Source organism: Nelumbo nucifera, chromosome 3 (genome assembly GCF_055504915.1).
Source record: "Nelumbo nucifera cultivar China Antique chromosome 3, China Antique-T2T, whole genome shotgun sequence".
NCBI classification, from domain to species: domain Eukaryota; kingdom Viridiplantae; phylum Streptophyta; class Magnoliopsida; order Proteales; family Nelumbonaceae; genus Nelumbo; species Nelumbo nucifera.
Window position 1 is genome coordinate 6618877 of NC_142651.1, and position 62962 is coordinate 6681838.

The window sequence follows — 62962 nt, forward strand, 5'->3', positions numbered from 1 at the left end:
TTGTTCTGTCTACATTGTATCTTATGATAATATTCCCTTTCCTGTGGCAATATTTTTGTCAAGATGGAATTGGTAAGACAACATATTCAATTCTGGTTATGCCCTTTTTGTTTGTTTTATGTTTTATAGGCTTAGTATGCTACCTATAAAATTAGAAAATCAATTCAGGTTTATATGTACCAATATGTATTCTGAAAAGTGATTACTTATTATTTTTTCTATTGTCTAGAGTAAAGAGGGAATAAAGAGGATGCCACCTCTTAAATTAGAGTTGGATGAATAAAGTGGAGTTATGTGCTCTAGGCAGATACTGTTGGTGATTATGATAAAACTAGTATGAATTGATCTGATATTATACAGATTAGAAGTTAGAACAGAGAAAAATGATTCATTCTGTTGAACCTAAATGGGACAAGGTAGATACTGTTGGTGATTATGGTAACCCAAAACCTTATGTGTTGCTTTTAAGTTCACTGTTTTTTGCTAGGGGTGTAAACGGATCGAATTCAAATAGGATCAGGCAATATCTGAATTCGAATTCGATTAGAAAATTCAATATCCGAATTCTATTCGATAACCGACGGATATTGAAAATTAATATCCGGATTCAAATCCATTTAAATATTCGAATATCCGATTTGACTCGAATTCGATTAATTAATTATTTCAGATAATTAATAAATATATAAAATAAATATTTTATTGATATAAAGTATATAAATATATAAATTATTTATATAACTTAATTATTATATATATATAAGAATTAAATAATCGATCGAATTCGGATATTTATCGAATTGAATTAGGTTATATCCGAATTCAAATCCGATTAACTATTCGGTATGAATAGGATATCTGAATTCGATCGATTAGATATTTGAACTATCTGAATTCGATTCGATTATGTCGAATATCGAATTCAAAATCGGATTTTCGAATACCATTTACACCCCTAGTTTTTGCTCAGCATGGAGTGAGAATATCCAGTGTACCCCTCCCAAGATCCTGGATACCTGGGACCGACATTGGGTAATGGCTTTATTGATAGTTGTATGCTCCTATGCCTGTTGGTTGAGGGTATATTTTGTGAATCATAACTGGCTGAAATGTAGATTTTATGATCAGAATTCGTGAATGCATGGTACCACATACGTATGCACTTTGCTGGTTGAAGAAGTTGTCCCTGCAATGCATTCATAACTGGCTGATAGTTGATCTAAATTATCTCTGGTCTAGGATGTGTTTTACTATTTTACTTTCATCAGGTCAAGGCATTCATTTAAATATTGATTGTTAGAGTTATGCATCAGTCAATTAAGTTCCTCATTTGTCCCCATTGATGCAGCTAATGCAAATGCCCTCAAACTGAGCTGCGAACTTGTTAGAGTCTTTATTACAGGTTTGCCTACTTGAATATATATATATATATATATATATATATATGTATATATATTTTAATAATTTTGCCTACTTGAATATTTTTACACCTTTCTGTAAATCTTTCAAGTTAAGAGGTAGTTATGTTTAAGCTTTCTGTTTCAATGTCCTTACAGAGGTCTCTTTCTGTTCATATAGAGGCTGTGCAGCGTGCTGCTACTATTGCTGAAGCAGAAGGCGTTAACAAAATAGAACCGACTCATTTAGAGAGGATACTTCCACAACTTCTTCTTGATTTTTAATGTACTCCCTGGTACCATTAATGAATTTTCTCCAGCATTGTCTAGATCAGTGCAAGTTAGATGGTTAGTTGACACTTAGGTTTTTGTCCTGGTAAGGTGAATCAATGTGACAAATATGGAATTTCATGTTAATCATAAACTATTAAACCACAAAACAATGACAAGATTTTTGAATAACATGCATTTGCAAACGCGAATTAGGAACCCTAATCCCCTAAATGGGCTTGGTTGGGCTTTCCTCAAGGGACCTTTCCTCTGGCTCTGGCTTCGTAAAGGCCCCGATCTACCTGGAATTAGGAATGCGAGACTTCTAGCATCACACCAGATGCTTGAAGTAATGCAACTAGGAGATAGACAAGCAAGTTGAGAGTTTTATAGGCTTGAATTGATGAGTGCTCAAAACACTTAGGTGCAATCTACATCTCTTTTTACTTTCACTTTGAATTTTTTATATATTAGCTTATGAATTTTAATTTGTACATATAATTTTTTAAAACACTTAATGCCTTTTAATATAAAGGTTTTCATATTTTTATGCATTAATGTTTTAATTTGACAAACATGTTTTATAGAACAAATTTAGAGTTGCAACTACTATGGCTATGTTTGGTGAATAAGTGGTTTGAGAAATAAGTAGTTATTTTAAGTACATATTAGTCTTTGGGAGGTCCTTTCCCAAACCATTTAAACTTATTTTAAGTACTTTTTTGGGTTACAGTGTTCGGTGAGCCTCTTAACCAGTACTTATATTTTCCAAAATGACACCTATAGCCATGAAGAGTTGCCCAAAACAGAGCAAAAAAATGGAGAAAATAGAGGAGATTCACGTACCTGGAATGATTTCTCATCCTGGAGTCGCTTGTCACCACCACTGGTTCATGTTGGAATGCTTAAAATAAGCAGCCCCTGGGTTGCTTATTTAAGTACTTATTTTGAAAATAAGTACTTATCCACTCCATTTTTTCCAAACGCAAATAAGTGCTTATTTGCCACTTATTGTGCGGTCCAACCAATAAGTACTTAAAATAAGTGATACTAAACAGGGGCTATGTTTGCTATTCTAGCATTTTCTGCATAACACTGTTGGGCCAATAAGTTACCAAGAACTGTTTATTTTAGCTATGCTTTGTCACTTGTATTTATCTCTATACACCAGCCAACTTACATGCCCGAATCTAAAAAATGAACTTAATTGAGTCTTTTGCTTCCTTCTTGAGTTTTTGCAGTTTGTTGCACTTGAAAAACTTCACTTTAGGAGGCTGTTTGGGTTATTGATATAACTGCTGAAGCAGAGCCTTTTGATGGAATAGATCTGACTCATTTGGAGATGATACTTCTGGACCTACTTCTGGATTTTGAAAGGTACTTTTTCTCACCATATGTAAAATTTCTCCAGCATGTGCCCTAGATATCAGATTTCTATTAAATATTGAAATTGCATTATGCTCCATCCTATCTATTTAACCAAAGTACATTAAAAAGTGCAATACATTGTCTTGGTGCCAAGGCTGTAACTTCTAATAAAAGTTACTTTACCTTTTCAAAAATAACAAAATAAAATAAACGGGTTATGATACATAATATTTTATGTCTTATCTATATGATGTCATGGATGACTGGATTGACCCAGCAGTCGGATGACCCATGACGTGGTATCCTTTCCAGTTCTGTGAACAGTCGGAGTCTTGCAACATTGGTTGGATCCTACTTGAACCTTATTGTGACAACCCATTTTTAGGGGAAGGGTGGATTGTGGTCTTAAGTAGTTACTGAGGAAAATTATATCATGGGTAAGAATGTGGTTGCTGTTAGGTTCCAGAGTATTCAAGGCTGCAGCCTAACACCCAAGTTAGCCTGATGGGCAGCTAAATAAGTCGCTTCCCTCTTCAAATGATGAATTTGAACTACCAAAATATTGAAAAATGTTTTATCCAGATCAGTGATGGTGAGATACCGCTCACCTCCGAAGCCCCTTCGAGGGTGGCTTAACCTCCTGAAACAGAAAGTGGAGAGGAAGAAGAGAGGGGAAGGTAGGAAAAGAGGGATTCAGTGAGAGAGAAACAGGGGATATTCATTCATGCCTTTCATTGTAAGAGTATGGCCTTATATAGCTGGCCTACAGGTGTAATCATAGAGGGAATATCCTCTGATTGGCAGGATAACTAACTCTGGGAAATATCATGGAGGGAATATCTTCTGTCGGCAGAATCACCCTCTCTGGTGTAACTAATTCTGAGGCTCAGTCGCCTGTCCCTGAGGCTCTGTCGCCTGTCCTTTCTGCCTCCTTGAGTACTGCTGATGGGTAGTGGCCTGCTCCATTTCCTTTGTTGGATTCGGGGAAGGTATTTGGGTCCCAACAATTCCTCCCTCCTTAGCATTGACCTTGCCCTCAAGGTCTAGGTTCGGGAACCTCTCATTCAGCCTTAGATAAGGTTCCCAGGTGGCATCTTCTGGGGGCAGCCCGGCCCATTCTACCTTGGCTTCTGGTACAACCTGCCCACCTCGTCAGACCCATCGGAAATCCACAATTTTGATGGGCTCTGTGTAAATGTGCCCTTCTTCAGTGAATTGGGGTAAGCTAGATGAGATAGGAGTATGATTTCCCACAGCCTTCTTGAGAAGAGAGATGTGAAACACCGGATGAAGCTTTAAGGTAGCAGGGAGGTCCAATCTGTAAGCAATAGGGCCCACTCTTTCCAGCACCTTGTAGGGCCCATAATACTTGGGAGCTAGCTTGTGCCAAGCCCGTCTTACCACTGAGACCTGACGGTAAGGTTGGAGCTTAAGGTAGACAAAATCACCCACCTGAAACTCTAATGGGCAGTGGTGAGAGTCATAGCTGATCTTCATTCGTTGCTGGGCCTTTGTCAAATTGGCCTTGAGCAGTCTAAGAATCTTGTCTCTTTCCAGTAGGCGAGTCTCTACTTTTGCCACCTTGGATGACCCATATTCATAGGGTAATATGGGAGGGGGTTCTCTGTCGTATAGGGCCTTGAAGGGTGTCATCCCTGCAGCTGACTGATAAGTTGAGTTGTACCAGTATTCTGCCCACGGAAGCCAGTGGGCCCATTGTCTAGGCTTCTCCCCTATGAAGCATCTAAGGTAGGCTTCTAAGCATCGATTAATGACTTCAGTCTGTCCATCAGTTTGCGGGTGATAGCTGGTGGATGGGTGCAGTCGGGTTCCTTGCAATCTGAAGTACTCCTTCCAAAATGAACTTAGGAAGGCAGGGTCACGGTCCGAGACAATGGATCTTGGTGTTCCATGCAGTTTTGCCACGTCCCGTATGAAAATGTCGGCCACCATTGCTGCAGTGTAAGGGTGAGGCAAAGCTGAGAAATGGTTATACTTGGTGAGGCGGTCAACCACTACCATGATGACCTCTTTTCCTATAGAACGAGGAAGTCCCGTGATGAAATCCATGGAGAGGTCTTCCCACACTTGCTCTGGAATCTTGAGGGGTTGTAGAAGGCTTGCGGGTGACTGTGAGGAGTATTTCTGCTATTGGCAAGTTGGGCATTCTGATATATAGTGCAACACATCCTTGCGCATTCCTACCCAATGGTAGTGGCTGCTGAGTCTTTTTAGGGTCCGTAGCACCCCTGAATGTCCTCCCAACGCGGAATCATGAAACAATCATAGCAGTTCAGTTTTGTGGGTGGAATTTGGAGCAACCACAAACCTACCCTTGAAGAAAAGATCAGGTCCCACAATTTGGTAACCTGGAACCTAAGAAGGGTCACGTTTCCACTTTTCCCTGATGTCTTGCAGCTGTGGATCAGATCTGGCTTCTTGCCGTATAGTTTCAAATAAGGGAAAACTGGGCTGAGAGCAGGTTAGTTGGGCCAGCTCTTCTACCCGTGATAAGGCATCAACTACTTTGTTGGCAGCCCCAGGTTTATACTCGATGTGGTAGTCGAATCCCATTAGTTTACTAAGCCATTTTTGCTGCTCCGGGGTGTGCACCCTTTGTTCTGTTATGTACTTCAAACTTCGTTGGTCTGTCCTTATGATAAATTGGCACCCCAATAGGTATGTACGCCATTTCTGTACTGCCATTACCACGGCCATCATTTTCTTGACATAGGTGGACTGATTGTGGTGAGCTGCTGAGAGAGCCTTTCTGAAATAAGCAATGGGTTGCCCCTTCTGCATCAGAACGGCCCCCACTCCAACACCCGATGCATCACACTCTATCTCAAAGGGCTGAGAGAAATCCAAAAGAGTGAGGACTGGAGGGCTAGAAACTGCTGTCTTCAAGTCTTCAAAGGCCCGTTGGGCATCATTAGCCCACCCAAAAGAATCTTTCTTTAACAGGCGTGTTAGAGGGGCGGCCATAAGCCCATACCCCTTAATGAAGCGCCTATAATAACCGGTAAGCCCAAGAAAACCCCTGAGAGCCTTTACAGTAGTGGGCTTGGGCCATTTTTGGATGGCATCTATTTTTTCTGGGTCTGCCATGACCCGCCCTGCAGCAACCACATGGCCTAAGTACCGAATTTGTCTTTGTCCAAAGGAGCACTTTGTCAATTTGGCATGCAACTGGTGCTCTCTCAGAATTGTGAGGGTAAGTTTCAGATGTTTCATATGGGTGCCCCAATCCTTGCTGTAAACCAAGATGTCATCGAAAAATACCAAAATAAATTGCCTTAGGAAAGGCTTGAAGATGTCATTCATGAGGGCCTGAAAGGTGGAGGGGGCATTGGTAAGACCAAACCGCATAACCAGAAACTCATAATGGCCATCGTGGGTCCTAAAGGCTGTCTTGTGGATATCAGCCTGGTGAACCCGGATCTGATGATACCCGGACCGCAGGTCCAGTTTGGAGAACACTTGTTCTTCCCCTAACTCGTCCAGCAGTTCATCAATGAGGGGTATTGGGAACTTGTCCTTCACTGTAATCTGATTCAGGGCCCGGTAATCTATGCAAAACCGCCAACTACCATCCTTCTTCTTCACTAGGAGTACGGGGGATGAAAACGGGTTGGTGCTGGTCTGTATATGCCCCTTGTCCATTAGCTCTTTTACTGCCTTCTCAATTTCCAGCTTTTGGAAATAAGGGTATCTATATGGCCTCACATTGGCTGGTTTGGAATCTGGTAAAAGGGGTATTTGATGGTCATGGGCCCGGGGTGGAGGTAACTGGTTCGGTTCCTTGAATATGTCACCAAACTGATCGAGGATCGATCTTAGGGTTTGGTGTTGGGCTTCAGTTGGTTGGTCACAGTCCTGATTGTTTAAAATTGGAACTATGGGCCGAATGCCTAAGTGCATAAACAAGGGCTGTCGAGTATCCTTGGAGGCCCCGTATTATAGAGGCTAAAGTATTACCTCGGGAACTAGGGGGCCGCACCCCTTGCAAATGGCAGGTCTGTCCATTTTGGCAAAAATCCATTGTCATTCTGGCCCAATCACACAGTGCAGGACCTAGGCCACGTAACCAATGGATTCCCAAAATAATATCAGCCCACGAGAATTCCAATGGGTGGAGATCTACCACGAAATTATGGCCCTGTACGAGGATCCTTTCCTTCTTACATACACCATCACATAACATCTGATTCCCATTAGCCACATGGATTGAAAAGAGAGGAGTGGGGTGTATAGTCATACCTAGTTGCTTTGCCAAACGGCAAGTGATGAAATTCAAAGTAGAGCCACTGTCAATCAAAACCATCACAGATCGGCCAACCAATCTTCCTTCTACTCGCATGGACTGAAGAGGGTTGAGGCCCATGAGAGCGTGTAGGGAGGTCTCGGCTCCAACAGGTTCTGATTCGCCTGATATCAGCTCACAGTCTTCGATGTGCTCTGGTTCTGTCCCCTCCGGTTCTCCCTCTATTTGAAGGAGAAATACTCGCTGGACTGAACAGTTGTAACAGAGGCCCTTCTCGCGTCGGGCCTGCATCTCAGCCCACGAGAGGCGCTTGAAAGGCACAGTGGGCCTGGGCAAGATGGGCTTCTGAGAATCCCCAACTTGTTTCTGGGGTTGCTGTTCGGCCCGCTGGAGAGCCCTCACATTCGGATAGGATGGCTTGCTGGTCCTACGCATGCTATCAATCTTCTCTTCTTGCAAGCGAGCCATACCCACCGCCGCCATGACTGTCGCTGGTCGAAGAGCTCTCACTTCCAGGCGGATGTCTTCTCTGAGACCTCCCACAAACACCCAACCAAGGCCTTCTCCGGCCATCCATGTTCGCCATTCTTTCAAACTCGAGCTGGTAGTTTGCTACTGTCCCAGTCTGTTTTAGTCGAGTGAGGAGTTCATCGTAATCCACGAACGCCATCGGCCCAAAACGGATGCACAGAGCTTCCGTGAACTCCGCCCAAGTTACCTGAGGATGGGTTTGTTGATACCACTGGAGCCAGAGAATAGCGTCTCCTTCTAGGTGAATGGAGGCGATGGCGACGCGCTGGTGTGCAGGGGTTTCATGATACTTGATGAATCTCTCTGCTTTGAAGATCCAAGGAATGGGATAACCACCGGAATAGTTTGGAAATTTGATTTTTGTAACCTTTTCGGCAGGGTAACCCCTAGTTCCCTGGCTACCGGAAACAGAGGCGTCGGCCCCTGTTGGTTGACTGGTCTTGCCGGACTGTTGTTGGGAGGAGAGGTTAGAGATGACCACCTTGAGATCCCTAAGTTCGTTCAGTACTTGGTGGAACCCAATCTCAAGTTGGTCGACTCTATCTTCCATGGTAGAGGATCTTGTCTACGGCATAGCTGGTCTGCAACCTTGCTCTGATACCAACTTGGTGAGATACCGCTCACCTCGGAAACCCCTTTGAGGGTGGCTTAACCTCCTGAAACAGAAAGTGGAGAGGAAGAAGAGAGGGGAAGGTAGGAAAAGAGGGATTCAGTGAGAGAGAAACAGGGGATATTCATTCATGCCTTTCATTGTAAGAGTATGGCCTTATATAGCTGGCCTACAGGTGTAATCATAGAGGGAATATCCTCTGATTGGCAGGATAACTAACTCTGGGAAATATCATGGAGGGAATATCTTCTGTCGGCAGAATCACCCTCTTTGTGTGTAACTTATTCTGAGGCTCTGTCGCCTGTCCTTTCTGCCTCCTTGAGTACTGCTGATGGGTAGTGGCCTGCTCCACTCCCTTTGTTGGATTCGTGGAAGGTATTTGGGTCCCAACAAGTGATTTAAAAGGTGTGCCTCCTAGGCGCACAGGCAAGGCGCATTTTAGGGTATGCGCCTCGCCCAAGTCCTAGGCTCACCCCTTTCAAAAGGCGCCACCTGGTGCACCTAGGCATGTGCCTGATGCGCCTTGTGCCTCAGCTCAGGCTTGCTTTTTAAAATTCTGCGTTTTTTTTTGCTTTTTTTTAGCCTAGCTGCTGAGGCTATTTGCTAATGTTGTTCATTCGTTCATTCATTCCGATAAAATATCTTCTTAAAAGGCAATTAAAGTTATAAAATCATTATTTTTTTATGAGAGAAATACGAATTTAAGACCCTAACATGGACTTGTTTGGGCTTGCCTTGAGGGGCGTGGTACAAAGGCGACTCATAGAATCAAGAATGCAATATGTTTTACATCACATTAGCTACTTGAAGTAATGCAATTGAGGAAAAATAGAGATTGTGGGTTTTATATGCTTGAAAATGCTTTATATGTTTGCTTTTTTTTTTTAAATTTTCATTTGAATATTTTTTACATGCTATTGTTTATGTATTTTAATTTTAGATAATAGGTTTTTTAAAACATTTATTTTAAAATTTAAGTTTATATTTTTTATTAACATTATGTTTAATATTTTTTTGACTTTTCTGACATTTTTTTAATTTTTTAGCATTTTTTTTTGAATTGTTGCGCCTTGCTTCAAAAAGGCGCATGTCTTGCCTTGCGCCTCAGGCGCAAATTGGCTCTTGTGCTTTTAACACCAATCCGGATAAAGCATAGGTGCCAAGGTTCTTGATCATTACCATTCGCCCATCTAATCATTGTTAAGAGAACCCTATTTTTTGTTTGATATGATGACTTGAAAAGAATCAAGAGTTTGGACAAAACTATGGCCATGCAGGAGAGTTTCTGCTTCTGCAAAGGTTGCATCTTTGATTCCTAGAGGAGACCAGTTCAATTCCACATGACAGCACCATTGCATCTCTTATGACCCCACCATAATCCGAATTCCCAGAGTTTGTCTTCCCTACTCCTTTAAAGTTAATTTGGATGTGCGTTGAAGAGGAAATAGCCACAAGATTGAGATAAATATGTCTGAATTTGAATTTTCATAAAAAACGGCAAGTCTTGCAATACCTCGTCATGTTCATCCTTACTAACATCCCATACAAAAAAGAAAATCTTTTTTTTATGGCTGGATTTTTTCAATCACCTTAATGAAGGAGGTGGACTTCAATCAAGCCAGTCCTTCCCTCTTGTAAATAATGAAAATTTCCCCCCTCCTTCCTCTGCTTGCAAAAATGATAAATAAATAGAGAAGTGATTTGTTGCAAGTTGAATTGCCTAGTAGAGCTAGAAGCAAGCCTAAAAGACATAGGTTGAAGTTGTGAGAAATGATTTGGGGATCCATGTACAGGATCGATGTAATTGACACTATGTTGAGATAAGGCTTTCCATAGCTTATAGAACAAGATTAAGATTTTTGAAGGGGGAGTGAACTTTTGGGCATTCCGCAATGGACAAAATCTAGTGAAGTCTATCAGATGCCTATGTCAACCCTAATTAGGCAGAGAACTTTACAAGAACAATTGCTGTAGTGATGATGGTGACATGTGATACAATGTTTCTTAGGGTTTAGATTTAAGAGATGCCAAGATCTCATTTTCTAGATACATAACTATATATATATATATATATATACTTGATCAGTACATACTATTTTGAATTTTTGATACCAAGATTTCACTGTTTGAAAGGCATTGCGTTCTTGAGGCCTTGTGCTGATGGATGTCTTCTATTTTAGTAATGACTATCAATGTAAATGTAAGTTGTTACATATGTGACACTGTCTACAACAAATCTACTTTGGTTATTGGTTTTGTCTGTTAATGCACATTTGGTTATCTTCCTTATTACTAGTTATGTCAATATTGTTCATGAATTGGTTTTTGGTTTGGGAAAGATTTTATTATATTCTTCTTTTCTTAATTTATTTTAGTTTAACTTTCCAAGGTGTTCTTTCTCTACTCCTTTTCTTTTTAACTTTAAAGTATCTTCTTCATTCTTTTCTCCTCACTGAAGACCTCCTTAAGCTTCCTAGTTTAATGCTTCATCAGTAATTAATGGATGATATATTCGTTGTTGTTGCACCTTGCTAATGCCAGTATGTTTAATGGATGATATATTCATTATCTAGAAGTCCCTAGCTTCCTACAAGTGTCATTTATTTATAAGTTTTATTACTCTAGGTAACTGTAAAATGTATGTATTTTTTCTATTAGAGCTACTTGAAGTAGTTATTGCCACTAGAGACAATCCTCATCGTAGTAGTCTGTCTGCAAAGGTGATGTTTAAGGAAGTGATAAAATCCTAATAAGTGGTCTGTCGTTTGCTGAAGCTTCTGCAGCTTTCCAAGATTAAATGGAAAAGAAGCTAAAGTTAGCTAGTGTATATCCAAAGTGATTGCAAGATTCTGATTGAGGCAGTTAAGTCAACCTCGGCAACTCTTCGCAGGTGAGCTGGGTTCGTATGATAGACGATGTAATGGTTAGAGAGAAAGGACTGAAGCTGGTGAATGGTCTCTCTAGAGGAGTTGAGGGCTGAATTATCAAAAGTTGCAAAGAGAGCGGATTGCTAGTATCAAAGGTTTTTGGTTGCTAATTGCTATGCTAACTCTTGACTTTACGATCTTTAATTCATGGTCGTTTTTAGTTTAATTTTTGGCTCTAATGACCATTGAATTTTGCGAAAAGGCCATTTTTGACCTTTAAGTTTTCGCTCTTGAACTATGGTGAAAAGGCTATTTTAAGGTATAAACAGACGACGTTAGACAAATAATAAAATAATGTCTGATGTGATACTGTTCAAGTTAAAAAAAAAATTATTTGGAAAATTACAAGTGGGTTCCACGTAAAATTTCCACCTATGCACAGATAATTAATAATGAACAAAAATAATTATTTTTTAATAATTAATTATTAATAATCATTAATAAAACAAATAAATAATTTTGCTCTTTTAATTTAAGTAATTTCATCATTTTTATAATAAATTATTAATAATACAAATATAAATACAATTTTATAACACATAAATATTTATTAGTAATAAAATATAAATAATAATATTGGTTTTTTGTTTTACTTATAATTCATTATTTCATTAATAATTAAATATTAATTAACAATATTTTATTGTTATTCTTAATCAAATGTCAATTAGTGGGATTTTTAGGTGGGACCCATTTGTTTTTTCCTTGTAATTACTTAACTTGAAAAAGCCAGATTATTTTTGTTTTATTAATAATTTATTAAAAAATTTATGTTTTTTTCTGCAATTTATGTTTTTTTGGCATGGATGTATATTTTCTGAAAATGTTTATCATTTTATGTAATTTTTGCAATTTCTGGTTTTTTAGCTTAAACATAGATTTTTTTTTTGAAATTTTTAGCATTTTCTGTATTTTTTTTCTACAATTAATTTTTTAATTGAATTTTATACTTTTTTTTATCATTTTCTGTATTTTTCTACAATTAATTTTTTTAATTTAATTTTATACTTTTTTTTATCATTTTCTTATTTTTTTCTGTAATTTCTGAAGTTTTACATGAAATATATATTTTTATCATTTTTTATGCATTTTTATTTTATTTGAACAATATTTTTTTGTACTTTTCAATTTTTTTTATGTTTTTAGTTGAAATATATATTTTGTATGTTTTTATGCCTTTGAAACAGAGAAGTAAAAAATCCATTTTGAGTTAGTGGGTCATATGGGAAGGAAAGGGTGGGTCAGTGGCAGGTGGGTTATGGCCCACAAACATCAATAAATATAGGTTACAAATGGATTAACGGTTCAGTGATTCAGTGATAATCCACACCCGACCCAATCCAACCACTTTGTCTTTTCTACTTCTTATCTGCATCTTTCCTAATATCTCTTGTTTCTGTCTCTCCATATTCTCCTGTACATCTAAAAACCTAGCTTTTATATTATATTATTTATGTATATTTTCAAATTAATCCAAGCATATTAAGATCAAGTCTAAGAATACCAAAAAAAAAAAAAAAGCTTCCGATACAAATAATGATTGCCTATGGAAAGGTACACAACGATAACCTTGTAAATTAGTTCTTACCAAAAAAGAAAAAAAAAAAAAATTCATGTAAACTACTTCTGGGGCTTCACTGCTTCAGTATTACTTTTTCCATGTCTACTCCGCTAATTTGGTGGTAAATGCTTGAATGAACATACAAGAAAACACAAATATAATGGTGTTTAGTGGGATTATTGAGAGGGCTGCGGATAACTCACTTCAGGATCCAAGCTTTCAAATGTACGTTCCTGTTCAGCATCTGAATTTCTAGAAAGATACATTTAAGTCCAACTGTGTTAAATTAACGTTAAGATCAGGGTAAAATCATGTAAGGCTCAGTTTGGAAGAATACAAAAGAAGAAAACTCTCTTTCTTTCCAATAATCGCCCAGCTGCACACATATATCTGGATCGTATTCCCATTTGTACTTGGTTGACGACTAGCTCCTTGACCCTTGCTCGTATTTCCACTAGTAATTACTCTGATCCGTGGCCGTCTCCCTCTGTCAATATGCGGCATCCTTTTTGGAGCTTGATTTCCCCTGTGCTATCCCAATTGTATTCTCCATTCATTGTTCAGTTGGAAACGGATCTACTGCACCCAACTTGAAGTTTTGAAAAGAGCAAGAGGGGAAATTCCCTCTGTTTTGTTACGGAGTCAGAGTATATAGCCTTCAAGTGGCTTCTCATATTATCCTCTTCTTCTCCATATGCTTTTCTATTTAACACTACGTGTAGATCTCTCTGTCTTGTTCCGTTTTCACTAACCTGGGCTGAGGTTCTTCCTTTTAGGCTACGAATGAAATGTTAAACAGTTTTCATTTGTTATTTCAAATTCACCAAGTTGCATTGTCCATTTCCACAAGGAAGCGGACTGAACCATTACTGTATTATGCAACTGATCATGGATGGTATCATTTTCAATCTAATCGCCGATTACAAGTAGACCTTGGTAAAACCTATCGTCGGCTCATGGTAATGGCGTCACTTATGCAGTGATTTGAGCAAATACGATGGAAACAATGAACAGCAAGGTTCAGTGAACAGTATCTTAAGGTATAAGACAGTGAACAATGTATTTTTTAAGAGTAATTTTGAAATTTTCAAAAATTTTAAGTTGTATATGTCATCATATCATATGATCAGTTAACTAATAAACAGCTAATAATAGGGACTAAATTGACGTTTTTTGAAAGTTTAGGTACTGTGTATTGACACAATTTGAAACTTGCATACTAACTTAACTTGACACAAGGTAGTAATCTGAAATTTTCCCAAAAAGAAAGGGTCATTAGTGGCTTCGTTTGGTGCAACCCGCATACTCACACTATTCGCACAAAAAATGCAACACGCACCCATAGGCTCATGTTTTTCTAAACTTATAGGACTCTCACACCGTTAGCTCGAGGAATTCTTTCGAGTTACTATTATTTTCCCTCTTCACTCTCTCCAGAACCGAACCCACTGAACCCCCTCTTCACTCTCTCCCTCTCCAACCGGCGACGACGAACGGCAATCACTGCTTCGAGCGTGAACACCAAATCTGAATACAAGAGTTTAATCGAGCATGAATATCAAAACAAACTGCCAAACTGCTTGCCATTCCAGCACTGATTGTTGTTAGTCCCAATAACTTTGTGGCCTTCATTCATGCCGTTGCCGGCCGACCAACCCAATTAACTGTAGCTGGGCAGTGGCATACCACACAAACAGTGATTATGGGTAAATGACTCATAGCTAAACTATTGCACCTTCCCGCCAATCGGGATCCTTCCAAACAACCGATTGTAATTGAAATATGGGGTTAGAACCGACCCCTGAGGTGGTCGGACACGTGACCATCACAAGTATGTATACGCCTTAACCTACAACCACGATCCCAACGGGTTGATATGACCTTGGGACAAAGAAGTCCCCCTCGGGTGGTTAGAGGTTGGTTTGCTCCCCCTTCGCTTCCTACGGTTTACCAATGACAAGACGAGCTCATCTTGAGCGGACTAGTCGTTACCACCCACTGAATTTGGTTAAGTAATAGCTCGACGTATGACCAGAGCTACATGTATAAATAAGCATGCTTTGTCAAGGCTGTTGGATTTTAATTTCATTAGAGATTAAATCCAATGGGATTTAATTGATCAATTAAATGAAAAACATATTAGCATTAATGTTTTGAAAAATATTTTTTTCTCTTACTATAACCAATTTTTAACTTGTTCCATATTTGAAAATTATTAAAATTGTTTTGAATTTTTAAATTGGAACTCACTTACACTCTTTAGAAATATAAGAGGAAAGTATGGAGGCTTGCTACCACGTAATGCACGCGCACGCATGTGCAACGCAATGAGATGCTTTAGTTGTTATAATTTGATCGGGTGTGATCAAGGAGTATTATTCAAAGTTAGCAGTCATTAATTGTTAACTACCTTTTTAACAGTCACAGGATTTGAAATTGTGACTATTCAATGTGTCTTTTTTAAACCAGTACCTTCCTCTACTCTATGACTCTTCAGAAATTAAGGAGTGTTAATCAAGCAAATGAACATAAGTTTTTCAAAATCACTCCTATCTCTCTCAAATCGATTTGCTATTGTCTCACAGAAGGTTTCTTCGAGACTCTTCAACTTTGCTAGATATACATTCTCGCCCAATGTTGCCTATAATCCACTAGCAAATTCAATGCAACTGAGTGGGGGAAAATAACAATTTAAAGACAATGTCTTTAGGCACACCTCAGAACTTCTCCTCCAAGTTTTAGTGACCTCAATTTTTCAACAATTTTAGAACGTTATTTTGCAATGGAGATGGAAATAAGCATGACTTCGATCAAGATGATGAACCAAGATCTTGTTTGACTTGACTAGTTTGATAGAACAAATTTCAATCGATGACAAGACAAGATGGTCTTCTTTTTGACCACATTGAAATTGTACTATTTTCTGTATTTGAATATGTAACCGCTTCCTGAACCCACTGGCAAAGACTCTGAAAATCTAAAAAATGAAAGCAAAATGAAAAGAGGATTCACTTTTGTGTTAAGGACATATATTGAACGCCTTATTAGACCAGTTGTACAACTTCTACAAGGAACGTTCTATCCAAAAGAAATTTGGAAGGCTTTGGAATTCAAGTATAAAGTCAAGAAGCAGGTACGAACAAATATCTTATTGTAGAATATTTTGACTTCACCATGAATGAACATAAGCCCATATTGAAAAAAGTTCATGAGTTACAGGTGATAGTCAACAGAATTTGATCCCTTGACATCATCATTCTTAAATCTTTTCAAGTGGGAGCAATAATTATCAAATTTTCACCCTCTTGGAAGAATTATAGGAAGAAGCTTTTGCACAAGGTTGAACCCTAAGGTAAACTTTGTGGAGCAAATTTAATATCTTCGTATTGAAGAAGAGTCCCGGATTAGAGATAGTAGGGATAAGACCCTAGTCAGTATGTTGAACTCTAAGGTAAACTTTGTGAAAAATGGATTGAAGAAGACTAATACTGCATTACAAGTAAAGAAAAAGGATGGGAACTTCAAGAAGAGCAACAGTAAGAAAGGATCATGTTATGTTTGTTGAAAAAATGGGCACTATGCCCGAGTTTGCCGACATCGGAAAGGTAGGACCAAATCCAATAAGATGGTGAAAGACAATCTAATGGCCATGATCATTGAAGTTAATATGATAGAATTCTAGATGGTGATTTGAATCAAGTGCCATTATCCATGTATGCAAGGACAAGTCCTTATTCAGAACATATGAAGATTGATGGCTAGGAGGTACAGATGGGAAACCAAACATGTGCTAGAGTTGTTAGAAGTAGCGTGGAATTGAACTTCACCTCCAGAAAGATACTAACTCTCTTGAATGTTCTCCATATTCCTAACATTATGAAGAAATTAGTCTCAGTAAACCTTGTCTGCAATAGGGGATTTAAAGTTGTCTTTAAATCCGACAAATTAATCCAATCTAAGAATGAGATGTTTGTTGGAAAAGAATATAATTGTAATATATTTTCAAATTGAGTATTAATGAAGGAAAATGTTATGCTTATATTATTGACTCTTTCTCTTTATGGCATGATAGATTAGTATACTTGAATTTTAAATCCATAATGAACATGAGTAAACTTGGTTTAATTACTTATAGTAACAAAATTAAATGATGAATGTGAGATATGTGTAAAATCTAAAATGGCCAAAAACATTTCCCAGTGTTGAGAGAAATTCTCAAATTCTAGAATTAATTCATTTTGACATCTATGAACTAAACGGTGTATTAACTACAAGATATAAGAGATATTTCATAACTTTTATTGATGATTTTTCAATATACATCTATGTCTATCTTATGAAAACTATGGATGAAGCATTTGACATGTTTAAACAATACAAAACTGAAGTTGAATAGATGTCAATAAATGACGAATGTGAGATATGTATAAAATCTAAAATGACCAAGAAACATTTTCCAAGTGTTGAGAGGAATTCTTAATTTCTATAACTAATTCATTTTGACATCTATGAACTAAATGGTGTATTAACTAGAAGAGGTAAAAGATATTTCATAACTTTTATTGATGATTTTTCAAGATACATCTATTTACCTTATGAAAACTAAGGATGAAGCCTTTGACATGTTTAAACAATACAAACTGAAGTTGAAAATCAATTAGAAAAGAAAATTAAATTACTTAAGAGTGATAGGGGTGTTGAGTAATTTAAGAATGAGTTTAATTTCTTTTGTGAAGAATTTGGAATAGTACATCAATGCTCTGCTCCCTATACCCCTCAATAGAATGGCTTGGTCGAAAAGAAAAATATAACACTTACAAAAATGATAAACTGAATGCTAATGAAAGATAATGCACCCTTAAACCTATGGGAGGAAGCACTTCTAATAGTCTACCATTTATATAATAAGATTGTTTCTAGAATTAATAATAAGTGTCCATATGAATTATAAACAAGAAGAAAGCCTAACTTAACAAACCTAATGTGGGGGTGTTTAGCATATTATAGAATTCTAGATCCTAAAAAAACCAAGTTAGAACTTAGAGTAAAAAGAAATATATTTATTGGATATGCAGAACATAACAAGACCTATTTCTTGAATCCATAGAAAATGACAGAAAACCAAGAAAAGAAACTTATATCTCAATACCTAATGCTAACAGTGAGACTGAAAGAAGAAATGACACAACTGTAATACTTACAATAGAACCAAGAAGTCAAAGACAAAAAAAAAAACAGAAAAACACTTAATTTCTAATTTTATTTCTAGCAAATCAATTGTTTTTTTAGTTGAGGCTAATAGAGAAAAAGTTTTAAACAAAATGCTCATTGTATTGAACATTGAAAATGATCCAAAAACCTTCAATGAGGCCATAACCTCTAGAGATGTTGCCTTTTAAAAAGAAGCTATAAATGATGAAATTGATTCAATAATGTTAAATAACACATGGGTACTAGTAGACTTGCCTCCGGGATCAAGACCAATCAAATATACATGGGTGTTTAGAATAAAATACAACACTGATGGAATTGTACAAATTTTAAGGCTAAATTGGTAATTAAATGATTTAGTTAAAAGGAAATGATTGATTACTTTTGACACCTATGCATTAGTGGCCAAAACAACTTCTATTATAACACTTATAGCACTAGCATTCATTTATCACTTATCTATTCATTAAATGGATGTTAAAACTATTTTTTTTAAAATGATTATTTAAATGAAAAATTCTATATGGAATAACCAGATTAATTTGTTCTTCTTGCAAATGAGAATAAAGTTTGTAAACTCGTTCAATCACTGTATGGTTTAAAACAAGCACCCAAACAATGGCATGAGAAATTTGATCATTGCATCATAGCTTTTGGTTTTAAACACAACAGTGATGATGGATGCATTTATTCAAAGTTTATTGAAAATTATGGTGTGATTGCATGTCTTTATGTTTATGACATGCTTATGTGGGTACTAATATGATTGATATAAATGAAATTAAAAACTACTTATCATCTATCTTCAAAATGAAAGGTTTATGAGAAGTAGATACTATATTGGGAATAAAAGCTAAAAAGTATAGTAGGGGTTATGCATTACGCTAATCACATTATATTGAGAGAATACTTAAGAAATTTAAGAATTTAAGATTTAAAGAATATAGCACACCATATGATTCTAGTATAAAGTTTGTAGAAAATTCTGGTAGAACAATTGCACTACTTGATTATGCTAGTGCAATAAGAGGTCTAATGTATGCTATGCTTTATACTAGACCTGATATCGCATATGCAGTAAGCAAATTTAGTCAGTTTACAAGTAATCTCGATGCAAAGCATTGGAAGGCTGTTGAGAGAGTTTTGGGAACCTCAAAATGGACTTTGGAACTTGCCTTATTCTACTGTGATTATCCAACTGTACTAGAAGGGTACATTGAAGCAAGTTGGATTACCGGTATTGGAGATAACAAGTCCACCTCTGTATGGATTTTCTTCATTGGTGGGTATGATTTCTTGGGCATCCAAGATACGAACTTGTTTATCTCACTCGACTATGGAATCCAAATTCGTAGCCTTGGGGGCTACTAGAAAAGATGTTGAATGGATTAGTAATTTATTATTAGATATAAAACTTTGGTATAATCCTTTGCCTCTAATTTTCATCTACTGTGATAGTGAACCAACTTTGTCGAGATCCTATAGTAGTATTTACAATGGTAAGTCTATACATATAAGTATGAGACATGAATTTGTTAGGCAATTGATTCAAGATGGAATTATCATTATAACTTATGTGAAGTCAAGTAAAAACTTGGTTAATCCTCTTTTCAAAGGTTTGCCCAGAGAATTAGTAAGAATGACAATTAAAGAGATGGGATTAAAACCCTTTACTTAGTCAATAATAATGATAACCTGATCTAAACTGAAAACATCAGTATTGGGTTTAATGGGTAACAATAAGTTACTGCAATGTGACTGTTAGCATTGACATTAAGAAATTTTTCATCGCAACAAAAACAGTGTTTTCCATTATGATGAGAGGTTGAGTTAAAATCTTAATGAAGTTCTAAAATGTGTCAAGTAATGGAACACATAGTGGAACTTCACCTACATGAACATAGAAGTAATACCGCTTCTCATAATAGCTTGGGTTTACTCTCGGGATTGTTCATGAAACCAGGAAAGAAGTACATGGCTATAACAGTGCTGAGCAAAAATTTGCAACTCTTGTCGATACTGGACATTTTTATGTGTATGTGTATCCCCGATCAGTCTTGAGAGTAATTGGTTTAAAGTCTTGCCACCAATAAATTTGACAAGGCTTTGAGATATCTGTACTAATAGAAGGTTTAAATTATAAAACATCTTTTGTAAGCACAACTATATCATAGTAGTTTGGATTGAGAGAGACCTATATAATTGATCAATCAAAGTGGGGGATTATTGGATTTTAATCTCATTAGAGATTAAAACCAATGGGGTTTGACTGATCTCTTACATGAAAAACACACCAACATACATATTTTGGAAAATAGTTTTTTTCTTATTAAAATCAATTTTCAACTTATCCCACATTGGAAAATTACTAAAATTGTTTTGAGTTTTTAAATTGGAGATTATTTACACTCCTTAGAAATATAAGAGGAGAGTAGGGGGGCTTGCTACTGTACAATGCATGCATGCACGTGTATGCAACACAATGAGTTGCACTTTGGTCCACATAAGTCAACTTTGACTGTTGGTCCGTTGAAACATCAACGATTATGATTTGATTGAATGTGATCAAGGGGTACTATTCAAAGTTAACAATCATTAATTGTTAATTACCTTTTTAACAATCACAATGTTTGAAATTATGACTGTTCAATGTGCCTTTTTTGAACCACCACCTTCCTTTGCTCCATGGCTCTCCAGAAATTATTCTAAAAGCATGAATCAAGCAAATGAACATAAGTTTTTTGAAATCATTCCAGTCTCTCTCAGTTCAAGCAAATGAACATAAGCAAATGAACATAAAACAGTATCTTCAAACACGCCTAGAGCTTCTCCTCCAAGTTTGATTGACCCCAAATTTCCAATAGAGGTGAGATATGCCAAAAGAAACACATCCAAGCTTTACCACGTATGTATAAAATAGCCATCTAGCAGCCTAGTCTGACAACGTCATCAATGTGCATGGCTGTCCCGTCATTCAGTGGGCCTTAGGCCCACTCCATACATCAACAACATGGCAAGCAAGTCACCTGAACGTGTCCTACTCCAACTCTAAGTGTCCTAATTAGGCTCTAAGTGTCCTAACTAGGCTCTAAGTTGCCTAACCAAGCTCCAGGTGCCTTGACCGAGTTCCACATGTCCTGATTAAGTTCTAGATGTCTCACAAAAATGATAGGTGTTTCACGCCACTCCACCAAATATTCATCTAGCATGAGCATTCAAAGTATATTTAAAGGTCAAGCCAGAATTCATTTCACACTTTATGCTTCATTAATTCCTTACCTAACTACTTTGGATAGCTCGACTTACGGGCTTAATCGTTGGAGATCTAAGCCTAGGATATCACCTTGGGCCCAAGAATACACCGAGCTACTTCAAAATACATGTGAAATGAGGAATACTTCCCCAAATTCTATCATGTGGCGAATACATACAAGTTGTCCTTGAATCTACTAAATGTAAATGAGTCGGGTATGCTTCTAGAGGGGTCCAAATGATGCTTAGCATCTTGAGGTTCTAAAGCTTAGTGATGGAGTAGGGGATGGGGTTGGTGAGGTTGTCGATGTTATTGAAGACCAAGGTTTTGAGGTAGGGAAGGTCTACGATGGACGATGGATGCTTGTGTCGTACATGAAGAGTCGGTAGATACAGTTGGTTTCAGTGTGGCATTCGACGTAGCCCCAATAACAACAGTCAATGCTGTCATTACAAGAGGCACAAATTTCATTGGAGAGGTGATGTTGTTCATTGTCGCTGATTGGAGAGGGAGAGGGTGAACAAGGGTTCAATTTTGGAGAGGGAGAAAGTGAACAAGGGTTCTGATGAATGAAGATTTGGCTCGACCTTGCAAATCATGCCATGTTGTCACAAGTGACTCCTTCGCCGTGCCATCAAGCACCTACAGTGAGCCATTCGAGTGCCAACCGCGTGCCTTCATGGTGTCAACATGTGTGTCATGGGTGGGCTTTACTTGTATTTTGTAAGGGGGACCGCCAATGGCGTTATTGTAATTACTTAGTATGCTTTTCCATCATTTTGATGTTTCCTATTGTCACTCCCCCAAAAGCTTAACGTACTCTTTGAGGGGAGGTAGGTAGTCGAGTGAGCTCATAAGCGTGTAAAGGTTAAGCACGAGATCCCCTCGACACTGTACTGTGTGCTTGTGCTTACCACTGATTAATGCAATACAAGTAGCCTTTTGCTAATTCGTGTGCCTTCGTGTTAACTTTGTGTGTGTGTTTGCTTCGTTTCGTAGGCTTACTCGCCCATTTCGAGTGCCGCACGGGGCCCCAACGATTACCCCCGTGACAGTTGGTATCAGAGCAGGTGCTCCTACAAATACTCTGGACCGTCTTCATCCCTACATCAACGCAATGAAGAGCAATCGGGGCGTTTCCGATGACACACCACATGAGCAGACTCAAGCCCACGACACCGACGAAGCTCCACTTGACGAACCTACCAAGACACAAGCCCCAAAGGGGCGTACAACCAAAGCTAGCAAGCACGACAAATCAGTCGACCAACTAGCTACCGTGGACATGCGCCTCCTACGTTGCGAGGTGACAGTGGGAGAAACCCGAGACCGGGTTGATGAACTCCACCTCAACCTAGAGACGGTTGAGAATGCAGTGGTGGAACTAGAAGGACGTTTCAATGGCGCCTTCAGAGACATGCACACCACCATACAGAATTCGGGAGCTGGGCCTTCCCAAAGCAGCCTACAGGGCTTGCTAGACAAATTCCAAGCGCAATTGGATGAGATGAGAGATGAGATGACTCTCCTAAAGAGGGCAGTGGCCAACACACCAAGCACTCCCTCCACCCTAGCTTCCATGAACATCAAGATCCGAGAGCCAATGCCTTACTCGGGTGCCCGGGATGCTAGGGAGCTTGACAACTTCTTGTGGCAACTGGAGCAATATTTCTCTGCCACTGGCATCATTGACAACCAAACTCAGGTACGTACAGCTGCTATGTATTTGACTGACATAGCAATGTTATGGTGGCGTAGGTGTTGCCAAGACATTGAACGTGGAACCCGTACCATCGACACGTGGGTTGGATTCAAGCGTGAGATCAAGCGGCAGTTCTACCCAGAAAACGTAGAGTACTTGGCGCGCCGAAGAATGAAGAATCTCAGACATCAAGAATCACTACATGACTACATCAAGGAGTTTTCGGCCTTGACGCTGGAGATCACGGACATGTCCGACAAGGATCTTCTGTTCAATTTTATGGATGGTCTCAAGCCATGGGCTGAGCTCGAACTCCAGCGACGCGGGGTTGAGGACCTCGCCACCGCCATGGCCATAGCTGAACAGCTTGTTGATCTGAGAACACCTAAAGAAGATGTGCAAAGACCATCCAGCCCAGGTACCATGAGTTTGAGTGGGGGAGATCCACAATCAACCCCTACAAAGGAGAAGCCAGTGCCCGTGAACAAGCCCTACACTTACCAACAAGGGAAGAAGCCACAAGGAGGCCCAAGCTACCAGGGCCACCAATCAACTAGAAGACCTCCTCCTGCGCCGTGCTACCTTTGCAACGGGAAGCATTGGACGAGTGACCGTCCAACCCGAAAGAAACTAACTGCCCTCATCGCCAAACTCAGCGATAGTGAAGAGAGCGATGAGGAGAAACCCACAGCGGCGCCCAGAGTAGGCGCCCTCCAACTCATCAATGCCATGGTCAAGAAAGAGGCCACATCAAAGCGGCCCACCAAAGCCCACAAGGGGCTGAGTTATGTAGACATCACCCTCGGCGGGAGGCCGACCAAAGCCTTGGTGGACACTGGGGCCACCCATAACTTCATTTCGCTTGCGGAGGCAAAGCGACTCGGCTTGACCACCACCAAACAAACTGGGTGGGTCAAGGCTGTCAACTCCGGGGCCAAGGCAGTAGAGGGCACGGCCCGTGGAGTAGAACTCCGAGTTGGACCATGGAAAGGACCCATCAATCTATCTGTGGTTCCCTTGGATGATTTTCAGGTGGTTCTTGGAGTGGAGTTCCTCAAGCAGGCGGAAGCAGCACTTATGCCACACATCAACAGTTTGCTTATTCTAGACGAACACTCCCCTTGCATGGTTCCTGTCTCATCAGCCGTGCAGATACTTGGGAAGCAACTTTCAGCCTTGCAGTTGTACCAAGAAACTATCAACCATGAAGACAGCTCTGCGTCAGCAAGGAAGAACCCCTGTCAAGTACCTTTCATCGACACTGGAACGGGTTGGGAAGTCGTCACCAGGAAGAAGTCACCCCCAAGACAGTTCCAGTTTCAGCGCCAACACCGATGCCAGCGCCCAAGTCAACACCAGCAGCAGCATCAACTTCAGCGCCAACCACATCAGCAGAAGTCGACTTCGCAGCAGAAGCCGCAAGTGCCCGCAACTGGTGGGCCCAACAGAAGAAGACCCAAGGCCGTGTCAAACCTTGCCCTCATCTACGACCACAACCACCGGGGAGAGCGAGTGCCACCCAAGCCATTCAGGGACCACATTCACATCATCCCAAAGGCTAGTTCCCGTAGTAGCCTGGTGAGATACCCTTGGGGAAAAATGCATGGGAATCCACACCTTAATAATCCAAAACACCATTTTGATCCTTACCTGGCCCAAACCTACCCCTTAGCCAAACAGAACCAGCCACTAACATACCTTGAGGCTGCCAGGAAAGGACTTAGCCATAGGAAACCCTTACAGAATGAGCCAATCCAACCATGCCACCAAAATATACACCTCGGCCTTAGACGACAGCCGGTTCGGGGAGCAGCAGAAGAACCCTCCTTCCGCAACAGTGACTCTAAGGGACCAGCCGAAGCCGATCTCCGAGGACGTAGATCGAATTGAGTGGGGGAGAATGTCACAAGTGACCCCTTCGCCGCGCCATCAAGCACCTACAGTGAGCCATCCGAGTGCCAACCGCGTGCCTTCATGGTGTCAACATGTGTGTCATGGGTGGGCTTTACTTGTATTTTGTAAGGGGGACCGCCAATGGCGTTATTGTAATTACTTAGTATGCTTTTCCATCATTTTGATGTTTCCTATTGTCACTCCCCCAAAAGCTTAACGTACTCTTTGAGGGGAGGTAGGTAGTCGAGTGAGCTCATAAGCGTGTAAAGGTTAAGCACGAGATCCCCTCGACACTGTACTGTGTGCTTGTGCTTACCACTGATTAATGCAATACAAGTAGCCTTTTGTTAATTCGTATGCCTTCGTGTTGCCTTTGTGTGTGTGTTTGCTTCGTTTCGTAGGCTTATTCGCCCATTTCGAGTGCCGCACGGGGCCCCAACGATTACCCCCGTGACAACGTGGCAAAACACAAGTAGTTCGGCACTTAAAACAGCGTATCGAGGATACAACCACCAAAGGGAAGAGACCAGCGGTCCGAACTCCCTACAAGGTGCCTGAACTCCCTACTTAGCTCGAACTCCCTACGAGGAGCCCGGACTCTCCCTTTGGCCCCAAGTCACACAAAGCAGAGACCCGAATTGGCCCATCTTATGACAGTTCGGAACCCCCCCCCCCCTTATCCAAACTCAAGACTTCGCCTCACGCACCGCTCCAGGCACTTCGCTTCCAGAACATTGAACTGGACGAACCACACCGTGCCTGACACCAAAGGAGTCCGTATCCAGGGGCGGCGCACCTGACTGACTTGGGATCTGACGCTTGACGGCCGCACTTCAAACGGCCACCTGCCACCGTCACCTGTCACCGCTACCTCCAGTTACAGAGACGGTTCCGACAAAAGGAGTAGTGACGGTTCTGCCCCAGCAGAGGCGATGACGCCCGAACTGGCAGAAGCACGGAAATACTCATTCCCGACCTGACAGGAGTCTAGGAGTGAGTGCGCGAGGTGGTTATAAAAGGCTCTCCACTCCCCCAAAGAGGAGGTATGCAAACTTTGCGCTATCTGGTTTTATCTTGCCTTTGAAGGATTCTAACTCAAGCTTCGGAGCCTTTATACCGGGTTCTCCCCGAAACTTCCTCATCTCCTCCGTTTCAGTTTCCCTGCTACTCAGTTCAGAGGCAAGGTCGTTGACAGCTAGGACCGGTTCAAATACACTCTTCACAGAGCACACTTCACAATGACTTCATAGCTGGTTTCAATCGTGCATATGAAACATCTATTGTTTAAAATGTGATAATCTAGTATCCGAACTTTTAAAATGTGACAATCCAGTACCCGAACTTTCAAAATGCGACAATCCAGTACTTAAGCTTTCAAAATGTGACAATCCAGTACTTGTCGTTAACTAGTTTGTTAATCAGCCATTAAGTGACATTTGAAAAGTCAAAACTACCATTCGAGTGCAATCTAATTGTCTTTATCAATCATCCAAATGTTGACAAAAAATTAAACAGTCCCAAATTCTAACCTCTTCTATTCAAAAAAGTTGGTGACTATTTAGAAGAATGTAGAATTTGAGACTATTCATTTTATTGTCAATGTTTGAGAGAATTAGATGCATTCTTAGGGCATTTTTTACTTTTCAAATGTCACTTAACGGTTGATTAATGGACTGGTTGACGACAGGTACTGGATTGTCACATTTTGAAAATTTGGTTACTGAATTGTTGAATTTTAAAGTTCAGGGACCAAATTGCCACTTGAGCCAAAGTATAGGGTACTGATAAAGAATTTTCCCAATTTTTATTCACGGGGAGATGCTCTCCATGCACCGTTGGAGCATGTTGTGAAATCGGTGTGAGGCACACTCTATAAGGAACAGATCCGAAAGAACTCCTCAAGGAGTTCAAATCAGCCCCTCACAATGTCCTGCAACACATCTCCGCCATGTATTGGGAACACCTCCCGATGATAATACCAGAAATGATGATATCATCATCGGGAGATATTTCCAATACACGGCAGAGATGTGTTGTGGGGGGCTGATTTGATCTCCTTCTCGAGCTAACAGTGTGAGAGTCTTCCCATGGATGAATTCACATCTAGACCTCACAAACACCCCCCAGCACATCTCAGCATACATTTGGAACATCTTCCATCGAGAGATGTTCTTAATATACGATTGGGATGTTCTATGGGACGTTTGTGGGGCACAGATGTGATAGAAAAATCATGGTTTTCAAAATCGGAGCAGACCGGACGGTCAGGCCAAAAACAGGGAACCAGTTAGGTGATCGGTTTTGGTTTTCCCCAAAACTGGATTTTCTTCAAAAACCGTTGAATTTGGTCAGCAAACCGCTGACTCGGACAATTAACCGTTCAAATGATTTTGACCGTTTTTAATTTTTTTTTGTCAAAAAGGCCGATCGTTCGACCTGGTAACCAGACCCTCACTGCTCCGGGTCGATTTTAAAAAACATGAGAAAAAAACAAACTTATTAACGCGTGGCACGTTCTCGAAATGTGCGAACGGTATGAACACTCGGCATGCTACCGCCCGAAGCCGGACTCAGTTGAGGCGCCCAAGGCCCAACCAAACGCGAAGAAACAAACCCACAATGTGTTTTACAATGCTATAAAAGCGTCATTAGTCATGTAATATGCGGGCGGCACTCGGCAGGCCTTGTCCAACTTTATCAATGTGATGATTCTAAATTTCCAATAGTCTATTATTGGGCTTTTCCTGGAACAAGCAAAACACGTTGAATGTCAAATCTTGCGCCTAAGTCATCTTGCTTTTTTTGGACTGCTATCGCTCTGTCCCCTCAAGTGGGCCTAGATTATTCTCCCTTCCAAACTGAGCTTATATATATATATATATATATATATATATATATCTTTGCAAAATTAAATAACATAGCTTTCAATGCATAAGTGATGTAAAGAAAAAAAGTGAAGAAGATAAACCAGAGTCTTAAGAATGGAAAAGAGAAGATAATGTAACAAGGAGAAAAATCCTATCTGACCTGAAGAGAGCCCGACCTTTGGAGAATATCTAGGAATAAACCCTTAGCAACATCTGATTTTGTTTTTGATTCTGCCCCTTCATCCTTCTTTATCTTGATGACACTCTCATCACCAATGGCAACAACATTCTTTCCTTCAATTTTCAAAACTGAGAAAGTCAAATCAACCTTCTTTTTGTTCTGTGTATCTCCAGAAACCAACTCAGAAGCTCTCTGGATAAGCTAATCAAAGGTCTAAAACTGCTCAAGATCAGTAAGGTAAACGGTTTAGAATATCGGAACTCGACAATTCCAAATGTGGTAAATCCAGATATATGTGTGCAGTAAGGCGATTATTGGATAGATTACTCTTAGAAGAAAAAACCCAATTTCCTACTCTTGAAATCAAGGACATTTTTGTCATTTTATATAATACTTTTAAGTTAACATTTTTGGACCAAACTAACTTCACACTATGCCTATAAATAAATTTTCCTTTTTTTAATCTATGCTATTGACCGCTTGACAACTTTCCATTGTTGACCAATCAACATGGAATTCTTTGAACATTAGTCTACTTTTAAGTTCCTCGCGTTTGCTTTCGATGAGATGTTTCGCGGAATCAGACTTGAATTGATCTCTCCAAATCCTTTGTTGGATTTTTGTTCCCGTAGGCTGACAGAGTAGTAAACTGAATCTTCTCATTATTGACCAATGGACCTGCGGTCTGCTACTAAGCGTAGTTGTGGTTGAGTGCAACTGTATTTTTGTATCCCAAGTCATCGCTCAATCAATGGGCAATGAAGTGGAGTAGTCTGACTCTGACTCTGACCTACAGATTTTCCATCTTCGACTTTGTGCCAAAAACTGGCTTGCTATTCAGTCCTCACAACACGGTGCTCCCGGCATGCTGTAAGTGGCTCTGAACATGGTGTGAGAACGAATTTGTGAGCATTCAATCCGATTTTTCTGCACGTTGCTTAATTCTTAATTATTATACATATATTTATATAATATATATTATAAATATGAAAAACCGAAAAATCGAACCGGTCAAAAACCGAAACCAACGGACTGGTTAACCAATGGTACCGATTCGGTTTCGATTTGGAGAAATAGAAAAACCAGTACCACTGGTTCGGTTTGCAAAATATGCCCATGGTTCGATTAACCGAACCGTGGACACCCCTAAGAAGAAGCATAATAACAATATGGGGTCTGAAGAGTCAAAAGTCCCTTACGTTAAGCGAAGGTTACCTATTTATAGCCAAAGATCCATGTTCGATTCAAATGAGGTTTTGAGGGTTATCAGAATGAGGTTGTCTGTAGAGGTCTTTGGGATGAGTCCTAATCCACGACGGTGTTGTCCTCCTTATCCGTACGGGGCTCCTCTTCTTAGTCACGCTTATCCGTCCTACATGCTGCTAACGTGGCCGAAGAGATAAGGTGGCTAGGGAGATGCCATGTGGCATTCAGGGCCAACTCGACCATAACCCAAACACCACTCCCTTAGTTCCGAAGTCGAGGAGTGTTGTGCTTGGCACAGTGTAGTGTGGAATAGCTTTGCGGTCTTCGACTGAGAAACTCTTTAGTGAAGCGTACCTTTCCAAGTTGAGCGACCCAGGGCGTAACCGGTTTATTGGGCAAACCGGCCAGTTCGATGCCTGTACCATTTTCCGAGATAGGTCAGTAGGGGCATCATTTTGTTTCCTCGAGGCTACGCGCGTAAGGAGGGTGGTGGCGTTGTTTTGTCTTACCGAACTATCAAAGGGCGGCGTTGAATCATCGTCATCGATCTACCTTGATTTGTGTCATTGGGAGTCCTATAAAAGGGGAGTGAAGAGCGTTTCTACTTTGTCATTTGCGAAGAGTGTTGTCTGGAGTTCGGCGAGAAGTAGTCCTCGACTCGACTGGTGCTTCGGTTTTTCGCAATCTTTACCTTCACTTTGGTAAGATGTCTTCTTCTTCGTCCTCAGGCTCCTTTAGTTCGCCTTCCTCTTCTTTTAGTTTTGGTAGTGAGTGCGAGCTGGGGTCTCTCGTTGAGGCTACTATGCTTACAGTTCATGAGGCCGATGGCGAGGGGGTCGAGGCCGAAGTAGTGTAAAAGGAGGGGCCCAATGTCCCTCTGCGGCTCGGCAGTTGCTTTGGGTCCACCCCATGTTGTCTGACCTTTTCAACGATTGCTGCTTTTCTTGCTCTGATCAAGCCCTATGCCTATCTGGGTGGCGCTTTTTAGGGTCCTTGGGATTAGGACCGACCATTGTAAGCACCAACGCAGCAGGGGAACGGTCTGGAGAGCTTGCGTTGGTTGTTCCATTGTCTGCATCATAGCAAGAATCTGATCGACCTTTTTGCTACATCGCTTGGAATTGTGCGGGGTTGACAGTGACTTGCTGTTGTGACTCTCGAGGTGGAGAGATGTGGTGAGAATAGGATCCCCGAGATGGGGATCAGGTTGCAGAGCGATCATATGTGTTTCTTGGCATGGCTCTTGATTGTGCAGAAGGAGTTTCGGGAATGGCTTTTCGTACAATTCCCACAGACGGCGCCAATCTGATGTTGTCCGATCTGAGGTGTTTCGAATCAAGATCTCAATCAAATAGTCCTACCAACTAGTGAAGCCAAGGTGGAAGGATGAAGTCGCGCAACAAGATCTGAAACCAAGAAAGAGATCAAAGGCCCAAGGAGTTGTTCCTCGGGTAGGCACTCCGATGCTCAAGTCAGTAATGGAAGAGATGGGTGGTTGGGCTACACAGTTGAGAAGAATGTCAGTCCGAGCAGAAGCAAAATAATAGTATGGGGTGTGAAGAGTCAAATGTCCCTTACCTTGAGCGGAGGTTACTTATTTATAACGGAAGATTCGTGTTCGATTTGGATGAGGCTTCTGGGGTTGTCGGGATGAGATTGTCCGCCGAGGTTTTCGGGATGAGTCTTAATCCTCAAGAGTGTTGTCCTCCTTATCCGTACGAGGCTCCTCTTCTTGGTCACGCTTATCTGTCCTATGTGGTGCCGACGTAGCCGAAGAGATAAAATGGCTAGAAAGATGCCACGTGGCATTGGGGGGGCCATTTCGACCATGGGGGAGTAACAACATGTTTATTGTTTAATGCCTTTTTTTCAAATGGCTTAGTTTTAAATTTTAGAGTAATTTAGATGATAAATGTTGATGGTTATAAGCACTTATCAGCTAGCGCATCTATGATTGTGAATTACTAAATTTAATTGGCATTGAATTTGAATCTTCTTTCGTAGTACTCTTTATTGAAAAACGACTAGTATGAAATAGAACTATTGATGGGTCGGGTAGTCCGATGGGCCCGACCTGGCCTGACCTGATTTAAGTTGGGATTGGACAAGATTTTAGGCCCTCGGTCTCGGGCCTAAAATATCGGAGTCGAGCTTTCTAAAAAAGCCTGATTCGAACCCAAGCCTTACTTGATAATGTATTATATTAATAAAAATATATTTTATATAATAAAAAAGTATATATATATATATATATTATATTTTATTCTCCCTTTTCAAGTAATAATGAGAATTTTCATTATTTTTTAGATTTTAAGATCTTTTAATATAAATAAAAACAACTTTTAATTGAATTAAAAATGAAAATTCTTCTTTTTTTTCTTAAATTTCTTATAATCGAGCCGGTCGCTCGTACGTGACCATTTTCTGTTAATATAGAGACAAAACCCGGCCCGTGAACAGGTATAAATCAGCAGAAAGCTGCACTTTAGTACACTATTGAAAAACAGCAGCTAGCTAGTTTTCAAGCATTTTAATTAATCTGCAACATTTTAGCAGAGAAAAGAGTAATTAAATTAACCAGAGCCAGCAAACAATAACAGCCACTCTATTAATTCAAGGGAATCTTTAGCTTATTAGAGGCCAAGGTTTCAATTCACCACTTGAAACGTGGTCAGCGCTCAATCTGAGACAACATGCAGCGGACATCCTTGCTGTTGGGTCTTTGCTTTGGATCATCCAAGGTGCAGAAGCAAGCAATCTTGAGAACCAGCAGCATCTGGTTCTCGAAGCCGTTCCCCATCAGATTGAGATCGATTGCCCTCTTGGGGTCCTCCGATGCCATTACATTTCTAAGCCATTTCAGTAGGCTCATTTCATCTGTGTTCTGAAAGAATTCATCGGAGGGAAGCTTGCCCACAACCAGCACTGCCAGAATCACTCCAAAGCTGTATATATCACACTTGTCCGTGAACTTGAGCGTTTGGTGGTACTCTGGTGCAATGTACCCGACTGTTCCAGCCACATTGGAAGTTGTCACATGGGTGTTGATGTCCGGTACTGCCTTGGCCAGCCCAAAATCGGCGATGCGTGCCTCCATGTCGTCGTCGAGCAGAATGTTTCCGGGCTTGAGGTCTCTGTGAATTATGCGAGGACTGTGATTCATGTGCAGATACTCAAGGCCAGCTGCCACCCCAAGAGCGATCTTGTGGCGTACCAGCCAATCCAATTCCCTAGTCCCTTGTGACACCTGATTCAACACATCCTGTAAGCTCCCGTTCTTCATGTACTCATATACGAGGTAATGGCAATCGGGCCGAGGCACATGGGCAAGCAGAGGCAGCAGGTTTCGGTGCCGAATCTGACCAACTGTTTGGATTTCTGATCGGATTTGCCGCATCTTCTTCGTTAGATGCTTACTTTCTTCCTCTGCAAGATCAGCTGCGTCCATAGGGTTGGGCTGAATTACCTTCTTGATTGCAATGATCTTGCCATTGCTTCCTGGTAATTCAGCCTTGTAAACCTCTCCGCACCCTCCTCGTCCGATGATCTCCACAGACGCAAGCCCATCTTCTTTCTCTAAGAAGGATAAGTCTTCTGCCTTCTTGATCAGTGGGCTAAAGATAGCCGGGCCTGAGTCCTTTACTCTACCATTGATGCAAACCAGTAGTAGTTTAAACAGCACTGCCACGATCATTCCCGATACCGTTCCAGCAGCTACCCCAGCAAAGAACCCGAAGATCCAGCCCTTTAGCTTCTTTTTATTTTTCTGATGCTCATGCTTTTCCTTTTTCTCTGAGGATGATGAGGGCGCCTTGGCTTGGGTGGAATTTTTCTTACTGCTGGTCGGTGGCGCCACTACAGAAGTCTGGTTATTCTTTGTGGAGTTCTCTGCAAATATGTAGCGCTTCGGAAGAATATTCTTTGTCTCCAATCCGGAGATGGAGTGTTCTACCCGGTTCAACAACGACGCGGGCACTGGGCCTTGGAGGAAATTGTTTCCAGACAGGTTAAGAAATCGGAGATTGCGGAAAGAGCGCAATGATGCCGGAATTTTTCCATTGAATTGATTGTCCGCAAGAGAAAGGTTTTCAAGGTTAGGAAAACGTTTTAAGAAGCTCAAATCGCCCGAAAATCGATTTGAAGAGAGGTCAAGGGAACGGAGGCCCACAAGAGAGGAGAATTCTGGTGGAATTTTGCCGGAAAGGTGGTTGTTCCGGAGGTATAGGATTTGCAATTTCCGGCAGTCAACGATTTCACGAGGAATTTTGCCAACAAGCTGGTTGTTAGGGAGAGACAGCTCTCTGAGCTCAGTGAGACGTCCGAGTGCAGGAGAAAGGAATCCGCTGAGCCGTTGTGATTCCAGTACGATTCTAGTAACTCGGAGCACAAGTGAGTTACCCGAGTATCTCCTTTCGCAGAATATACCGGCGGCCGAATTGCATGGATTTTCCGGCAAAAAGCGTTGACCGTAGAAACCACCCAAGTCTTTTCGGATAAGCGAGAGAGCGTCGAAATCCGAAGGGTCAAGATTCAATCTGGCATGAACGAGAAGGGAAAGAGAAAGGAAGGCGAGGAAGAAGAAGTGGAGGATATGGAGAAGGGAAACCATTTCTGATTTCTCTTACCAATTACCGACCGGCAACGGGCAACGGGCAACGGGCAACGGGCAACGCCAAAGTGCCGGTGTGGATCAACAACATTCAACAAGACTAGAGTGGTGGTGCTTGGTTAATAAAAGAAGGGGAGCCGCGTGAAAAAGTTGAAGCACTGTGGGACCCACAGGCTTATTCATGGAAAGCGTCTATACTCTTTAGTCTTCGCTGTTTACTGGACCATGGGCCATGGCCTGGCCCATGCTACCATCCACTAGTCTTAAGTCTTAACTCTTAATCGTGCAGTGCTTCCTTATTTCGTTTATTTTGACCCGGTCAAGATCTAGACTTAAGATAATAATCCAACGTCAGCGAAACGAAAACAAGATCGACCGTCTCTCACGTTAGAGTTAGAGTCAACATACTGTCTAATGTGAGAGTTGGCAGATCAAAACCGTTGAAATGAAACATCAGATCAGAAACCAAATCTCGAATATGGGAACGCAAAATTCGTGCTAAACATGTCTGTCTGGTCGGTTGAGGGCCCACATCTGTCCTATTATTCAAGCCCTGTGGCCCACTTGGCAGCGATAAAAAAGGTGGGTTGGGTAGAGACTAGAGACGGAAGACTCAAAGACCTGAAGCGGGGACAATCAATTATCATTTATCAATCCAACTAGACATCATGGAAATCGTATTTGGGTTATTCCTATAAACAAATAAAGTCTTTAATAGAAATTAATTAGTTAAATTAAAGTGGGAGATAGACATGTAGATTTGGCCCCCTTTAGCTCTGCACATCTCGGCCAAGCCCTTGCCAGTTATTGCCCATCCCTGGTCGTTTCTGTTGAAGCTCAGCATGTTCTTGATCTCTCATCGTCGCCCCGGGTGTAATGGTACTGTATCTTGGAGTAATACATGCTCTGAAGAGCCATATCTGCCAACCTTCTGTCCAACAATGACCAAGCTTTAGCTTTTTCGTCCTTATCAATTCAATTACCCTGGACAACATTCGTACCTTATCGATTCAATTAAATGGAATCAATATCACAATATATAAAAAATAATAATTACCCAAATCAGAATGACCCATCCACCGAAAATTCGATTTTAAATTTGATATTTAACATAATCCAATCAAATTCAGATAATTTGAATATCTTATTCATATTAAATAGTTAATCGAATTCAATTTGGATATGATTTGATTCAATTCGATTGATTATTTAATTTTTATATATGATATAAAATATTTTTATATAATTTATATATATAATAATTAAGTTATATATTTATATATTTGTATCAATAAAATATTTATTTTGTATATTTATTAATTATCTAAAATAATTAATTAATCAAATTCAAATTAAATCAAATATTCGAATACTTAATCGAATTTAAATTCAGATATTAATTTTAATATCCGTCAAATATAGAATTCAAATTTGAATATTATATCACCCGATTCAAATTTGATTCGTTTATACCCCTACATGTGGGTATTCGAACATGGACGCTTGAAGTTGCTCAAATTCCCTTTGCTGCCGGATACTCCACTGAAGCGACTAGGAAGCCAAACCACTTGGAGCTGACTCTCTGAGCCGGATGGTTGGAGACGAGTAGACGACGTGTTTCCGTCATTCCGTGTACACTTGCTCGAAAATGTAAAGCTCGTCCAAGGAAAAATTAAAATTAAGGTGTGATATAAGCAGTAGCACATTCTTCCCCTCAGAACCTCGAGTCGATCGAGTCAGTCGGTGGTTGCATATATCATCTTAATTTGGAGTAAATTAAAGGAGCGCTCTGGATCAGTATTTTCGTCATGTTGTCATTCTGGGGTGTTTCGAACAGGCGCACAAGCAGCCGAAAAGCTTCAACGTGTCTCTTCTCCTCTGCACCATTATACATATATGTCTTCATTATATTGTAGCTCTATAGTAAGAACTAAGGATGTAATCACCTATGTAAGTGTTGGTAGCAAAGTCGGAGTTGCCTCCTGAAATGGGTTATTATGCATGTTATGGGCCCGTGCATAGGATTTCGTCACGGGTTGGTCCATCAGGAGAGACTCCTGTCTTCCCTTGCCTTTGCCCTTGCGTACAGACCCTATTGTGGCAATCGCGTGGGTGATTTGTCCAAGAGATCACCTGAACTCTCCTAACACCTTTCTTGGTTGAAAGCTGAATGCCTTTACTTCAATTCGTAACTCCTTAAATAGGAGATTACAAAAGGAAACTCCTTGTTGGATTCAACTAGGTTAGGGTAATCCAACTTAAACTCAAACTCTTAATTACCTACTCCTAATGGTAACACAATTCTTACTTAAGATAAGATAAGGATAAGGGATGAGGAATGGAGTAGTTGGCGGCGAGTTGGCGAGCAGAGCTGATGTGGTCAGATAAGTGTGGACCCACCCTGATGAGTTGTCGTGTGGGTCCCGCCCTACTGCTGCTGCGGGGCGACGCGCACGTCTCATAGTTCTGCTGTCGTGTGGTGCGTGCTGCTGCCCAATACTGCAGCCGTGCGGTGCGTGCTGCTGCCTAGCCGTGCGGTGCGTGCTACTGCAGCCGTGCTGCTGCCTACTGGGCGGTGCGTGCTGCTGTGCGACCTGCTATACGTGCCGCTGCCTATGACTGTGCCACAGTGTGCTGTCGGGCGATGTATCCATAACAATGCAATTGATGATCTTGTGGATCAAGCTGTACAACTCCCAGGCCTCAGCTAGCTGTCGATAGTAAGTAACTACGTACGTACCTAAACAATTGAACTCAGAGTTGAGTTAAATTAATTAAATTGATCAACTCCAATCTACAATGGCTGGACATTAATTGCATATATAAAACGCACTCATGAGTCATGACCCAAGACAGTGAGGCCACAACACCACCACTTGGTTAAGTATTAGCATCTCTCGTCGATGAGGCTCATTACCACATCAAACACGGGTTTCAAACGCTCCAAGACATGAGGGATTTGTCTAAGGAGCATCAAATCGGCTAGCTAAGCTAACTGCCAAGGGCGCCGCTAATGATTATTGATACACCCACCTTAATTAATTTGTGTCCCCAGGACTTTGAGTAATTTCACGGTTGTGTGGACCGCTAATGAGTAATGATACCTCAAATCAAAACGTTTCAATGTTAATGCTAACCACGGACTCGGAGGAAACCTTATGTATGGACCGTTGTTTGGTGTCCGATGTTGACAATTTCCTCTCGCCCTCCTTCAGTTGGGGAGTCATCTTTGGAGGAGTCCGGCTTCAGTCCAGTAGTTAAACCTGGACGTGAGTCTCTCTTCGAGTCTCCTCTCCTCTCTTCTCCTCTGCCAGACGAGTCCGAATCTTATGCTCGCTCTTCTCCGCTCGACGGCAATTGCAAAACCATCACCGGCGGCGGATCAAGAACCTCAGGTATTATATCTTTGCATCCCATCTTCCTTCCATCTCTTCTTTATGCCAACAATAGCCCAATAGTTGCACCAAGTTCCGGTGTCGCATTCGACCGATGCTAACTACCTCTGCCACAAATTCTCTCATCCCCTATCTGGACTCGTGGGAGACTCTCTTCACTGCAACTTCGATTTCAGAGGTGGGTACTATACCTCTATAGACTCTGCCAAATCCGCCGCTACCTAAAACTTTCTTGTCTCTGAACCCCTTGGTGGTGAGGTAGCAGAGATCCTTGTATTTGAATTTGTGAGGCCCGTACTCCATTTCCCAATCTTCAACTAATTCTATGAACTTTCTCTTCCTTGCCATGATAAATTGGACTCCGTAGACCACGGTGGACACAAAAACTATGATAACATTCGGCAACCCAATTGTCAAAAACTTGGATTTCTCCTTCGGTCCTACTCGAGGAAGCTTGGGAAGTTGAGAGAGAGTGAGTTGTTTTGCTGGTCCGTTCAGCTGAAAGCTCCATCCCAATAGTAGTGAGATGAAAGAACAGAGCCTGTTGGCGATGAAAATCCAACGTACATGGGGTCTTTCATGATTGGAGAAAGATCGATTTTCAGAGATAGGAGCGGGATATCAGGTTTATCTAGTTAAACGGAGCTAATGTCACATTAATCTGCTTTTCGCGGCCATTATATTCTATCCAAAGTTGCATAGGCTTTTAGGTTCTGACTGACACCATTAGGATCTGTATAATAGGCCGGGGTGGATGGTATCGATCTCAACGGCGACAACATGGCTGTTCAAATCACCACTGCTGGACTCATCGAAGAGGCCAATAAACTAGCTTGGTAGAGCTCCCGGCAAAGCTCTTGAAGGTGCGATCACGAAAGCGATTCCGTAACCACTTAGATTTGGGTACGGGGGGATGATTCTGAATACGAAAGTGGTAGAGAATGAGACAACATTCCCGTCATCCGATCCGGGATTCTTGAAATGGGTTGGAAAAGGGTAGAAAGCATGGCCTTGCTTCTGTCTGGTTTTGTTGGTCAACATCAACAGGCCAGTCGGTGTTGATCCGTCGTCGGTGATGGTTGTATAATCGCCGGTGTTGATGGTTTTGCAGTTGCCACCGAGTGAAGAGGAGAAAGTGTGAGGTTCGAACTTGTCTAGCAGAGGAGAGGAGAGAAACTCGACGAGAGACTCACGTCCAGGTTTAGCCACTAACGGTGGTTAAACCCCTCCGCAGGCTTGAGAACGTCACACGCTTCGGAAGACATGCGGCGCATCCTCCGAATGTGCAAAACCAATCAACACTCAACTTTTTGTTTGGGTGAATACGGGTTATCCCAGGTAACCAGTTTTAAAAACAACTATTTAAATCACATTTCAAAAAAAAAATGTCACCCTCCCCCTTTTCTCTTTATCTCCAAATTCCTACCCGATGCCCTGCGTTAGAAGTAATCGAGTCCCGCTACAGAGAGAGACAACCTTTATTGCCGATGGAAAATGGCTTCCCCAGCTGTAATCGAGTCCATTGTCGTCTTCGAGACCAGACAACCTTCGCTGGCGGAAGGTAATAATTAATTAATTAAGCTCTTTAAGTACTTATTATTCTATTAACCACCTGCAGCCACATCTATAGACTGTAGTCGATAGGAGATGAGAGGTGTATTTTTCTGCATTTTGGTTATTAACCAGATTTCTCTTTCCCTGTGCATTCAGCAAGGAGGGATTGTTGTAGGATTCTGCCAACGAAGAAGAATTTCACAATGCACATATCCGTGGGCAACTGCCGAGGTGGTGAAGTAACTGAACTGTAACATTACTATAACTACTAATTCGTATAATACAGCATCGTACTGGTAGTAATAATGGTCTTTCTTGGTAGAACTCCAACTCCAGCATAACAAATTGTAACAAAACAAAATATCAAAATCTCTCTAGCTGGTAACAAATTCAGAAATATGTCCAACCTAGAAGAAAATACAACTCAATTACTTTTTACCGACTGACCAAGTGTTTCAGCTTCTTTGTTAGCATTCAGTTCCTCTGAAAATACAACTCAATTACTAGTTCCCTGTATCTGCTTACTTTCAACTTCTCAAAGCATTTTTTCACCTACTATGCCTTGTGTTTATTGATTTTTGGTTTACAGACTACAGTTGAGACTACAGTTGTGCCACTAGGAGAGGAGGAACTCCATTTGGTAGCCATGTTATATAGGAAGAATGACAAACAATATTTATGTTTTTGGGGTTTTAACGTTGCACCAGTGCTTTACAATTCTTGTCTTGTCATGCTAAATCTTAGATGTCTGGGCATGGTATTTGTTCTTGATGAAACACTTGTAGTTGTAAACACAATGCGATCATTTGAGGATCAAATTGATGCCTTACAGCGGAAAATAAATACAGAGGTGGATCCCCAACGCATTACTGGCATGTTAGCAGAGGTTAAGCGCTATAAGGATGCCAAGATTATTTTGAAACAGTATGCATAAAATGATTAGGTTGTTGACAATGGAAAGGTGATTAAAGTTCAATCTGAGATTGTTCCAGCTTTGTCTAACAACCATCAACCAATTGCCCGTCCACTTATAAGGTTACAGGAGAGGAACATTATTTTGACTCGCATAAATCCTGGGGTATATATTCACCAAATCTAAATCCTTTACTTAGGTCAAATCCATAACCCAATTGTAGATTTACAATTTCAAAAGGAGAAATTCGACCAGAAGATAAGAATGGGTAACGAGGATTCGGTTAATGGATAAGTTAAAGAATGTTTTAAATTTTAATTAATATATAAAAAAATTATTACCGGCTAAATAAATTTGGTAACTACTGTATACGTAGCAGTAAAAGAGGTTTTAGATATGGTATGATTTTCCATATCATAGTGGGACCCATGTTTAAAGTGAGGACATAAACGAGTGAAAAAAAAAAAAAAGAAAACAGAGAAAGATCACGACACGGAGAGTGGGGAAGAGTCCTCTTCAATGAAGAATGGAAGAAGACAAATGAGTCTTGTCCTCTTGGCTCTTGTGTGGTGGTTTCGGGTCTTAACAAGTAGGCTACTTATATTATACATGCCGGGGAAGTTTGGAATAAAGCTTCGCCTTGTTAGTTCAACTTTTTTTATTCCAACGTGGTCTAAAGCTGAGTGGATTATGAAATAGCTGCCCCCCCGGGCATCTATCCTTATTCACCTTCTTTACCGTTAAAAAACATTTCCCGTCGTCGTTTCTAGAGCTGGCGCCGGACCCATCCGGCAAACATTTCTAGCCTAGTTATCATGGAATGTCCATAATTCGATGTACACATGTTTTAAGCTCTGTAGAATTTAAACCTTAGGCTGTGTTTGAAAATTATATAAATGGAGTGTAAAACTGTGTTCAGGGTAAATTTGCACTCTGGTTTACTTTTGTCTGTATTTGGTGACATTACATTTATACATTAATAAATAATAAATCAATGCATGATTGCATTGATAATAAGATGTAGAACTACACCATCAATAAAAAAGAAGTAAACTTACATTCAAATGGGCTTTTGATAAAAAAAAAGGCATATACTTTAATGGAATTCATGTTTGCATCCATTACAATTAAAAGTCTGTTTGGTAAGAATGTAAATTTGTCAATGCAAAACTAACCCAATTTTATAATTTATATGAACCGTTTTACACTATATATTTGCATTCACACTTATTTGCATTGTTTCCAAACATAGCCTAAGTGAAAATTACAGATTACTACTCTCTTTGTAGGGATGTAAACAGTATCTTATTATCGGATTCCAAATTCAAATTTGATCCTATTAAGTCTGATTCGAATTCGATCTATTTATAATTGGATCAAATAATATGGATCTACCCTTATCCAATCCGATATAATTCGATTTGATTTAAATATATATGTTCATATACACTTAAAAAGTATATTATATTAGTCTTAATGTTGTATTTTCACTAAATTGTCATATGTTCAAGTTTTATGCAATTAATTTTCAATTTATTTTGTTCATAAAATATATTATTAAAGTCATTTTTAGCTCATCTCATTAATAACATATAATATTTTGGTTATTTTTAGTCTAATTCATTTATAGTATTTAGTATCTAATTACAATCCAAATTCAATTAGAATCACTACAAAAAAAAAAGGTCAAAGTCCGCGGTCATGTGTCCACCACCCTCTAAGAAACTGCCGCCTTAGATCATGACCACCACCTTTAATGGCTGATTGAAAGTGGTTCAAGTTGCTCTAAAGTGGTGGATTATCGAACTGCCAGGTTAGTGTTAATAAGGCAGCGGTTTTGACCGCCAGCTTATGTCTTAACAGACCACCACTAGCTTTTTCTCAAAAATTCCTCCCATCTTTACATCTTTAAATGGCGGTTCAAATCGCCAGCTTAGATGTTTCAGACCGCCGCCTTACGTTCCACACCTTAATTCCTATTTATAGCTATGCTGGCGCTCAATAGAACCGCCGACTTAATTTTTTTTAATGGCCGTTTTCCTTATTTTTGTTTATACCTTTGTACTGTATTATGTATTGCTTTATGAGTCCTGCTTAATGCAAATCCCTTCCATCAAACCTTAAATTTATATAAAATTGCAATTTGAAACAATATCTATTAATTAGAAATTAATTATTATAATATCTAAAATTTGTGCAATTGTTCAAATACAAAAATTAAAAAAAATAATGTAGTTAGACATGAAAATTATTATTATATGCATCAGAAATATATGATGATAGGATACAAGGCATGAACCATAAATTACACTTTCTGACTTCAAGGGAGCTTGAAGTCAGATTTAAATCAGCCAATGCAACGGCCGCAAGGAGTTAGTAGGCAAAAACTTTTTTGGACCTGTTTGTAATTTGATAAGGGGTTACCTTGCTTTTGAAGGTGACAGTTTGTACCTAGTTTCCTAAAAATGAATGAAAGTTATTGTTTCCCATAAAAAAAATTACTCTTAGTAGTATTGATGTTGTATATAGAATGTAAAGTGACACTCAAAACCTTCTAACATCATTGATGCAGGGCTTGTTTACTCATTTTGAGTCAGCTTGGATTTGGGGTGATTTTTGTTTATTTTCTAGTTTCTAATCTTCTTTTAGCTGTCAGTCTTTTTAGTTGGTAGTCCTAAAGTGTTTTAGAAGTCAGTTGTCAAGTGGAATCCATTAGCCAAATAAAGTCTTATGACCTTTTGGAATTAGGTGGGATCCTTTGGTGGATTTGAAGAACTTATTCCTCAATAGTAGGGTTGCAGAACCTACATATCAATTATACCCAAGTTGCATGAGTTCCTTAAGATAGAAATGGGTTAGATGGAAATTATACCCAAGTTGCATGAGTTCCTCAATAAGCTTTAAATGCCAGTCAACACATAGCATCGTATATGAAATATTATGTTCATTTGTCAAGCTTATCTCCATTCCTCATGAAATACAAGATTTAAGATTTTTCAAACACACATGAAATAGAAAATGGATGTGCTTAATAAACCGAGAAAAAGTTCAGGACCGCACTATAGAAAAATAGAATTCTTAATATCTGAATTTCGTATTCAATCTCCTGCAAAGAGAGCAATGCTGACCATCAACAGTGTTTCTAGTTGTACTAATAGATCTGCCAAAAGCTGCATAAAATTATGAGAAGTTAATTAATTTAAAGTTAAGATAGTAGAATCTAAAGAGTACATAGTACAATCCAATAAAGACTTGAATTAAGGTTGGTTGAATTATACATACTCTGCTTTAGTAATTGAAACATATACAAATGGCTGGTTTTCTCCTTGAAGAGTCACTAGATTGGCAACCTAGAAAGAAAGATGGTTCATTGTAAAGAAGTATATAAATAGCTAGTTGTATAATTCAAACTTTATTTCTTTTTGAGAAAAGTATATTAAAGTCATTCGTAAAGGAGAATTATGAGATTGTACACACCTCTTACAGAAAATGAAATCATTTGCAGTGAATCATTACAACAAATGACATGAGTATAAACAACAGATACAGAGGTCACAAAGAAAGAAGCATGTCTAGCCAGACCTAATTATACACACCTCTTCCATGTCAATATTGAATATAATGAAATTGACCCGGACCATATAATATGGTCCCACTTTCATATTTGGGCTAACTTTTGGTTCATATCATTAAGGACTATTATGGTTTCTATAAGAGAGTTAATGCAGGTAGAGAGCAGGGTATATCCAGAATCTAACCTCCATCAATCCTAGCTGCAGGCACTACATGGTGTGTATGGCATCTAATTAAGTTCTTCCAACTAAAAAAAGTGTAAAATTTGATCATAGATAAAATTAGCAAACTACGTGCATATGGAACCACCCAAAATAAAGGAAATCCAATACATACATGCAGACAACTGCAGAAAAGTAAAACTCAATAAACATTACCTGTAAAGAACCGGCTGCACTCGAAATCGGTGAGAACATTCTACATGCTGTTCATTTTGATCAGCAAATACATTCTATTGATCTTATGAAAGCAAATATCATCATTACAAAAGACTGTTATTTCATGTTCCGCATGGTTTGCATCCAATTAACTGAATATGAAAATTAAATTCTAATAGCAAAATAAAAATCCGTGTAAATTCGTCTACACAGAAAGCAGGTAAGTAAAATGTATATGCTTGACGCATTAATGCAAGAAGTATACCGATCCAAAATCCAATCACAGGGATTAGCTAGATAGCATCCCAAGAAGGCTCAAACCTGAGACAAAAAAAAGGAAAATAGCCAAACAGAGGAAACCACTAAGGACCCACCTCAACAAAACATTTGAGGACCAGCAAACAAAGGGCCCAGAAATAAAACAAAACAACACAGAGTCAAGTCCCAGTGATGAGAAACACAACAAAAACAATAGAAAAACCTCCACAACCCCAGGAACATCAAAGACCAACCAGTGTTCATGGGTCCCACCAGGTCTATAGGACAAAGAATCCAAGAGTTCCATAAAGCTTTCCTCCATTAAAAGGACAAGTCCAAGCATTGCACAATCATAGTCCAAAGGTTATTTCATACAAAAATTTCATATCTGAATATAGTTTAAAATAACATGTTTTAGGGGCAAGGGAAAATAATTTCTCCCATTTGAATGTACTTTTATTTTTCAAATGCCCTGCCAATCTTTTTTTTCTTTGAGAGATATGGCAAATCATTTTTCTTGATATCTTAGTTGAGATGGTGTTAGTGATTTATTTGAGCTACACCTTTTTTGGGTTGCTAGAGCAACACACCTTAATCTCTTTGTTCCCATGCAACTTCCGAAACCACCTAGCAATTGCATCAAATGAATGAATTGTAACCTTCTTTTAGTGATCATGCCAACACTAATAGATTCCCTTCTTTCCCATGGGCACAACACAAATACATGGAACATAAAGCCAAAGCACAAGCTGCATAAAATCTAATAGACCTAAAATAGGGCCATCACAATAATTCACAATCAAGAATAATTGAAGATTTTTGAAGACCCTAAGCCATAGACATGTATGTTTGTTCCATTTTCTGTATATAACATTTTATACTGCTGACATTAGGATTACATAAGCTCCTATCGCATTGAAATTAATACCTTTGCAAAGTACGCATTTTGACTATAAAATAGTCATCGCCAAGAAAAGGAATTTGCATTTTGATTTTTAAACCATCCATCTATTTTACCGATCGTGGAATCAAAAGGTCATCCACAATCCATAATCCTAAGTTTCAAGTTTCAACTAAACCCTTTTTTAGTTCTGTAAGCAATAAACCCTTTTTTCTGTTTCTGTAAACAATAAACCCTTTTTTTGTTTCTGTAAACAATAAACTCTAATTCCGAGATGATCAATACTTGCACAGATATAATTCAGGAAAGAAAAAGAAGAAGCTAGAAAATGGAAAGGATGGAAGGGAGAGGGACGATAATGACCTAATGGGGGTGACGCAAGAGGTCCCACAGTAGATGTAGGTGAAGGGAGAAGCTGTATCTTTGAAGATGGTTTGCTACAAAGGAATCCCTTTTGGATCGTCAATAAGGGCAGTTGGGGGGATTTCTCCAGCTTGATACGGATTTTCTCCTATGTAGTAGAATTGTGGCTAAGCCTTTAACTGTGTTTGTCGCCCTCCACCGATTAATGCCCTAGAATGGGAGAAAACAGAAATGAATCAACCATACGTGAAGAAGAAGAAGAAGAAGAAAAGAGTCCTTACTTTTCGTTCTTTGTCAGACGCATTTCTGAATCGATTTCTCTCTCAAAAAGGTTCTGAGCGGGAGCATTAGGCGGGAGTGTGAGAGTTTTTGGATTTTTGCTCTCTCTCTCTCTCTAACACTAAGTCCAGCTCAAATGTAAAAATGTCGTGCCAGTTCTCGAGGTCCACCGCCCAATATTTTTTATTTAGTTTACTGGGCGGTGGTCTTTTTGAGCTGTGTCTATAGCAGCAGTCTTTTAAGACCGCCGATTTTAAGCCGTCGGCTTAATTTTTCTTTGTGGGGGAATCCGCTACATATTTGATAGATATGATCCAATTAACAAATCAAATTCGGATAATGCCTATATCCAATTCAATCCGCTCTATCTCTTTGGGCCTAATTGCACACTTTCATTTTGGTACCAAATTTCAAAATCTGTCAAATTAGTGTCTGAACTCTAAAAAAATCTCAGTTTAGACCAGAATCATTAATCATGATTAAGACTACGTTTGTTTGTAATACAAATGTGTTTGCAAGCATCTAACTGTCATAATGTAATGATTAAGATGTCAAAAATGTTTTTTCTAATATCTTTATTATTATACCCATTTTTTGGATAGACTTGTTTGAACAAAAATTTAGTATATTTAATGACGGGCTCACATTTTGCACCGATTTCAAACAAATAAGAATACAAAAAAAATAAATTACATTTTGCATTTACGAACCAGAAAGAGAATATTTATAAACACAGCCTAGATGGCATGTGAAAGGATGCAAATGCCCTTTGGATTCTTTTTTTTTTTTTTGATCAACCATCCAAATGTTCAAATCTTGTAGACCTGATTTGTAGTGCAACAATTATGGAATTGTATTGGGAAAAATAATTCAATTGTCCTCAGTTACTCAATTGTCGCGCTTGCTCCAACGGAAATTGTCAAATTTGATCAGTAATGAGATTAAACACAACCTAAAAATGTTTCTCTCTACTTCTCAGTTTTCCCAAAACCCAACTTTAATTTATTCTAATTCTCAGTTTCTCTGGCTCATCTTCCACACCTACCAAATGTGGACCAGGTTTGTACTGCGGCAACTACCCTGCGAGTGGGAAGACTGGCATGGCACAGCCCGCTACAGCGCAGGAAGCCCACAGGACCATGCTGACCGGCACACAATCCACATTACACCTTTACTTTTTCCTTCAAAGGAAATAACACATTAAATACTATATATATTCTAAATGTTTTTCTTTGTCGCCTTTCTTCTTTATTTTTTGATTTTGAATCTCTTGTTATAAATTTGTATTAGTAAACAAAAAATAAAAAATTAATATTGTAAGCAATTAATATCACAAAACGTATTGCAAACATAGGAAACTTGTATTGTACTTCCCGGTTATTCATCTCAAACCTTTGAAGAAGACCCACTTAAAATTCATAAACCCAAACTAGATACTAAAATAATGAAGGCTTTAATAATTGAATCGTACACTGAACCATTTTGGGGACCGGTTCCTAGGTCAAATGGTTTGACCGTTAGGTTCGAATGAATGCTCCATTCTGATTTAAAAAATAAATAATAAAAAGTAATTAAAATAAAAGGCTAAAATCTGTATCACTGACCAAATCAAATGTTTTTTGGCCTAGGAACGGGCTTGAACAGGCTTTTTGGCCCACGGGCTTAACCTCGGGCCAAAAAGCCCGACCCGCATAAAATTCGAGCCAGGCTCGGGCTTTGCGAAAATAGCCCAGCCCAAACCCGACCCGATCCGACGTATGGTTAAACCTAAGTAAAAACCCTATGTGATGTCCATTTGAATAAATTTTTTGATTTAAGAAGGTTGTTGATTCACTTGTAGGCCCATTGTTCATTTAAATAGGGAAAAAAAAACATATGAATTAAAATAGATAATGTCCATTTGAATAGGGAAAAATTCGAATTTCTATTATTAGATCAGGCTTCGGGCTCGGGCTCAGGCTTTTTATCAGGGCCAGGCTCAGGCCCAAGTTGTAGGCCCATTGATCGAGTCGGGCTCGAGCTTGGGCCTAACATTTTTCTGTTAATAAAGAATAAAAGGCCGGCCCGGCCCATGAACAGGTCTAGTTCCCAGGTCAACTGGTTCAAACATCCAGTCTGGTCCGGTTTTCAAAACCATGAAAATAACTGTTGAAATAGGTACTCTTTATTGTTCCATTTCCTCTCATTAAAAAAAAAAAAAAAAACTTCTGTTTCTACTTTGCAAAAATGTTATTACATACAATAAACGTGTAACGTTGTTTTTATGCTTTAGGAAAAATCAAAGCGTTTTGTTTGATGTTCTATAAGGAGATATGGAGAATGTATATCACGTTAGAGTTGATAAGGGATGGAAAAAAAAAACCTCTAGCACTTACCATTGAATTTATTTTCGGTGGAGGCTTGGAAAAATTCCTTCTTAAAAAGCCACAGCACGAAACAGATGGGTGCCAAATAGCTTTTCCTATACATAGGGCTCTTCTTGCATGAGAAACATTAGTCCATATGGACTCAATGCAACACTAAAATGGTGCCAGTGGCATGAATGTGTGGACGTGGAGAACCACTAGAACTTATTTTTTATATATTGACATAAGTTTTAAGGATATATATATATATATATATGATAAGGTGAAAATTGACCACTAGTTAGAAACCGCCAGTGACAGCATGCTAGGGGCAATGTTGTCAATTGAAGATATGATTTGGTCCTAACAAGCTTCAAGCTGATTTGTCTTACCAAGATAACCTGGTCCTGACGAGCTACGAGCTAATTAGAACATTAAGGCCAGAGCACTCCCTGCAAATACATTGTCTACCACGTGCATGTCAACCAAGGTTGTGACAAGTAGACTGAGTTTTGACCACATGTGAGAGACATGTCAGTTCTTAGGTGAAGCCACTCTCCTATAAATAAGTGAATCCTCCATTCATTTAGACACAACTGAATATGATAATAGGTTACTATGAACAAGGCACACCGGACACCTCGGACATGGAACCCTCTAGGTCCCCAACAAACTCTTTAGCTCATCATATGGAGCTCACCAACTCCCCCAAACAACGACCTCTCAAGAGCTCTCACCTCATCTCAATAAGCTCACTTTATTCTTTATTTTTCCCTGGCATTACTAACTTAATCGTTGGACTTCACAACCCTAGGATCACCTAGAGCCTCTGACGTTTCTTATGATTGAATATCTCTCTCAAAAGTTGAAGTATCAAGTTGAGGTAACACTTCAAACAACTTTCCATCCTCACCCTTGTGCTCAATTTGATCTTCATCAATATGAACCATTTTTAATTTTTAATTAGGGCACAAATGTTTAAAGTACCCTTAAGTTTTAAGAAATTGACTAACCCCTACTGTTTACATAGAAAGAACATCCAAATCCACGATACACGGAACGCTATGTTCATGTGTATGGTTGCAAATACAATTTAACTCAACCACTAGAGTTTTGATGTTCTTCACACATAACGGATAGAGGTGCCAACGGTATTCAAAAATTTGATTTTAAATTCAATGTTCAATATAATTGAATCAAATTCGAATAATTCAAATATCTAATCGATCAAATTCGAATATCCTATTCATACTAAATAGTTAATCGGATTTAAATTCGGATATGACCTGATTCGATTTGATAAATATCTAAATTCAACTCTAACAAATCAATTAATAATGCCAATGACTTTAATAACAATAATCCACTAATTATAATCAGTAATAATTGGTAATTATAATAAATTAATCTAAAGTATTTCTGGTAAACTAATATTAAATTTTAAATATGATCATTTAATTAGTAAGTTAATTATTAAGTATTTAGCTAATTAATAATCCACGTTTTCTATATTTTGACATTTTCTACAAATTTATGATAACTTTAATAAAAGTCAAACATTATTTTTGCTGATATTTATTAAGTATTAATTTTGGTAAAGGTCAAACGTTTTCTTAATATTTGTTAAGTATTTAATTTTTAATAGTATATATTTTGGTAAATATATAATAATTTTTATATTTATTATATGATAGGTTATTGGTAAAACTGGGTTTGGTTGAATACAAAACATAACCCGAATTGATATAATTAATAAATATTAATTATTAATTAAATTATCAGTATTTATTAACTATAAAACAATAACTAATAAAACCGGGTTGGATGGGCAATCGAACTGATAGCACAATCGAACCAGGTTCGGTTCAAAATAAAACTCAAATCGAAACACTAACTAAAATAACCCAACATTAGAAAACAACCCGACCTGAAGACAATATGCTATGTTGAGGGGGAGAGGTGTAAATGGAGAGAAAGCCAGACCTAGACAAGAAAAGATTCTACGAAAGCTTTCGGCAGTGTTGTGACTGTAAATAGAAGAAGATGAGATTGGGACATGCATATGGAAAAGACACGAGAGAGATGGGAGAAAAAGGCAAAATGTTAGTGATGTGGCCGTTTCTGGTCACATATCATTTTTTGTTGGTTAAGTGCCTCGTCATTTGGTCTGCTTACAAGTGGCTGATGACTCAGGTCGAAGTGGATAACTTTGGCTGCCGAGCTGAGTCAAGCTGAACAGGCTAGATGGCAAGCTGACTATAGTGCAGAACTACCTATAAGGTGCAAGGCTGACCAGGTGCCGAGCTACCTGTGAGGTGCTAGGCTGACCAGGTACTGAGTTGCCTGTGATGAGCTTCATTGCTCTTTAGAGACCTGCAAGGAACCAAATGTCAGAGGACCCAGGGCGGCTAACCCAGCGAGGTCGCTCCAATGCTTAAGTCAATACTCTCATAGTAGACTGCGAGCTAAAAATCACAAAGTCTGAGAACTAGAACTTGCTTACTTACCGGCCTCCTTCCTCCCCCTTTGCCATTGGGGTAGGTGCCTTTATATAGGCATTGTTTGGCATGTGATTCACGCACCATATCCAAGATTTCTACGAGGTCGTCTAAGTGGTTCAAGATTCCTAAAAGTAACTGTCATGCACGTTGGCCACCCTCCAAATCGTTCGGCACATGGGCCAACTTCCAAGGATCATGAGAATGTTAGGGTATGCATGCCGAATTTGTCGATAAGCACATCTCGCAGGTCTCCAGGTTGGCGTCGCGGCCAGGCCGCGAGGTTGGACACCATCAACTTGGCAAGTTGTTGCCTTGAGTGGTTCCGGGTGTCACCATGTGTCACAATGTCACTGGAGAGCCAAATCCACCCTCATCAGGCACATTTGAAATTAAAGAACATGGTAAGAATTGAATTGAACTCATTTGTATGCGTCCACCTCTTGTAGTCTCAAAAAAGGCCGCCAAAGCAACTCATTTGTATGCGTCTAGATAAAGAGAGAATTGAATTGAACTTGAGGAGAAAAACAAGAGTTTCCATAGATTATTACTTGAACAAGGAAACCAATGATCGATCTCCCAAGCAAGAGGAGAAGCCGAATCGGCATGGTAATACAGAACATTAATCAAAGCCAGCATTCCTGAAATCTCAAGAACAGATTGTAATAACAAATGGCAATCAGGAACCTTTTAGTTCTATCTCAAAAAAAAAAAAAAATCTAATTTTCCTATTTGTGAGCTATAGTATACAATTCAAGGTCTTACCCAAGGTGGTTGAGTTGCTTCCACAGAAGACTGGCGTAGATTTTTTGTTCCGTTGAAGGTTTTCCTTCATGATCGATTATAGGAAACAAATCATCAAAATCACGAGCTTTTGAAATCTACAGAGAATGATATCCTACAATAGTCAATTATAAACATGTAAATAAGAACATGTAAATAAATAGGGACAATTGATTAGGAGTTTGTGTATTGTGCACATGAACATTTAACAGGGGATTTGGTTCAATAATATAACAGCGGATTTCAGATAGCGAACCCAATGGTGGGAAAGAATGCCATTGGCTCTAGAAGCAAATCATGAAAGTTCAAGTGGATGTAGAAGTAATTGAAATTTGTTTACCTTAACTACTTCGTACAACTTCTTTCCCCAAGCGTATACCTTCCTAGCCTCAGTGAATGGCTCCCTGGTTCCATTCCTCCATAATCATCAAAGAGATCTAATGAGGGCAGATTTGGCCCTCCAGTGAAATTGCGACACGTGGCACATCGTGACAACTAGGCAAGCACCCAGGCAACAACTTACCAAGTTCGTGTCCCCCCCGGGCACCGGTCTGGCTGGCCTGGCGCGACCTGCACGCGGCCTGGCCGGATCAGCCTGCCACAGGCGCCGACCTGGCAACCTGGCCCGGACACAGGCGCCGACCTGGCAAACTGGCCCGGACACAGGCGCCGACCTGGCAAACTGGCCCGGACACAGGCGCCGACCTGACAACCTAACCCGGACACAGGCGTCGACCTGACAACCTGACCCGGACACAGGCGCCGACCTGGCAACCTAGCCCGGACACCGACCTGCCGACTGACATAGGCGTCGACCTGACAACCTGGCCCAGGCGCCGACCTGGCCGCCTGGCACAAGCGCCAGCCTGACAACCTCGAGGAGTTCATCACCGTACCCCGGTTCTGACGGGATATGACGTCTTACCATTTGAAGGCTTTTCACCCACCTAACCCGCGAGGGCACCACTATATAAGGACTCCGACCCCCAAAGCCAGAGGAAAAAAAAGTATGGTAACCTCCGCTCTCTAGCTCTCTCATTTCTCTCCAAGCCCTTTGTAATCAGAATGCTAACTTAGGCATCAGAGAGTCCCCGCCCGGAAAATACCCCCGGGTCCTCTGATTCAGTTCCCGCAGGTCCCTCAGCTCTCGCCGTCTACAAAGGAGAGAGAATCACCTCACGCGGAGGGTAGTCGGGTTGCGCTGCACCAGAGAGCTCCACCATCCTCTGAGTTGCAGACCGCCTAGGAGCAAGTCAAGTGACGAGTTCGCCATCAAGCAGTTCGCCACCAGGTAGTTCGCCACCAGGGAGCACTGCCGGCCAGTTCGCCCCCAGGCAGTTTGCCACCAGGTAGCTCGCCACCAGGCAGTTCGCCACCAGGGAGCACTACCAGGCAGTTCGCCACCAGGCAGTTCGCCACCAGGGAGCACTGCCGGGCAGTTCGCCACCAAGCAGTTCGCCATCAGGCAGTTCGTCACCAGGCAGTTCGCCATCAGGGAGCACTGCCGGGCAGTTCGCCACCAGGCAGTTCGCCATCAGGGAGCACTGCCGGGCAGTTCGCCACCAGGCAGTTCGCCATCAGGGAGCACTGTCGGGAAGTTCGCCATAAGGCAGTTCGCCACCAGGGAGCATTACCAGGTAGTTCGCCACCGGACAGTTCGCCACCAGGTAGTTCGCCCCTAGGCAGTTCGCCACCAGGGAGCATCACCAGGCAGTTCGTCACCAAGTAGTTCTCCCCCAGGGAGTTCGCCACCAAGTAGCTCATCACCAAGGCACGTCACCACCAGGTCAAACACGAGGTACTTAGTCAAAAAAAATTTATACATCACAAAAAATGGTACGTGACCAAAAACGGTTACATCAATTGGCGTCGTCTGTGGGAAACGCTACGAAAAGCTAAGTTCTCATCCTACAAAAGCTAAGTTCTCATCTTACCAAAGCTAAGTCCTCACTTTTTTTGAAGCTATCACTTTATAGTTTACATTTTTCATGAACTCAAAAACTATGCAGGGGGCTAACAGACTAAGTAGCTCTACCAGCCTTACTTTCGATTCAGATAATGCCTCATCAGTCCTCTCCGCAAGGTCCCCCTACAAAGATGAGCTCTTCATGGCTTCCGCGGGAGTTGACGGCCAACAGACTACATAGGCGCCCTTACCGATCGAGCCTTCCAAGGCTCCCGTGTGAGCTGGCAACCTAAAGTTAGTAGTGCTGCCCCCGAAGGTCGAGCTCCTAGTAGCTTCTTGTAGGAGTGGGTGATCGGCATTACGAAGCTGATGTAGCACAATCATAGCTCGACACCTCACAAGCAAAGCCTACGGGCCACATTACTGCTTAAGACCCGGTCGCCTCTCCGGCACGGGCAAAGTCAAAAAAGAGTAGACTACGAGTCACTCCCAAAAGCCTATGGGCCACATTACTGCTTAAGACCTGATCGCCTCTCCGGCACGAGCAAAAATCAAAAAAGAGTAGACTACGAGTCACTCCCAAAAGCCTACGGGCCACATTACTGCTTAAGACCCGGTCGCCTCTCCGGCACGGGCAAAAATCAAAAAGAGTAGACTACGAGTCACTCCCAAAAGCCTACGGGCCACATTACTGCTTAAGACCCGGTCGCCTCTCCGACACGGGCAAAAGTCAAAAAAGAGTAGACTACGAGTCACTCCCAAAGCCTACGGGCCACATTACTGCTTAAGGCCCGGTCGCCTCTCCGGCACGAGCAAAAGTCAGAAAAGAGTAGACTATGAGTCACTCCCAAAGCCTGCGGGCCACACTATTGCTAAATATCCAATCGCTTTCTCAGCAGGAACAAAATCAGCAAAAGTGAACTATAAGTTGCCCTAGAGCCTAAGGGCTACACTACTGAACTGGCGGAGACCCCCTCGTCTTGCTGGTAGCTCGCCACATACAAGCAGCTCCCAAAGCCCAAGGAATTGGATCAAAACTTACTAGCTCGTCAACTTACGGGCCAAAAGAAATCTACTCCCTTCGCTGAGTTACTCTCAGCTCGGGAGTGGGGGGCAATTGATGAGGGCAGATTTGGCCCTCTAGTGAAATTGCGACACGTGGCACCTCGTGACAACTAGGCAAGCACCCAGGCAACAACTTACCAAGTTGGTGTCCCCGGGCACCGGTTTGGCTGGCCTGGCACGACCTGCACGCGGCCTGGCACGGCTTGCGTGCGACCTGCGCGCGACCTGGCGCAGCCTGTGCACGGCCTGCGCGCGACCTGGCGCAGCCTGTGCACGGCCTGACGCGGCCTACGCGCGACCTGGCGCAGCCTGTGCACGGCCTGCGCGTGACCTGCGCGACCTTGCCGGATCAGCTTGCCACAGGCGCCGACCTGGCAACCTAGCCCAGACACAAGCGCCGACCTAGCAATCTGGCCCGGACACAGGCACCGACCTGACAACCTGGCCCGGACACAGGCGCCGACCTAGCAATCTAGCCCGGACACAAGCGCCGACCTGACAACCTAACCCGGACACAGGCGCCGACCTGACAACCTGACCCGGACACAAGCGCCGGCCTGGCAACCTGGCCCGGACACCGACCTGCCGACTGACATAGGCGTCGACCTGACAACCTGGCCCAGGCGCCGACCTGGCCGCCTGGCACAAGCGCCAGCCTGACAACCTCGAGGAGTTCATCACCGTACCCCGGTTCTGACGGGATATGACGTCTTATCATTTGAAGGCTTTTCACCCACCTAACCCGCGAGGGCACCACTATATAAGGACTCCGACCCCCAAAGCCAGAGGAAAAAAAAGTATGGTAACCTCCGCTCTCTAGCTCTCTCATTTCTTTCCAAGCCCTTTGTAATCAGAATGCTAACTTAGGCATCGGAGAGTCCCCGCCGGGAAAATACCCCCAGGTCCTCTGATTCAGTTCCCGCAGGTCCCTCAGCTCCCGCCGTCTACAAAGGAGAGAGAATCACCTCACGCGGAGGGTAGTCGGGTTGCGCTGCACCAGGGAGCTCCACCATCCTCTGAGTTGCAGACCGCCTAGGAGCAAGTCAAGTGACGAGTTCGCCATCAGGCAGTTCGTCACCAGGTAGTTCGCCATCAGGCAATTCGCCACCAGGCAGTTCGCCACCAGGGAGCACTACCGGCCAGTTCGCCACCAGGCAGTTCGCCCCCAGGCAGTTCGCCACCAGGCAGTTCGCCACCAGGGAGCACTACCAGGCAGTTCGCCACCAGGGAGCACTGCTGGGCAGTTCGCCACCAAGAAGTTTGCCATCAGGCTGTTCGTCACCAGGCAATTTTCCATCAGGCAGTTCGCCATCAGGGAGCACTGCCGGGCAGTTCACCACCAGGCCGTTCGCCATCAGGCAGTTCATCACCAGGCAGTTCGCCATTAGGCAATTCACCACCAGGTAGTTCGCCATCAGGCAGTTCGCCACCAGGGAGCACTGTCGGTCAGTTCGCCACCAGGCAGTTCACCACCGGGCAGTTCGCCACCAGGCAGTTCACCCCTAGGCAGTTCGCCACCAGGGAGCATCACCAGACAGTTCGTCACCAAGTAGTTCTCCCCCAGGGAGTTCGCCACCAAGTAGCTCATCACCAAGGCACGTCACCACCAGGTCAAACACGAGGTACTTAGCCAAAAATAATTTATACATCACAAAAAATGGTACGTGACCAAAAACGGTTACATCAAGATCGTTCTTAAATTCTGTCCATGTGGAGGAACCTTTGGAATTGGACGCGAGGAAACTCTTACAAGATGAAGATTGAGACGAAGTAGACCTGTGCCACGTTATGGCTTGGATGATTTTTGTGGAGTTCTCTGCATTTAATTGGTATAAATAGGTTAGTTACAGGCATAGTTGGATTTATCATTAAGTAGAGATTGATAAATATGAACCAACACAAGTAATGGTAGAATAAGCCATAGAGAGATATATAATTGAACAAACTAAGCTTCCCTGAAATAAGAGAGGAATACCCAGATAAGAGAAGTTGAACCCCTGTAAACTGAATGTGCAACTTTTACAGTTTTACCTGGGAGGACACCCACAAAGTAGAGAAATGTCTGAAAATGAGAAGCTGAGTTTCACATTGTTTTAATCATAGGATCCCCAATCAATCAGATTTTATTGTAAGGTACAAAATTAAATAAAAAAATAAAACAAACTCCTCCATAAATTTGCAGCAGATAAAAAAAAAAAAAAAAAACTTTAAGTAGACCCACATTACGAATCTAAGGAGAAACATAGAAAAATGAACACTTGTGTACAAAGAACCCACCTTTAATCTCCACAAGACCAGATTGCAGATGAACTCTATTGGCCTCCAGAATCCTGGAGACATCCTTGCCAGAGTCATACGCCCTTATGAAATGGTCCTCCACATCCTTCAATGCTTCCAATATTTCCCTACCCCTTTCAAGGGTATCGATCACAATGAGCCCCCTCTGCTCTCCACCGTTGAAATTAGCATTGCTCACTACATCTACAACCTCTGCTCCACTTTCTTCGTGTTTCTCATCTTCCGCAACCATCATTGCATTCTGCTCTCCTCTTTCTCTTTCCTCGTCTTCTTCCAGCTCTGGTATCCCTTCCTCCTCCCTCACCACCTTCGAGTCTTCATCGGAGCTCCGACTGAATCCACCAATCACCTCTGCTCTCACTCCGTCGAACGGATTAAAGAAACCCCACCCGAAATCCTTCTCTGGGGACGGTGGTGGGGGCATTTCTGAGTAAAAATACTGGCAAGCCTTATCTTCTTCTTCTTCTTCTTCTTCTTCTCTTCCCGCTTCCTCCTCCCTCCTCGTCTCCGAAGAGTCTGAACAACTGGAAGAATCCGATGACTGACAGGCAGCGGCTTCTTCTTCTTCTGTTGATTCTGATGGTGCCTGCTGGAGAAACATGGGGTTGGAGATTACGTTATGGGTGGCGGTAGATGGTGAGGAAGGACAAGGGGGAGGGAAGGTGATGAGGAACGGCGAAGGTGGAGAGGAATGGCGAGCAACAAAAAGCCTTATCACCGCTGCAACGGCATAGAGAGAGTGAAGAAATCTGCAATGCGCATCGGCCAGGGTGTAGCGGCGCATTGCAGATACCTTCTTCTTCCCCCTCTAGCTTAGGGGCTAGACAACCCATTCTTTTCTGTTGCTAAATTAAAAGTGGGTTTTGCTAAAATGGCAGTACTGGGTGCTAGCTTTAGGATAAAGCAGCTAGCATGGTTCTTTTAGAGAAACCCATCTGCTTGCTAAATAAAACAGAGTTGGGTTTCTACTGCCGTGGAGATTGTATTGGTCTTAAGAGAGGTTTCAGACACAGAAAGAAACGCATGTACTTTGAGATCAAGACATCTCATTTCTCGGTAAAATAGACAGGGGTGTCTCGGACCTGGGAAGAGGTGACCTCCTTATCAGTGGTGGAGACCGATACCGAGGCGATGAGACCTACCCAAGCCGCAAACCCCACAGATCATCACCAGAAAACACCTAGAGAACCCTATCGGAAGAGACAAGCAAAGAAGAAGAAGAAGAAGAAGAAGAAGAGAGAGGGAAGAAGAAGAAGAAGAAGAAGAAGAAGAAGAAGAAGAAGAAGAGGGAGAGGGAGAGTAATGGGAGGCCGGTGGTTTCCACATTGCTCGAGTTCTTCCGGCGCAATGAGATAACCGACGGTGAGGTAGTGAATCCGCGTTGCTCAAGCTCTTCCGGCGAGAAGGAGAGGATGAAGAAACGCTGAGAAATTTGCAGAGGTCGTCGCTGGCTAGAGTTGTCGGAGTTCGTCATCGTTCCTTCTGACGGTGGAGAATGTTGTCGACGGTCCAGAGAGGCTTCACACAGGAAACGGGTTCAGAGAAGGAGAGAGATGAGGCGAAAGAGTTCAAGGGAGAAAGGGGAAAGGAGGGAGAGAGAGATTGAGAGAGTAGAAAGAAAGACGGAGAAGGAAGAGAGGGGAAACGTGTGAATCATGCAAAGAGAAAAAAAGAAAGAAAGAAACGTGTCTAGACATATTTCATTTTCTTGAAGGTTTAAAGGTGGCCGAATAATGCAGTTGTAAGATTTGATACGTATGAAGTGTGAACTAACATTCCGCGCGGGAAATCTGAAATATTTAATAATTTTATTTTTTATTTAATATTGATTTATAAAAGATAATTATCGTTAATTGAATATGAACATAAATTTTTTAATAAATTTAGTTTTATTAATAATTTGTAGTAATTTTAATAAATTTTTTATTATTTTTAAATGAAATATTTATTAATTTTGAATAAATAAAAATAATTATAAAAACTAACATTTTTATTAATTTTATTAATAAGTTCTCTTAAAATTTCCAAAATCTATCAAATGTAATAAATTCTCCTAAAATTTCCAAAATATTCTAATAATTTTCAATAATTATTTAACACATTTTAAATAAACTTTCAAATACTTTATATCTTTTAATTATGAAAATGTAGTTTTATAAAAAATTTTGAAAATTTTATTACATTTGTGAAACTATAGAGATTTATTGATTTTTTTAAAATTGTTATTAAATATATTTTTTATTTGGTAGTTTACTAACAAAGTTATACTAATTTATATTTTATTTTTTAATATAAATTAATTAATAATTTTATTTTCTAACATTATAATATTCTGTTCCCCATTTATATTTGATTATTAATTATAATAATAACAATAGATAAAATTGTATACTTTTTGAACATTCACACTATAGTAATCATAGGGAAGGTATTTGTACTCTCTTTGATGATTGTTATCTAGTGAAAAGTATGCTACCATGTAATTTACCTTGGACCTCCCAAGGAATAGTAATATTAATAGTTCTCTTTAACTAAGTTACTATCGCCAAACTTAAAGCAAAATGATAAATATCATCAAAGACATTTCCAAGGAATACTATTAAATTTTCCAACAATTGCACTGGTTGTAACAGAGAGTCTGATCCAATCTCCAAGAACTTCCAGTTTTGCTCAAAAGATAGCTAGGAACTAATTTGCAAAATGCCTTGTATAACTTGAAAAGTTTCACCTGCAGCCACAACGAAATTCCTTAACTTAGAATGAAACCACAAAACCATATGCCCCATCAGTTATATTCTTCATACTTCCACAATCTGAACCTGTAACTCATGAAATTTCTTCTGCCAAATACTTAGCCGTGCAATATAACATATTACATGAACTTGAGAAGACATTGCATGACATCATTGACCATTTTATATCAACTTGATGCAATTATGAAATTTGATTAAATATGCAACAAGCTTGATAGATCACAGAAGTCTTTAGCTACCTGATTATAAGGATCAACACCTAGTAAAACATTACCAGCAGATCAAACAAAATGGTCAAAAAACTCTCTAATCTCAAGTCCTTTGCTGTTGATTTTTCCAGAGAGCCTCGGAGAGAACCACCTATAGTACTGTTAAAGTACCACCATATGATGTAGTTACTAAACATTGTTTACATAATAGAACAAAAACAAAAAAAAGGAGTTCATGTTTATGCCCCTACCCTACCAACGATTTTTTATGTGCATTAATTCAAGAAAATAAAGATTCAAAAGGAACAATTAATTAATTAATTAATTAAAGAATAAAATGTTTCCATAATTCTTCCTTACTGGAATTAACTAATTAATTTAAGAAACTAAAGGGTAAAGCAAGGAACAAATTAAACAAAAGAAGAGTAAAAAAGGAAGGAATAAATTATAAGAAACTTATAGACTGATACCCAAAAAGCACAACAACGATATTAAATAAACACTAAAGCACAATAGTGATAACAATGCAAACAGAAATGCTAATTAAACCATAGGGTACACCACCACGCTCAAGCTTAATAGCGACGGTATAAAGCGAATTAGGAATCGAAAAATTAATGGTATAAAGTACTAAAACACAAATAATCACCCACAGAAACATCAACTTTGTTGAATCCACGATACAATGTCTCAAATATCACCTTGGGAAGTAAGGGACGATGGGAATATACAAAGCAAGATCATAAACGGGGTTCATTTACACAAGACGATGACAAGTGGGGTTCATTTACAGGGACAATGGTAAGTGACAAGCAAGATCGTGAAGCAGAGCAACAATAACTTAATTGAACCCACAACGTCTCAAAATATCACATTGCGAAGTGAGGGACGATGGGAGAAGAAACAAAGCAAGATCGTGAGTGGTGTTTGTTTCCAACAATAACCGACGCTGGGGCGACTTCTTCAGTGGCTGTTTCTACTTTCTAGCCCATTTGCCCCGGAAATACGTCAAAAAGTTGCTAGAAAAGTCGCTGGCAATATGTCATACAAAAACGGTGAGAAAATGAAAATACAGTCAGGATTAAGAGTCAAAAATGAGAAAAAAAGAGTGAAGAAATACTATTTATGTCCGAGATTGAAATAGTACTTATATAAGATTCCAATTGTAGTTATAATTAAATTAAATTAGGTGTAATTAGATAATATCTTAAACATTCACTTTACCGATCAATTGTGATTATAAATTACATTTGGGCTCAGTACAGATGTAAATTTATAGAGTGCAAATACATACAAAATACAAGGTTTTACACTCTGCAAATTTGCATTTGTTGTACTCCTTCCAAACTGAGCCTTGAGAACAATAAGTAAAATGAACTTCCATTTTAATAAAAACAATAAAATTAAATTCTATTTAATAATAAAAAATTGAATAGCTCATAACAATACACTTACTACAAATTTCCCTAACAATTAGTAAAATGGAATTCCATTTTAATGATACATTCCGCTTAAATTTTCATTTAATTACAACTTAATTAGAAGTAAGTAAATCATAATTTAAAAATCAACTTTACTATTGAATTGTAATTATAAATTCCATTTAACAAGAATAAGTAATATAAATCAATAAAGACTAAAATAAATCTAACATTAACTAATAAATATACAATTATTAATAAAAGTTAATAAAAATTAAAGTTGATTTAAGAAAAAAACGATTTAAATTCCATTAAAGTAACTAAAATTAATAAAAAGTTATTAATATTAATATTCTATTGAACTTTTCAATCCCATTTAAAAATCATCATCACTGATCGGTCAAGCCAAGCATAGATCTATAATAGGGGCTATATAAGGTTTAAAATTTTGACACAATATGCACTATAACGAGTATATCGTATCGTATCGACAAGTGGTCGATGCACCTTTCTTTAAGGCTTTTTCCAAAACTAGTGGTTTTAAACATTTAACAACGTTTAAACCAACCCCATGGAGTATTAATTTTAAGATATATATATTTGAACTACCTTTAAATTTCCCAAATTTTGACATGATACACCTTGTACCTGTATCATATCGTATTGACATGTGGCCAATATGCCTTATTTAAGGCTTTTCCAAAATTAATGGTTTCAAACATTAAACAATGTTTAAACCAACCCTAACCCTAGGGACTACTTAAAAAAACTTAAAAAAAAAAAAATGCATTGACACTTTGAACCTTGGAGAGAAGAACTAGGCCTGGCCCTGTGTGAACCCTTAGCTTGAAATATAAGCTTGGCCCCATTACAAGAAACAGTCTAATAGGCCTTTAGACCGTCGGCTTAGATCTAAGGCAACGGTCATCCGCCCACTCTCTAATTCACCTTTAGATATAAATATTATATTAATTTAAATTATTTTTAATACAAATTTATATAACAATACATAACCCAAAAATAATGTTTGAATTGGAATCAAACCCATTTAGCTTGAAATATAAACTTGGCCCCATTACAACAAACAGCCTAATAGGCCTTTAGACCGTCGGCTTAGATATAAGGCGACGGTCATCCGCCCACGGTCTCACTCACTGCAACCTTTAGATATTAAAATTACATTAATTTAAATTATTTTTAATACAAATTTATATAACAATACATAACCCAAAAATAACGTTTGAGTTGGAATCAAACCCATTTAGCACATTATTTAATGTTCTAAAGCTCCTTGTCCTTCAATCTCAATTAATAAGAATTGAATGCGAATAATTCATTTATATTAAGATTTTTTCCAATATGTTTTCCCTAGACAAATGGCATAAGATTTACATTTCCTTTTAATCCCCTCTACCATCTAATTTTCCTTTTAACAATAATTACCTAACCATAACAAAAATTAATAAACATTAATAGTAAAACAATACAAGTTTAATTTATTTAATAATACATAAGACGAAAATAATGCTTGGCTTGGAATCAAATGGGCAGTGGGCAATGTTGCTCGTCTTCCTTCTTTGTCTATGTATTTGGCGAATGAAACTTTTAAAGAACTATGAGAGAAAACAAGAACATTATAAATCGCCAGGTTTTTCTCACGTGCATAGTCTAAAAGAACGATAGTTCGTATTTCCGACAAAGATTCCAACAACCTTTGCAATACAAATGACAATGAACTACAAAAAATCTTTTTCCGATATCGTGTTTTTGGTAGTTTGTTGGATTTTAGAATGATCGGAAGCTCATTCAATACAATCTTTGCGTTACGTGAGTAGTAAGGCAGGCAAAGGGGCTCTTCTCTCATTCTCTTTTACAACTTAATCATGAGTTTCTCACGAGTCCGTTTGTCAACGCTCTTTGGGTTTCTGGTGAAAGTTCCATTCGCATGAATACAGAGGAGTAAGATGAGCAACAGTATCCAAATGCCCTTATTTGATATTTTTTTCAAAAAAAGCTATCTCATTCTGGTTATTGTATAAAAAAATGTCATTTTTATTAATATTAAGAGTAAAAAGTTGCCCTTATTGGCTAGAAACCCTTGAAAATATCACAAAGGTCATTTTCCCTTTTTTTCTCCTGACTCTTAAAAAAAAGGCCCTTCAACTTGAATTTTATTTAACAAAGTTCGTGCATTGCAGAGGCCCATTAGGTTAGGTAGGTT

At 40.2% G+C, this 62962-nt stretch overlaps 4 protein-coding genes and 1 long non-coding RNA gene across 22 annotated transcripts in view; 2 read left to right on the forward strand and 3 right to left on the reverse strand.

Moving 5' to 3' along the window:
* Positions 1–11587, forward strand: part of LOC104593026 (centromere protein X) — a 13648-nt gene extending 2061 nt beyond the window's left edge. Inside the window, exons 5-8 of one of the 6 annotated variants that reach the window (XM_010252661.3) lie at positions 1349–1402; positions 1557–1683; positions 2909–3044; positions 11215–11533. In XM_010252661.3, the coding sequence (XP_010250963.1) occupies positions 1349–1402; positions 1557–1609 (107 nt within the window). In that variant the 3' untranslated portion in view covers positions 1610–1683; positions 2909–3044; positions 11215–11533. Of the gene's footprint in view, positions 1–1348; positions 1403–1556; positions 1684–2899; positions 3045–11214 lie in introns of all 6 variants that reach the window. The other 5 variants (XM_010252659.3, XM_010252658.3, XM_010252660.3 and 2 more) reach the window with 5 other exon arrangements.
* Positions 11588–31788: 20201 nt separating this feature from the next.
* On the reverse strand, positions 31789–34156 carry LOC104593027 (leucine-rich repeat receptor-like serine/threonine/tyrosine-protein kinase SOBIR1). Its single transcript, XM_010252662.3, has one exon. It carries the CDS (start codon positions 33848–33850, stop codon positions 31913–31915), a length of 1938 nt encoding a protein of 645 aa, XP_010250964.1. The 5' UTR covers positions 33851–34156; the 3' UTR covers positions 31789–31912.
* A 1051-nt stretch (positions 34157–35207) lies between these two features.
* LOC104593290 (RNA polymerase II C-terminal domain phosphatase-like 1) lies at positions 35208–40183 on the forward strand. Of its 9 annotated transcripts, none has more exons than XM_019197019.2 (3): positions 35223–37245; positions 38956–39030; positions 39389–40183. In XM_019197019.2, exons 1-3 carry the CDS (start codon positions 37180–37182, stop codon positions 39731–39733), a joined length of 486 nt encoding a protein of 161 aa, XP_019052564.1. In that variant the 5' UTR covers positions 35223–37179; the 3' UTR covers positions 39734–40183. The 9 variants fall into 9 exon arrangements, 1 of the variants encoding a protein (XP_019052564.1); XR_002022460.2 differs by adding an exon at positions 38711–38806 and having other exon boundaries at positions 35288–38583; positions 38956–39674; XR_016083735.1 differs by having other exon boundaries at positions 35296–38806; positions 39389–39674.
* Positions 40184–42755: 2572 nt separating this feature from the next.
* LOC104593028 (uncharacterized) lies at positions 42756–46036 on the reverse strand. Of its 2 annotated transcripts, XR_016083627.1 has the most exons (4): positions 45466–46036; positions 45185–45394; positions 42995–43983; positions 42756–42882 (listed from the first exon to the last, which is right to left on the reverse strand). It is a non-coding gene; the product is annotated as an uncharacterized LOC104593028 (long non-coding RNA). The 2 variants fall into 2 exon arrangements; XR_016083626.1 differs by having other exon boundaries at positions 42995–45394.
* Positions 46037–49571: 3535 nt separating this feature from the next.
* On the reverse strand, positions 49572–58037 carry LOC104593029 (uncharacterized). Of its 4 annotated transcripts, XR_016083521.1 has the most exons (5): positions 56338–58037; positions 51430–55876; positions 51072–51204; positions 50858–50947; positions 49572–50659 (listed from the first exon to the last, which is right to left on the reverse strand). XR_016083521.1 is itself a non-coding variant. In XM_088899784.1 (3 exons), the coding sequence occupies exons 1-3, from the start codon at positions 57140–57142 to the stop codon at positions 55847–55849; spliced, it is 891 nt and encodes a 296-aa protein (XP_088755910.1). In that variant the 5' UTR covers positions 57143–58037; the 3' UTR covers positions 55738–55846. The 4 variants fall into 4 exon arrangements, 1 of the variants encoding a protein (XP_088755910.1); XR_016083520.1 differs by lacking the exon at positions 49572–50659 and having other exon boundaries at positions 50829–50947; positions 51072–51187; XR_734517.3 differs by lacking the exon at positions 49572–50659 and having other exon boundaries at positions 50829–50947.
* Between the last annotated feature and the right edge of the window lie 4925 nt (positions 58038–62962).

Excerpts from the sequence above, each read along its gene's own strand:
- LOC104593027 (XM_010252662.3), bottom strand. The coding sequence starts at position 33,850 with ATGGTTTCCCTTCTCCATATCCTCCACTTCTTCTTCCTCGCCTTCCTT.
- LOC104593290 (XM_019197019.2), top strand. The coding sequence starts at position 37,180 with ATGCTCGCTCTTCTCCGCTCGACGGCAATTGCAAAACCATCACCGGCG. Across the intron at positions 37,246-38,955 it reads CGGCGGATCAAGAACCTCAG|CAAGGAGGGATTGTTGTAGG; the intron begins GTATTATATCTT and ends CTGTGCATTCAG. Across the intron at positions 39,031-39,388 it reads ATCCGTGGGCAACTGCCGAG|ACTACAGTTGAGACTACAGT; the intron begins GTGGTGAAGTAA and ends TTTGGTTTACAG.
- LOC104593029 (XM_088899784.1), bottom strand. The coding sequence starts at position 57,142 with ATGCGCCGCTACACCCTGGCCGATGCGCATTGCAGATTTCTTCACTCT. Across the intron at positions 56,092-56,337 it reads TGGTCTTGTGGAGATTAAAG|GTAAAACTGTAAAAGTTGCA; the intron begins GTGGGTTCTTTG and ends GTGTCCTCCCAG. Across the intron at positions 55,877-56,035 it reads GTTCAACTTCTCTTATCTGG|AGAACTCCACAAAAATCATC; the intron begins GTATTCCTCTCT and ends AATTAAATGCAG.